The 68,203-nt window shown below is 32.5% G+C and overlaps 1 protein-coding gene across 1 annotated transcript; it reads left to right on the forward strand.

Moving 5' to 3' along the window:
• The first annotated feature begins 10,649 nt into the window (after window positions 1–10,649).
• Window positions 10,650–35,985, forward strand: LOC128985250 (kinesin-like protein CG14535). The gene is made up of 18 exons (XM_054404642.1): window positions 10,650–10,711; window positions 13,412–13,589; window positions 18,870–19,067; window positions 19,531–19,624; window positions 20,358–20,537; window positions 21,404–21,586; window positions 24,141–24,279; window positions 24,840–25,002; window positions 25,627–26,608; window positions 27,228–27,355; window positions 27,475–27,610; window positions 27,752–27,865; window positions 29,502–29,698; window positions 30,594–30,685; window positions 33,214–33,402; window positions 33,981–34,078; window positions 34,742–34,858; window positions 35,777–35,985. Exons 1-18 carry the CDS (start codon window positions 10,650–10,652, stop codon window positions 35,806–35,808), a joined length of 3,282 nt encoding a protein of 1,093 aa, XP_054260617.1. The 3' UTR covers window positions 35,809–35,985.
• The last annotated feature ends 32,218 nt before the right edge of the window (window positions 35,986–68,203 follow it).

Below are 68,203 nucleotides of genomic sequence, written 5' to 3' on the forward strand. Positions count from 1 at the left end.
GGCGGGGGTATAACATGTAAGAAGAACTAGAGCTATTTAAAATAGGTTTTTAGAAGGATGGGATGTTTAATGTTTGTTTATTTGCTAGTTAGTTAAAACAGGTTAATTATACATGTTAAGATTGCATTTTTATTGTACAGGGCTATTAAAATATATGAACCCAACTTTATGACTTTGTATCTCAAAAAGTATAAATCGAGTGGACATCAACTTTACACTTTACAACTTTATGCAATGTTTTATCATCCATGTTAACTTTGAAATTTTTTTAGTTATCACACTTGAATCTGAATTAGACATATAACACAGTATAAATTAAAAATTGTAGTCCTGTAAGAAAAAAATCAAAATGAATCATTATCGTTCCGAAATACGTGATGCATTTTTAAACGAAAAGAGGCTTAGCATTTTCATTAAAATATTGTAGTTTATTTAAGATGTAAAACGCTCTCGAGTATTTATTTAACTCCAGCCAGACCGAGTAGAAGAGTGGACCGCGTGCTTCTCTCATATTTCCTCGACATCACGTGTTTGCGGACTTTAAGGCTTTATGTCTGTCTTTTCCTTCTTCTTCTCCATCTAAGTGGATCTCATAAGGTCAGCTTTCCCGGATTCCTTTCCTTAAAGTCAGAAAGTCGTTTGTTGTGTTATAAAATATAAATTATAGTTGTAGTGACTTTGTAATACCCTAGTAAAGTGGGATTTAGGGAATGGGCTTTTTATTTAATGCACTAAAGCGTGCCATATTAATTGTCTTAAGAACCAGACAATTCAAAACATAGATGGGCTACCCTAAGTGTTATAAGTTGTCAGTTTGTAATATACATATTCATTTTGAAACAGCTATTGAATAGTTTGAATAGTTGTACTATTCTAAAGAACATGTGAGAGTTTAAATTTTCATCGTTTTTGATGTTGTCTGTTTAAAAAGAATATTAAAGAGTGTGCTAAAACGTAATATTGTAGATGTCCGCTTTGACGTTTTATGTGTTTTTACTAACTTTCTGGAATTGTATAATAAATGTTGACTTTCCCATCCAACACAACAATCTGGTTTTCGAGATTGTCTCTGATTTCGTTTTAAATGTCCCTATTTCCCAAACATCTTTCGGTTTGTAGACATTATGGATTCAGAATACTTAGAAGAATGAGTGCACTTTTTTACAATAAATAAAATTTGATGAATAAGTAAAAATTAACAAATTATGATATTGTGTTCGTAAAAATAATAACACTGGATTCTGATATGGCAATATAAATTTAGATGTTTCGTACTCTTGTGGACTTACAATATATTCTTGTAAAAATACCTAGACATGTTGCTATTATCTAATTCGTGCACATGTTGTGTAAACCGTGAGCATTTTCAGTAAATTAACAATCCCATACGGGGGATACCACTCCCCCACCCATAAAAGGCACTATAAACGGTCTGGTTTTGCAAATTAAGGCAACCACACCAAAAGAGCTGTATAGGGTGTAAATACTTTGGTCTCTGTTTATCTCATGTAGTTACCTTATTTTATAAACCTTGCCAGTTTAAGCCATAAAACAACTTGTAACAGGTGACATTCCCTATCTAGCCCCGCCCTGATAACTACATTCAGGACTGACTTATTTCTCTCTGTGACATCCACGAGGATTTCTAAAGTTAACCTTACTTAACCTTTATATTAATTATTCAGAGTAAAATTTGTGTATAGAAATAATACATTACTCTACCACTAATAGTTGGTTATTGTTCCTGGTAATTAAAAGAGTTAAAAAGCGGTTACTCTGAGTTGTTGGAAAAAAACCTACTATTAATTAAATTGAGTAAATTTCAAAATTTTAATTTCCCTCTAGTCCTATAATCAAACCTAATATTTTTTTCAATGTCCGTAAATATCCTCCACTCCCTCTAATTTCTCAAAATAGTATTAAATCCTTTAACAAATACCTTAGGTTAAATTACTGTTACGAGCTATAAAATCGTTAACGTAATAGTTATTTGTGTAACTAGTGGTGAAAGTGGCACTTTGCTGCACACGAGAGCAATGTTTACGGATGATCTCGAGTGCAGCAAAGGCCTTTTTCACTCGTGTTACACATTATATTTTTCCTACAGTCACTATAAATCATATAAATAATTAGTCTTTCAAACACTATACAACACGTTTTTAGGTTCAGCTGGCAACACAAATGGTGCCCTAGAGAAAGTAGTACCCGCGAGTACCCGCGGTCCATATCACTCCGCTATTTTTCCTCGGCAAGAAATGTGTTCCGCGTTTTGAGAATATAGTTCCGTATGTTTTTGTAATTTGAAGTGGTTTCCGCGCCTAAAAAAAATGCTTTAAAGGTATTTTCTTGTTTATTAAGATCGTAGGAATGTTTTAAAAACGTTTAAAAGAAAAGTCCAGAAAGTTCAGAAATACCGAAACTATAAACACGAAATGACAGGTTAAATCGTAGTTATAATAGTCAATCAGCTGCTTAAAGTATTATTATCTTTAAGTGTTGCCAACCTATTTCCAAGCGTACACGGATTACGTGCATAACAGAACCAAGCTGTTTTGTGTTGTTTCGTTGGAATCCTGATGTGCAGCAAAGTATAAACCGTACGACAAAGTATAAACCGTACGGCAAAGTATAAATATTTAGCAATTAGCAGCTTTCTGTACTATAAACAGTACAAGGAAGCCAACTTTGTCGGGTGACTGTAGGAAAACAATATTAAATATCTTAAGTATTTAAATATCTTAATTTAAAATCTTTTTAATATCTTAAGGCAAATTTTTTATTCCCTACCACCTTAAACGAAAATATGACTCGCCAAGCGAATATCAAATATTGTTTTCTCTTATGTTTAGATCTTCCCTATTGCATTATCTCACAAGTAATATTTTTCGCTGCTTTTAAATTTATATTAATTGTAGTAAATGTGTGTGGCATTTAAATGGGGATTTTAAAAAATGTATGCCATCATATTTAAGACATTTTCAAATTATTTAATGGTATAAACTTTTGACTAAATGTAATAATGAAAACCTGAACGTGTATGTGTATTTTTGGAAAAGCATCTCGCCCAAGACTGAGACTCGTTGCTTGCCAGCTCCAAATCTTGCGTATCACCACTGATACCATCTTGCGCGAAATGTAATGCTTTTCCATCTGCCACTGGTGGCTTGTGGAGTATTTTCTTACTTCGTGTCGATTTTCTACCACATTCGCAATATGAAATAGTTTATATTCTGTTGCAGAGTGCTTAATTTGAATATAAAATGCAAGTCGTCTTGCTCTCCTTGATTTTTTGATAGGCTTACACGCTTATAAATTGTAAACATATTATTATTATATTGTAAATACTTATCATTTGTCACATATATCTAGGGTAATGTATTTTGTTATGTTTAAATTTTTTCTGAGGGCCATTATCACGAAAAATAATAATATTCTTTAATCATGAATGTCCATTGTGAAAAAAGACGAGCAAATATATGTATATAAATATATAGTTAACTTGTAAACCTGCTCTAAAAAAACTATCATAAATATTTTTGTTTCAGATAAGAAGATTATGCTAAAGGTAAGTTAATGGAGTCACTTAATATTTGTTTACCACTAATTTGGTTTGAATGTCACTTCTAAACATATAAATGGATCATCAGTATGACAGTACCATAAGTTTGTTCCTAAATTAAATAAAAACATTTACTGTTTCATCATATACAAGAGAAAAAACTTTCTCCAAAATCATGTACAGCAATAAATACCAATAAAGTATATAAAACTGACACTTTTTGTTATTGATATATAACGTTTAAGATTTTGTTTTTACAGGGTGCATCAAGACTTGTAAGCGTTGGATCATAGATAAAAACATACTCCCTTGTGCTAAGTGTATGGTTGGATTTTGTACAATTAATTAGTAGTTATTTGTTTCTTAATGCATAATTTAATTAGAAACCAAAATGTATGCCTGAAATCCGATAACTTACGTGCTTATTACAAAGCCGTATTTACACACCTAAATTAAACATTCCTAAAATAAATTCATCGAAAGTGTACAAATACAGGTTTGTCATAAGAAACACGGTGTTTAAAGCCACTTTTTGGTAGACAGCTGATACAAGATAACGCAATGGGTCCACCGTGGTCTGTCTAAATGTGTGACGTAGGACACGTGGTGGCCATATTTTGAGCGTCACATGTATCAGGACTTTAGGACTTACTCTGTTCTCCATCCTTTCGCATTAATTTATGTCGTAAAGAGATTACTTTATGGATCTACCAGTGTAAAAACGTTTTACATCAAATACATATATGTTTGCCTTTGGTGGTCAGGATCGTGATTTTCTAATATTTTCATGTTTATTGCTTTATATGAAAGTAATTTTAACTAAAGTAATTGAGTATTTATAATTTTTGTTTGTGATTGATTTTACATTAAGGATTTTTCATGTACCTATTTAAAAAAACGATTACCCGAGTTTAAATCTCATCGTTGGCTTCAATTTATACAAAAATGGTTCGTCCTATTATTTCAAAGTTCAACAAGCGTTGTATCTACTTAGCAATGTACAAAATAGAGGTATCCAAGTGAACTGCTGCTATTGTAGTGCTAGCCTTTCAATCAAAAGGTTGCTGGATCGATCCTGAGAAAGGAGAGTAGCTTTTAGTACAAAACTAGACCCAAATGTCATTGATCATAAAAATGATCCTGGCTAATGAAACATCTAATTTTACGTAACAAAGCTACAAATCTCACCTCACATATATTTTGGTATATTAAATGCCCATCAGTTGATAGTGGTAATAATATTAATTATTATTCTTCTAAATACTTTTTAAAAAAACTTTACGCAAAAGTAATGTGTAGCTGCAATTAAAGCAACAATAAATGCCATTTAAATTTACAAAAATTGCACACCACCTTATCTTACTTTTAACACATTTTATCTATTAATTTTTTTTTCTTACAAAATCATGTTAGTGGGAAGCTTTATAAGAAAATCTTCAACGACATGATACTATACAATAATTTTCCCATAGCAGACATTTTACAATATTATTTTTTATATGGACAAAGAATTAAGATTTATTGTCTTTTAATACATTTTCATAAAATAAGTCATGCTGAAACAACAGCTGTTAAATATCTAACAAGGAAAATGACCAAAGTTACCTTGCAGAAATGTACAAACCAGAGCTCGCTGACTTCTTGTTGAACATCAACTCCGTGTGTTTAGCAGCCGTAGTTCAACAACATTGTGTTACTGGTGTACATACTTGAATGTAATTCTTAACAAAACATGACGTTGCCTCGAAGTTTCTAACGTTCAGTCTAATTATAAAGTTTAACATTCTTTTTGTCCTTAAAATTTAGATTACCAGATCCTTATTACATTATAAAATTTGTCATGGTTAGACATTAACCGCTATGTTCATACATTCAAACTCCCTCATAATTAGATTTTTGGCGCTACTTGAATATTTAATTGCTTTTTGATAGGATTCCGTAATAAGGAGAAGTGCCTCTTAGCTGAGAGATGTATTATTTATAATTTTCAACATGGCTATACAATAGGCTGAGGTGAAACTACGGACCATCGAATCATAGCGTACACAAAGATAAAAACATTTTTGATTGGCACAATTAGAACCCAAGGTGTTTAGCAAGGTTGTTAAATCAAAACTAAATTATACATTTGATGTGATAAGACAAAAGAAATCGAACTCACAAGCTGATATTTGTGAATTCAAACAAGCCCCAAGCCAAACAAAATGTATTACTGGTATGTTTACATGCAATGTAGCCATCCGAACAAAACAATATCCGATGTAGTCTTCATTGTAATGACAATGCATCCTTTCAATACTCTCCCTTTTTCTATATCACTTACAGCCTTTGTTCTTTCCCATCCTGAGGGTGTATCGGGATTTGCCTTCCCTAAGCCGCATCATACGCCAAACATTACGGAGATATTTTGATTTCTAGCTGAATTCCCAAAACTAAGGGGATTTTGTATTAATTTCTCCGTGTTAAAAGTCCATTGTTTACCAAACTCCGGTTGTACGAATAGGGCATATCCTTTTCATACAGGGTATTATTTCAAATGTATTACGTTAAACACATAGTACCTAGGGACCGAGCTTTGCTAGGGGAAAATCATTAGTTTACTCTGACCGCAGTTTAGTATTGCAGATACATTAATCCACGCCCAAACTCCACACTGCTTATCTTTACTACTTCCTTCACCACTCCCTACGTTGTGGACCTGTTTGGCCTCCTTCCCTATACCATTTTAGAAGTGCAGATATATAAATGCCACAGACAGGTCCCACACTCTGTATACCTTAATACTTAATACTGTAGCAGAAATCATGTGAATGCAGCGAATCAAGTCTTAACTAACTGTTTGTAAAGTGGCCACAGAGCAGGAAAAAAAATATTCTCTGTTCTGTGAAAATTACCTACTAATAGCTTAACTATACGCATTATTGGTTCACAATTAATGCTTATTAAAATATAGCATTTAAATTTTTTGTTAATATAAAACCATATCAAAAGAAAACCTCACCTTTAATAGTTTAACACTATCTCGTTCGTAAATTACCCGAATTTGTTCATAAACGAAGTCCCTATACTTGCGAGTCAACAGTTTAAGTGTAAATATTATTATTACACACAAAACTACCACAGCTATTTAGTTGATTTTTTGGTTTATTTATGTATGGTGTACAAGTGTTAGTTGGCGTATTTTTGTACTTTCAGGCAATTTAATAACACGTACGACGCTGTTCAAGAAGTTATTTATATACAGGGTCTCTTGCACCCATATAAACAAAATTCGCATTTTATTCAGCGTATCAAAAGAAACAAAAAAATGTAATTAAGCATTATTGTGTTCTATCTCATTCCGTTTTGGTCTATCTGTCTGTATGTGATTTTTACAAAAAAACATTCATAAATACCTAAATGCTTATGAAAATGTTTACAAAATATTAATAGCTTACAAAATATTTCAGCTATAGCGTAGAAATTCTGTAGAAATATATAATAAGAATATGCAAAATACAGTATAAATAAGAACTCATGAGCCATTTAAAAATGACACCTTTTAAAAATATTTTATGCTAAATTCCACGAAAACCACAAACTTTACAAGATATCTGCAAGACATGTAAAGTCTAGTAAATTTTATGCAGATTACAACGACGTCTTATAAGCATAGTTTGGACAAAAAATGAATAAGAATTATTTTTTTCTTGTAATACCTACAGTTTTCTCAATTTAAACAATGTTAAAAAGTAGTTTCATAAATTTATCATTGTTTAAATAGAGAAAACTGTAGATATGGCAAGAAAAAAAAATATTTCTCATTTATTCTTTGTCCAAACTATGCTTATAAGACGTCGTTGTAATCTGCATAAAATTTACTAAATTTTACATAGCTCACAAATATTATGTAAAACTAACGGTTTTCGTGGGATTTGCAATAACATATTCTTGAAAGGCCCTATTTTTAAATGGTTGAAGAGTTGTTATTCATATTTTGCACAAAAATAGAAGCCAATAGGATAAATATATTTACAGAATTTCTACGCTGTCAATCGGTTAGGGATTTATAAATGTGTTTGTAAAAATCACATATTGACTGAAATCGGAATGTGAAAGGACACATGTTAGAGTACATTGTTCGATTCTTTTGAAATGCCAGACACCCTGTGGATAGATTACACAACAAGTGAATAGTGGTACTAAAAAATAAACATTTATTATTGTTGACATACTTATTGTATCCCGTTCTCGTTCAAAGGTCATGTGCGCTTTCGGAGGGTGTAACGCGTAACATTTAATACACTTAAATCGCAACACAATATTACACAATAACTGGCTGAGATACAATAACCATCTGACGTTGCAGCCTCGTACCTCACCAATATTGTGTTCTGTGTAATATGAGCCAACTTCGCCCCGTTATTGGTGTTTATTTTGTGTGTTCTCTGCGCTCATTGGTTGAAAACTACTACTTTGTATCAGCTTCAAGCTTAGGTGAACTTAGTGTCGGTAAATTAGTTTATAAATGCTGAGTAACAACATTAAATTAATCGAAGCAATTCTTTTAGTTGAGGTTTTTTGGAAAGTTTTATTTTTTATTTTATAATAATATCGGTAGTGATAGCCTATACAGTATAGTTTATACTTTAGGCAATATTTGGATGAAACTTTGCATGTTAACATTTGTTTCCAATTTAGGCAATAATTCTATAGGCTTCACTTGTTTCAAACTAAACAATCAAACATGACCTAAATTCCACGAGGTATTTACTTGGATAGAAAATTATTGTAAAGGTTTTCATCGACATTTTCGGTTTAGAAAATTACACATAAAGGTTTTGTTCTAAATTACCATGCGGTGATATAGTTTTGGTTGATAATGGTCACAGATCAACATTATTATTATAATGATAATTAAAAAGTTAAATCATTTTAAATTTACAAACTCCGGAACAACTTTGTTTGGTATTTTAGTGGTTGAAGCAATAACCAGATAATTATATAATTTAATTTTGTTTGTCAACAGCTGTAAAACACAATCTTTGACAATGTTATGACTGCCCTAGTAAAGAAAAATGTTGGAATCGTAAGGTGTTATTAATTGTAAAATTAAATTCCATTTTGTACTTCATAAACTGCTTAGTATATACTTAACTAAAACATACCTCGTCTTGCAGTTCAAATAGTATACACTAAATGTGTTTTATCATATTCGGCATTTTAGAGTGGTATACAGAAACGTTAGGATAATATAGGACATTATAATATCTCAATTAGACTCGTCAGGTCGTCAAATTTTACATTAAAAACATAAAAATGTACACATTTTGACACGCACGAACAAAAACATTTACATGTAGGCCTACAACACTTACTGTAACCCGATCACGGCACTGACAGAGACAGAAATGGCAGCAAACTAGAAAAAAATATGGCGAAACATAAAAATGCAGTTTATTAAAACACACTATTTCAACTGCAGGACGAGGTATGTTTTAGTTTAGTCTAATGGTATAATACACTTTTTCTTACTTTGTAAGAAATTAAAACTAAATAATCATATTTTTTTACAACTAGTTATTTCAGTGGCATTCTAGCTGTGACAATTAAGATTATATTGTAATAGATTAAGTAATTATCTTAATTGGTCATTATTATCACTCTTGCTTAATTGCTAGTGAAATATCAGGTTTCCAGCTTCATTACTCAAAACGGTATTAATTCATTTTCAAGGCCTTATCCGTACAGTAACGTTAACCACAACATAATTTTTTTTATTAGGCCAATATCTATTTTAAAATTTAATATTAATTTTAATAGGTTTTTTTTCATAGATATTGTTTAGTAAAGTGAATTAATCTAAATGAATAGAATTGGTTGGAATTACATACTATTACTTTTTGACGTTTTGTTTGTAGCTGCATTAACTTTAAAAAAATATATGTTTTCTTGCTGCGATGTTGTATTTTACCTCTTTAAATGAACTTATAAGTGCTCAAGTTCTCTCCTGGACGACATTCTTACATTTACACCTAATTAAAATAAGAGTTGAAACCTAATAAAGATAAGTTTTTTTTACAAAAATTAATTTAAAAAAGCACGAAGTTGGTAAACTACTAGTCCAGATAACTATCGTTTATACATTTCAAATACATGTTAGCCTTATAAATTATATTTGATGACAACAAGTTAGAGTAATTTATTTAACTTTAAGTACTTTAAAAAAGTATATGTACGTTTAAATCACGACCTGAATATAAAAATTCTGCGTTGACAAATAAAATTATAATTAAAATAAGATGTTTAATTTCTTATTTAAAACTGCCTGCTGTCAAATGTAAACTAACTCTTCAGTGAGTTCCTTTTCGGCAGTTTCTAAACAAGATCATATAAAATTGGTTTCAGCAACGTAACCCCAGTTTCATGATTACGTTATGTTTCTTTATTGTTGTGAAACTTTATCAAAACCATACGAAAAATATAAAGCACAATTTCGCATTTACTTGAGCTACACGTAATACTTGATCGGTACGGGGAATGATAATAAAATATATCTGGTAGAGACGGTGTACCACGTGCGTTGTGTACATCAACTTTACTGCTCCGTCCATATGGCTTTATACCTCCATATTCCTCCGCCATAAGTCGCCAGAACCCTTTCACCCTTCTTCCGTAAGTCGCCCAAATTTATGTAGACCACTTAAAGTGGTTGCGTTTTTGTAGTAAATGCTGGTCAAATAATATTGTCCATGGCGTGAACAGCTATTTATTTGTTGAAATATCGTAATATGTAGCACACTATTGTATATTGTACTATATTTTAACCAGAAACTATGTTTATAAGGGTAAAAAAATAAAAATAAGTAACATACAGTCCACAATTTTCATCAGTGTATTTGTGTCAATGGCAAACCTTTTCGTATTTTCATAGTTTCTCTCCACAATCGAATAGTTAATAAAATACCATGTACAAGTACATATCCAAAAGTCAAAACTTCTCGAAATTTTGCACAGCAACCCTGGTTTTCTGAGATATTTACTGGTCTATATCACCTAGCAAAATAATTAATTTTAATATAAAAATACAATGCAAACTCCAATATAGAGAATGTTTTCCTCACCAGCTAGACAAGACTACCTCACCCTTTTTGTTTCCATTGCATTCTTAGGGTCAGTAGGTCACATCAATAAAGAGCTAGGAATAAAATCATTGGTGGGATTTGAACACAGCTTCTCATAATGAAAGCCAACCACATAAAACCCCGCATAAACCCCGTTTATGTGGGTTCCAACCACATAAGCAGACATCTCTAAATAACACTCAGTATCATGCATTTTTCTCAATCTCCTTATATTACTCCAGGAATTTCAGTGTAATAAATTGTATAATGTATCTTAATTTTATAATTCCATGGTTGCAGCAAACATTTCCCTTTAAGATGTATTAAAATTTCATCCAAAAAACTTTCAAAACAGGTTAACATTTACTACTTTATACTGATTACTTGGAAACAGGACTGATCCTGATTCTTTTGAAGAACACAAATTGTAAACTATATGTAGTTTATACAGAAAAGTGATCGTAATTTTGAAACTAAAATAATTTTAAACTAGGAATATTATTTTCTGAGCTAAGTTTTAGTAGCAAATACCTTAAAATGTAAATTTTTTCGTTGAAGATGTAAGGGGATATCAGTATTCTGATTATTATTTTGTTAGCCTAAACTTGCTTGAGCTTACAAATTCTAAAGTATTTTAGGGGTATAAGGGTTGAGATTGAGGAAAAAGTACAATTCTGTTAAGAAAGTAAAAGGTAAATGATAAGAAGTATCTGAAAGCGAGTTGTTGCCCTGACAACGGTAAGCTCGATGCTTATCACTGGCAGTAAACCTTTCTTCCGAAACGAAATGTAGACCTTATTTACATCGGGTAAACTCTATCAGGCCAGACAATCTACACGTACTCAATTTAGCTTTGAAGCTTGCAGCTTCATATAATTCTAATAACTTCGCGGTTTCATATTTTAAGAAATTCAAAACGAAACCAAGTTTGGGAACAAAATAAGTAAATACAGATGAACACGGTGTTTTTACTCTAATTGTAACCCTTATATACTGTTTTATTTTCCACCAAACAATGTTTTTATTATTTAAAAATCAATGTTATCCACTCCTTGAAACATAAATAGCCCGACATTTCCACATCATAATTTCTTAAAGAATGTATGAAATATTTGACCCTTAGTCTTTAGGAGACTTTTATTGTTGAAACTTGGATTTTTCTTATTCCAAGACCCTTGTTTGTAAATTTACCTTTTATGGTATCAGGTTTTGTATGGAATATTAAATGCATCAAAGTTATCAGGATTCACTAAACAATTTGTACATCCGCCATTAGTTTATCACAGTGCGAAACTTTTTCACTGATAAGCTTTTACTAAATAAAGCAATTTATAACCACATACGTTTCTCCTTGGGGTGTGATACGAGCCATAATTTGCGTACTGTGCAATATGCTTCTATAAAGACGTACGCAATGGCATTGCACATCTATACTTATTTAATACGCAAGCAGGTTTTTTGTGACAATTACTCCTCCGAAACTACTGAACCGATTTACATGTTCTTGGTGTCATTGGAAAGAGCGTAACGTGAAGTTGTGCAGGAAACTTTCTTTTTAGGGAAATAGTTAGAGGGTGAGGCCCTGGGGCCCTTTAAAGTTTCGTATTCCTCCATAATATTAACATGGGAAACAAATATTGTTATGAAACTCCAGCTGTTGTCAGAAATTAAAAGTGAGAAGAAGAACATATGTTAATTGTAAACAGTCAATAAGTTTGCTAATTTAACAGTTAGTTTGCCACAAACATTTACTTACTCGGTTGAAATGAAATAGTTACTATTTGAATTTGGGTTGGCGTAATTATTACAATGGGAAAAAACGAGAGAGCCTGGATAAATTGATATACTAAAAAGAAAACTGAATTAACACTGTGCTGCATTTCTTAGTAATCATTGAAAGAGACGATTTGCAAGCTATGGAAACATAGGAAAGTCATAGAACACCACCAAGGGGAAGAAATAGAAATAATGTGTGTTATAAACACTAAAAAACAAAATCAGCTTTTGAAAAATGATAAGATATTTACAAGAAAAGTTGATTATATCGATCTGTTAAGTACATCTTGAGTATTCCATAATCTTTGAGTCGAATCTTTTATAGGCATAAAAAATATGACTGTTATTCGTTTTAAAATAACGCCTGTAATACTTAGCAATTGCTCGATTTCGAGCAACAGGGACACTAGTAACGATATAAAATATTAACAAATCTTAGTTTTGACCAAGGGTGAAACAAAAAGTCATAGTTGGGTAGCCAACCAGTTACCACGTTCACTTTGTACACGAAAGGCCGGTTTATTTTGGACAACTTGTTTATCATTTGAGACTGTACCCAGAGGTCCTCGAATACTGTGGTTTTAATATGTAATTCAGCTTAATAAAATTTGCATGTTTCATTCATCAAGAAAGCTGTCATGTAATTCATTTAACGACCATTTTCGTCACTGACTTTGGTCGTTGTAATATGTGTTGCATTGAGAGCAATTGGTGATTTTGAAAAATTAGGATCATTATTGGAATTGAATGAAGGTCACAACTTTAGCCTTTATCTGATGGTATTATAAGGAAACGAACACGTAAAACTGATAAAACAAACTCCTCTAACTTTTTATGACCTATTCCGGGCTTTCATTGTGGAATTGGGAAAGTACATTTTCATCCAGCAAATCATTTTTGGGACTTTGTATCACCCAAGTTGTATTGTAAGTTAAATTTGTAAATTATTTGATGTGTTTTTCTTTTTTTCCAGAGGAGTTGAGCAGACGATGAGCCAATGTCACTCACACGGTCACCGACGACGCAGGCTGGAGGAGGAGCCACCAGGGGCGCCCGGGGGCTTCTGTGGGGCGCTGGTGAGGGCGCCACCCCCTATACCTCCAGCACTGCTCAGGAGAATAGGGGGCAAGGATATCACTGGAGTTGGCAAGGTAGATTTGGATAGTCAGTAAGGTTAATTCGTAGGAAACCTAGCAAAGAAGTACAACAGTACAATGTAAGTGTAGCCAAACCTATACATCCATTCATACCAATAACATTCTGTAGTGAAGATTTGAAGATATATACAGGGTTTCCTCAAAGGGATTGATACTTTTTAATTAGACGTAACAGACAAGGCCCAAACCTCAAAGTCTACGGATGTAATAACAACATAATTATGTACAAATAATACTCCAAAGTCTCATTTGAAGGACGCCAGTTTGAAAAAAGATGGTAATGAATAAAACAAATTTAATTTATGATTTACCACTAGTCTATCTCTGTATCACTTATTTTTTTTTTACTTAAGTTAACTCGTAAAAAATCAATAACTTATTTGCAGCAGTGGTTTTTCGAAAAAAAATACTTAAATGATCAATTAATTTGGATTATGCTAATGATCCATTCCGTTCCGATTGCTAAACAGCCTCTTTTACATTTTCTTTTGGTCTTTTATACTTTTGACGGATGGGGAAAATATAATATCATATAGGCTACTTAAAATCAAAATTGGCTTGTCCGGTCAGGTTAACATGATCTGGAAGAAGCCAACATTTCAAACCACACACTGTCGATGTCTTGATTTAGCTATGTCACCTTTGTATAAAACTGCATACAAAAATATAACATGTGAATACCTAATATCTATTAATTAGCAGTGAATCCATGGTCTAAACTGATACTTACGCTATTTGTTAGTTGACTTGTGCACCTTACACGTAATCCCCTAAAACCCTAACCGGGCTGCAATTGTGAAAAAGCTTTGATAAAATACAGTTGATCCTCGTTGTTTAAATGTTTTAGGTTATATTGTGTATGACACCTTAACTAAAATCAAGCAAAAATATTTATTTAATTTAATTCCGGTTTTACTTAGATTACGTTTTAGCTATGTTATTGTTTGTCTACTTAACATCGGTACACAAAAATGTACATGTCTCTGAGCTCATAGGAGTTACCCAAGAAATCTGGGATCTTCCTGACTCGTTATGATAGTGTTGTTAATTAATCATACACAAGGGGGAAGACCTTGACCTTTTAAAGGTAAATTTGCTCAAACCACGTGACTTTAGGTGTTAATTAAATGCCAAGTGCTTCAAGAAGGTCTCCACTGTCTCAGGACCCGTCTTCACTTGGGGGAGAAAGGTCATCCAAAGATCACTTAGGGGAGGCTCTAAGCGTCTCTGACGTAATTAAAGACTTTAGGCTAAATTTATGATTTTCACTAACCATGGTAGCTTAATCTAAGTGATCTTCTGAACCAAAGAGTCTGCTTGAATCACTGAGTGAGTTTTATAATAGACTCACTCACACAAGTAGACTTTTCATCCATTTGTAACATTTGAAGCTCGTTTTACGTGTTTAGTTGGTGACACTGGGTGCTAGTGTCGACGAAATTATAGTTTATTTTAGGGTTAATTTAATGATTTGCTCTTTAATGTTTGGTTATATAACCAGGATACGAGTTATTGTTTATGATTACATCGTTTTTTTTTTTTTTCTAAGTGAGGTTTTAAATTATGGCAATTTCCTTTTTTAATCTAAGTTTTTTATTTGGGGGTGAGTAAGAATTATTCTAACTTATTATTGTTATTTACTTCTTTAATTAATCTATTATATTAAGTTGTGGCTAAATACACTTTCGATTAGCGGGATACGTGTAAGTACTATTATAAAAATAAAAACTTCTTGAATTAACAATCAAATAAGTTTCATGATGATTCGGGATCTGGAGTCTGACCCCGTTTTTAGGCGAGAAACTGCCATTAGTACAGAATAAGTTCAGAAACACAGCTATAACCTAGAAATTACTGAAACACCTTACATAGAACTTAACAGTAGTCTTAACAAATTGTCCATGTTGATTGTTTGAATCTAATTTTTTAACCTAAAAGTTAAATATTCATTGTATAAAGAAAACTTGAGGACAAAACAATATTCTTAAACTTACAAAAAAATTAATCATAAATATGTAGTTTTCCTAATTTTTCTCATTGTCATATTAATCATGTGCACGCACGAGGTAAAAATCCACAGTACATTTTTATGGTAAAATTGGATTTAAAACAGAAAAACACGCTTTCAGTTCATATTGTACATTAACATTCAAACTGAGTCTCATTCAAGAGTGGAATTTGAGTTTTTTAGCCCCCGCCTCCCACAATCCAAACGACCCCCAAGTGTCCTATGATGAAGTGCATGTTGTTTGGGGCTTGTTTATAAAATGCCCTCTAATTTTCCCTTTTTTCAGACCCCTTGAATTACGTTTATTATCTTATACTGGAATAATTTCAGTCTACAACTGTATTAAACCATGTTCCTATTTAATGGTTGCAACGTGAACAGTTTTTTTTTGTAGTTGCTACATTATTATTCAAAAGTATTTTACAATTGCTCTTATAGTGTTTTTTATATTCATTCATCATTACACTTTTGTAAGTAAAATTAACGTGTGTTTCTGTTAAAAAAACTTATGAAATATTTTTACTAACAATAGAAACATGATATCATCTTCAAAAATATCTTTCTTGTATTTTATGATTGTCTTGTTATTGTTGTCTAAAGTTAATAAACAACGCAATAAAAGGGAAGAGAGAAAAACACGAATTTCGATTTTATATTTTACAATGCAGAACAATGGTATAAAATATTATTACAAACTGGGAACTTATTGATCAGTAGGGAAAATTTTAAAATATTATTTTATTGGATATTTTGATCTGGGGTGTTCTCTCTTACGTTTGACTGAAATAAGTATCTATTATTATATTCTAATATTCAAAGTATATTTTAATGCTAGGTTCGTTTTTTTGTGTATTTTTATTCCACATTTGGAGATAGCTGCAAAACAGTGAAATATCATGCTCTCTCGTCCAGTATTTAATAAGGACCTATAATGTGTTTACAATGTTTTTTATTCCTCTCTTTTGTGTATTCCTTTCTTGTCGTTGCCGTTTCTGTTGAGAGTGTTTGTGTGATTTCACAGAGATGCTCAGCTGTACAAAGGATTGCAGCTAGAAATATACGTTCTTTAGTACATTCAGACTTTGTTCTTTTCCATTTTAATCATATCACGTATCAGTTAATATTTGTTCATCGTAAATATTTGTCCATATAAGCATGCTTTTTTTCTTTAATGGGTATCGTGGTTACAATATCAACTTGAATTGTTCGTTTCAAACGCTGTACAGGCAATGCCAAGGCACCTAGCTAATCAAAGTACTCGTAGTTCGAATCACCCTGTCGCACTTCTTTGAAACTAAAAGAATCCACGTCCTTCAATTTCAAGCCTTGTGAACTGTTTTTTTTTTATCTCTTTTTAAGCCAGTTAGTTCCAGGATTTAGTGAATCTTGTAATACTGTATTCTAAATTTTAGCATGATTCAACCATAGTTTATATTGGTAAAGTCAATAATTTATGTAATTACAGAGTGAATTTCCCTTTTTAACTCAAATTTATCCTAATCATTTACCTGAAAACTTAAATTATTTAGTTGCAAAACTTGTTTACCCCCTAATTAACTCCGGTTTAGGTGGTATTATAAAATGTTAAATAATATAGTATTTTTATGCAGTTTTGAATGTTTTTGGTGCAATTGTCAATATCAATAAACAAAATTATATGCATAGTAAGGGTATAATTTTGTAAATTAAGAAGTAACCATAATTTAAATAAAATTAAGTTCATACATAAAATATTATTAACCTATTTCGATTATATTCTACCTATATTCGATTTGTAAACTAACAATACAACAACAGATTTTCCATTTCCATAAAGTAAAAAAGCATACAAATGGAACTCATTCAATCACCTCCAACTTTCAGCCATAAACAATCTCCAGACATTTTATCCATCAACTTAGGGCAATTAAGCAGATAACAGCGTCGTTCCAAGACGAGCGACAAAGTCCTGGCTTCTGATTGGACGGTGTACACTAGGCCTGGGGCGAGTCACAGACGGGCTATCACTTACAAGGATTACTGTGCCAATTAACGTCTGATAGCCTGGGGGAGGGGAGGGGGAGGGGGTTTACTGTGCCGATAAACTGCGTAACAATTCAGGGGATGAGGGGAAACATTAAACTTCCCTTTGTGACGGGCTGACGATCCATCCATGAGGCAAATCAAGGATTTACGTCGTGTTTGGCTGCCGGCTGTAATGACAGCTTAGCTAGAGCTAGGATGAAAGATAAAATATTAAATGGTAATTAGAGGGGGGGATTATAGGAGTTTGGGGTGGTAATTTTGTGAAATTTCATGTAGATAAGTTTTATTTAAACTGGTATTTAAATATTTACAAAAAGGCTATTAAAACACTTTATTACAACCGACTCTTTATGGATTCGTTATGGAATTACCTACTATTTCCTAAATGTTTTACATTAAAGTATTATTTATTGCGTTTGCATTTTGTTGTTTGAAAGTTTATAGCGGACATTTTCAATCATAGTGGTAAAATGCAATATCAACGTTTCGGGATCTGAAATTTGATCCCGTCCTCAGGTGAAAAAAACATAACGGACACGTCGCAACTAATACACAAAACCCAATCTCAGTTGGAATAGCTACAAAAATTAGCAGTCAAGTATGGATACAAAATGCAGATTGTATAACCAATCACAAAACACAAAAAATCCATACGTAGGAAAAGAAAAGTAAGGGAAACAGCTCACAACAATGGAACACTAATTGCACAGCTAGCAATAGTGCTGCCAATGAGACTAAGCTGTTCTATTAGTTGCTCTTATAGCTAATTTAATATGGGGTTTCTGTATTCTTGGTAGAGTGATGTGTCAGTTAATTTTGTTCACCTAAGGACGGGGTTCGATTTCAGATCACGAAACGTCGTATATTTTAATTTACCACTGAGCTAGGTAATGCCCAACCTTTAAACAACATTAATTCATCATTACCAACAATGAACTTCAAACAAATCTTCTACTTTGTTTCCTAACCTATCTTACCAAATGATTAACTCTTATAAATTTACCCTTTACCTAGAAAAAAGACAGGTAACAAATCTCCCCGTACAATGAGGGATATTCAATATACATTCTTCAAAGAAGCTAGCTCTCGAGACTATAAGAGATTCACCGGTTACTTGGTTGTTTTGTAATACCATTAGTTCACAAATAAAAAGAGGATTTCTTCACTAAGGTCAAGCCGTAAGAAATCAGAGTCGCAATCAACACGTCTTATGGTGATCGACATTACAACTCCTATTCCAGGTGAAGGTGATGCTGAAGGTGGCTGGCAGTTCAGAAGACACGGCCAGTTTCAAGGTAGACCGACGTCACAAGCAGGTGACCTTGACAGATCCCGCCCCCGCTGCCAGCCACACCCCCGAGGCCCAGGACAGGAGGGTGGCAGTCGCCGCCCCCAAGATGTTCGCATTCGACGCTATCTTCACCGAAGATGACAATCAGGTGTGATGTAAAATTGGACCTTCTTGTAATCTGTTGTAGCCCTATTGATCTAGCCACCCAAAACGGCCAATGCCAATAAGGCTCATCCTATTAATTTTCATCATTTTGGACATTTTAAATTGGAACCTTCCATAGAATTATTAAATTTTGTAATTGTATTTGTTAGTATATTTGTTTACTACTTTAATCTAGAGATGATAATTTCATAACAGTGGCCTGTAACTTAACTTATCTAATAAAATAATGCCAATAACGTTCATCAACAAATGCAGGCATGGATTATCACTAAATAAATGTTCCCGACGTGCCAAAAAGGCTTTTGATATCTCATATTTGTTCTTCCTTTTCTTACTACAGAATAAACTGTAATAATAGAACTTTTTATTAAAATGCTTACAAAATCGTATCTATACTCATGTAATGGTCATGGAATTAAGTATCATTTGTTTCATTTGCTCCAAAGATGGACGTCACCTCCACAGCGCTTGTTGACATTTTGCACGCCGTCATCAATGGAAGTGACGGTTGTCTCCTCTGCTTTGGACACTCCAAGCTAGGTAGGTCTAAAAGTCTGTTGAAAGGATCAATTTATGATTCCCTGTAAGGAATACCTTTTGGGAATCTTTTTGAATCTCCAACTTGTTAAATCAGCACTCTAACTAATGTGGACTGGGAGGAAGTCAAGTTTCCAAACAAATAGCTAGGAAATACTAACAACAAGTTATGTTAAAATTTCAATACAGACCAAATTTATTCGTTTTATTCAATTATAATAAGCAGGAATTGTGTTTGGATTGTCTTAATGTTTTTTACGAATACCTTTTTTCGGTCTGATAATTGAGGCTGTAGCTGCTAAACGGGCCTATCTGAAAAACTGTTATTGATAAAACAACGGAATATGTGTGTTTCTTCTTCATGGCATGTATAAAAAGTATCTAAATATTCAGTTAATGGTGTTTCCATCAGCATCAAGCCTGTAACTGAGGGGTACTGTCTTGAGCCGATAAGTTCATATTATAACTGCGAATTGTACCGTAATGATACCTACGTTAAGTACCATAACGTACGTAACGATGACGCATGTTAAGGGTATTTGACAAAAAAGGTGTATTTATAGGACAAAAGATATGTTGGAATTATTTTAATATGGTATATGAAGTAAGCTATATGTGTATAGCATTGAAAATAAGAAAACCCCGTTTTGGTTACTTACTTCTAATTCATATACTTAATTCTAGTCACTTACTTTTAATTTTGTGACTTTCTAACTTTTTGCCCACTCTTCTCAAGGCAAAAGTCAGACGATGATAGGATCGCCAGACGCTCTAGGAGTAATCCCTTGTGCCATCTCCTGGCTGTTCCGCGGAATCAACGAGCAGAAGCTGAAGACCGGAGCAAGGTTCTCGGTCAGGGTGTCGGCTGTGGAGGTGTCTACTGGCATGAAGGACTTGCTCCTAGGACACGCTGACGGTTAGTGTCTACCTGAGTACTTATGTATGAACCCCAGGGGTGGAAGTTGTTTAAACATAAAAAGTATTTTTCCCTGAGAGATGTACCTGCTTATAGCTTAAAGGCTAGCATCGCTCCACTGTGTCACAGTATAAATTCATACCAAACACCATTGGTGTTTGGATGGTTCGAATCCTAGCCCCCAGGACAGTAACTACGGGCTCTAACGACTAGATGTAAAATATATCCAAATTATTTAAAGGTCAGCCACATCGTACAAAAATTAGTCACATTTTAAAACGACGGATGCGGGGAACGCCACTATATAGACTCAATAATCATTGAGTAAGTATTTTAGTATGAGAAACTCAGCATCATACTGCTGTAAGGGTTTACAATACACCTACAGCTTACAATAAATATTCTCAATCATATTTGTACCAGAAGCAAATAGTTTAGTACATTTGGATGTATTTATTACTGAGGGGTTTCATGATCACAGAAATAAAGTTTTACAGTAATACAATACCACAAGTCACCAAAAACTCAAATGTATCATTCAAGTCTAGTTTCTAGTTGGATTATAATTGGGCTGCTAACCTCTTTATAATGTGCCTGCCCTAACGTCGTGATCCTGACTTTTCTGCGAGTGGAGAACCCATTGTTGTTTTAAAGCGTGGACCCTTTTCAACCCAATTTAAGCCCATAAACTAAGGTGTGGCATTCACGTGTTGTTTGTCTCTTCTAACGTCTTTGCACTTACGTAATCTTGACTATTGTATGGGTAGAGGCTGTTGTCAGCTCTTTGAGTCTGGCCAAACTTTAAATCAAAGATGTACAGTATTTCCAGGGAGAAATTATTAATACTGATTTCCACTAATTACCAGATTGTGAGCAGTCACCAGGGGTTTACTTGCGCGAGGAAGTACAGAACTACAGTGAGCTGCGCGTCCCCTCAGCAGACAAGGCTGCGTACTACCTAGACTCCGCCCTCAGTGCCAGATCTGCGCATGCGCACTTCCTCTTCACGCTACACATCTACCAGTACAACGTCGCGTCCAAGGGCGCAGGTGAGCTACAGAAAGCTATTTTTTTCCGAATATATTTGAAGTATAACGTTTTTTTTCTGTTATAAGTATATACATGTTATATGTATATGTATAAGTAAATATACAGTTAGTTAATTCAGATAGTTATAAATACCAGTTTTAAATAGGAACACATTGTTTACGTAGAAACAGTTTTTAGTATTGTGGGGGATAGTAAAAAAGGTCTTCCAACGTATACTGCTTCAATACACTGACTGTCGATATTAAACAGTACATGGTAAAGGCCAAACCTTCCATAATTCACACATAGTCTCAAACCAAAAGATTGAAAAAGGCGTCCAAACCTCCATAATTTTATGGTTGTCATTAACTGTGAATACAAACGGAGACCGTCTTACGACGTTCCTTAACATATTTACACTTATGTTATTATTTATAAGACGTTAAATTGATGTACGAAACATGTTACACTGGGTATCAATTTTTACTTACTACTTACGTACTGTTAACTGTTTTTAAATAGAAAATTATAAAAGAAGCCAAATTCTTTAAAATTTGTTCGATCAAAAGTTCTTAAAACTGCCCTGATAGCATTGGTAAGATTGGAATTGCCTTGTTTTTATGTTAGTTGCCAATGTTTAAATTTATCTTTACAAACATTCTGTAGTAGTCTCAAGCATGCATTTTATTTCCTTTATTTATCCATATTTAATTTAATTTTTTTATTAAGATTTATTCAAATTTGTATTTTAATATTTAAGATATGTGCAAAGTTTAATTTAAGAAACTTGTTGTTTGGAATACTTCCGTTTCTTTCCTGTTTAATACAAGACAATTAAATGAATTATTTTTTTTATTCTCGAGTACAAATGATTAGTAAAATATATTCTCACAACTCATAATTTTGATATACAGGGTGTCCCGGAACTCTCTACCAATATTTTAGGGCATTGTTCCTGGGTAAGAAACATATCTAAATATCATATTTAAATTGTCCGGAAGTCCTTAGTTACTCAGATAGCCGCCATTTTGTTTTTTCACTTATTAATTTTTTTCTGAAAATTGGTTAAACATACGAAGTTGAAACTTTGCACAAACATTTATGACAACTAGACAAAGCTACAAAAAAATTATGACGATTTTTCAAATTAATAAAACAAAATGGCGGCTGTTTAAAATTTTGTTTCTTAAATTACTCGAAAACCGTTGATGTTACAAAAATTTTCCAAAATTTACTTTTTTAAGGCAATTTTATTACAAATCGATCGACACCTTAATCTTTAAGATCGGACGAGTATTAACTGAGATATGGCAGATTTAGTGATACGTGACCGCCGGATATTAGTTGCAGCGCATGCTGAAAGCGGTCACGTATCACTAAATCTGCCATATCTCAGTTAATACTCGTCCGATCTTAAAGATTAAGGTGTCGATCGATTTGTAATAAAATTGCCTTAAAAACGTAAATTTTGGAAAATTTTTGTAACATCAACGGTTTTCGAGTAATTTAAGAAACAAAATTTTAAACAGCCGCCATTTTGTTTTATGAATTTGAAAAATCGTCATAATTTTTTTGTAGCTTTGTCTAGTTGTCATAAATGTTTGTGCAAAGTTTCAACTTCGTATGTTGAACCAATTTTCAGAAAAAAATTAATAAGTGAAAAAAACAAAATGGCGGCTATCTGAGTAACTAAGGACTTCCGGACAATTTAAATATGATATTTAGATATGTTTCTTACCCAGGAACAATGCCCTAAAATATTGGTAGAGAGTTCCGGGACACCCTGTATTTCTAAAGACTAGACCAGACTATTCAAGTATCAAAAATATATACTAGAGACCTTGTCCAATATTCAAAACAGAATTTATATTTGAAAATTTTTACAGTTAATTTGGTGATAAATTATATATTCATTTGCAACTTTACATTAATTTGGAATAAATATCTGCGATAAAACAATTAATTTAATAGTTTATATCTACCATAACATCTTTTTAAATAATACCATCGACTAGACAGTAAGATGGATGGTGTCAATAAGTTATTTAAGTCTTATTGAGTGAAGCTGCAGAGGCGAAGATTGATGAGGTTGAAGAATAATGATCCAACCGGCGAGCCATGAATACAGAACAGGCTGATAGAGACTGAACAACAGGCTGGCGGAAAATAGGCTGGATATTTGGGTTGGGATACAAAACAGGCTGGCGATAAATAGGTTGAATATTTGGGTTGGGATACAAAACATTCCGGTAGAGAGGTATCAAAAGGCTGGCGAGAAATATACTGGCTGGAGAGATTAAAAACAGGAGACTGCGAGAAATAGGCTAGGTAGTTGTGTTAGGTACCTAACAGGCTAGTAGGAAATAAACAACCAAGTGTTAAAAATATGCTGGATATTTTTGTTTTGATACAAAACAGGCTGGTAGAGACCTAACAGTCCAGGAAAATATGGGATGTCTATTTTTTCAAATAAGCAGGCTACTTGTGTGGTCGTGTCTCTATAGAAAACTCAACGAATATTTTGCTAATGAATAATTGCTGATTGTATTACTTTTATAGTACTTTTCTCCACAGTTGCTGGGGGTCGTAGTAGACTTCACTTACTGGACCTAGGGGCGAGTGATCGCTCCAAGCCTAGCTCAGGTCTCAGTTTATCAGCTATAGGGAACGTCCTTCTAGCCATCTTCAATGGAAATCGTCACCCACCACACAGGTAAACACCCATCACAAAATATACGATGAACGATCTTTATTGTTTTGTCAAGAACCCTACAAAGAAGATTCGTAACTAGGAACATTATTGTACCATTTTGATATAAAGGTACTGCACTTTCTCTCATCATGGTTCCTGTTTTAGAATATATTTCAGTGTAAGGTATGGATTATGTCATTTTGAAAATATTTAGTACTGCAGAGCCCAATAAAACATAGTTTTTAAACTGTAGTCCTTCAATATCATGTTTAAATGTTTACCCGACATTTATTTTACAAGCTACTTGTTAAGTTAAGCCATTGACTATTGGGTACTGAAGTTGATGGGCCATAACAGTTGCTATAACTCACAACATGTCGTTCCACAAGTTTGACTTGGTAAGTTCTTGTACTTAACAAAAAAAGTAATTAATTTAGATCAGTGCAATCTGTCGGTGGCTCACATCAACTACGACTATTTTGATTGGAAACGGGTGACAACTTTAAGATATTAATGGAATGTCTAGTTGAATCAATAGTCAAAGGTTACACACCGTTTTCAAAAGTTTGTTTTGTCCCTAGAGAACACAAGCTCACCCAGGTGTTAAGGGATTGTTTGTCGTCACTGACTTGTCACGTGACTCTCCTAACACATGTCTCCCCTTCCTCCCAAAACTACGCAGAGACGCTAGGAACTGTCCAGCTGGCTGCTAGGATACATAGGATACGTCGCCGCAGAGTCAAGGTACGTTGATGGAGCTTAGAGTAAACCTTTTGATATAGATATTTATCAATATAATTGTGGAACTGACGAACGAAAGTGTCACACCTGGAGATCATGGCAGATATTGAGGTTTTATAAATGAACCTATCTGTCTTTGAACAATGTCAATCAAACATGGTACGTAATCTTACTCAGTAATAAAGTTACACATGTTATCCTACTCCGTTCTAAACTCACTTGGTATGCCAACCAGGTATGCAACCCTTTAAGGATAGTAAACAAAGTGACTAACTGTCTAAATATAGTGATTACTTTTCGGATAAAAGGACCCTTGGCGTGAAAATACACTAAGGCAGAAGAAACTTATACGTACAATGCTCTTACACAGCTGACTTACCCAAGAAGCTTTAGATAAATGACGACAGTACATAATTTAATTGTGAAAAAATCCCCTTGTAACCGAAATTTCAACACTTAATTGTGTTGTTAGAATTTTGCTTTCTATCAAACAAGTCGCTATTCGGAACTCTTTTCTTGGAAAAACTAGTTGGGTATTCGTTACTTATTCGTAGATTGAGTGCATGCACTTTGTAAGGTATGGCCAAGAACGTTACCTTATTATATCCTCCGTTCATTTTCTTTCAGTTCGGGAATTCCACCGCTACGCAGGTTGCTGGAGAGGACATCGGAAGAACTACGGGTTCAAGTGACGTAGATCCCTCTAGCAGCGAACAGTCTGCAGACACAGTCATATACGTTGGAAGATCCGAGGAGACCGATGGAGAACATCCTCCTGTCTACCTTCCAAGTCTTACATCCGGAGACAATCGGTGTGCTATGGGGAAAGCTTTACGAGGAAGTGGAATGGAACATCGAGAAAGTCCAAGCCAGAGTCCAAGGGACAACCGATCAGTTCTCAGTGTAAAACAGTCATCTACTAAATCATCAAGTCTTCCTTGCTCTCCTCAAAAGGTACCCGCAGATTCTTCATCAGGTGTAGAGAAGTCAAAATCATCATTATACGGTAAAATTGGGACTAATAGTGCAAAGTCTTCCCCAGCTAAAACCACCTCTCACAAAGACTCTAAGCACGAACCAAAGCAGATGGAAGAAAGATGGGTGGATGGTCCTAAGATTCCAAGATCAAAAGTTGTCGAAGCAAGACAATTGAACCTATTACATAAAAGTAGGCAACATCTATTATCCAAGAAAGAAACTTGGGTTGATGGTCCTTTAAAAAGCAATCAAGATATGGGCTACGGGTTTATGGATTACCATAAGAAATCTATGATCAAGAAGTGGTTGGAGAGTCAATCATTGTTGCACCATAGACATAAATCATCCTGTGGGAAAGAGAAGGGATCTAGAAGTTATCTTACGAGGTTCAAGACTTGTGGCGCTGAAAGAAGAACGGAGGCTGAGGGGAAGAGTAAGTCTTCATCAAGTGGCTCAAGAGAGGAGCCCTACAGACCGACCAAAGGGGGGCCTCTCACTGATGAAGCTTACGAGAGATTCATGGCTTCTAGAGGACAAGCCAGTGGACAGGAGGATGGTGATGAGGAAGTCAAGGTTGTGCCACCACTAACCCAAACTACAGTGGTTCAGCAAAACGGTGATCTCAGCAGAGGTACGTGGTTATAAATGGATTACTTATGGGTAATTAGTGAAACTTCAAATCCTCTGTTATGTGTTTTTTATATCCAAATTTAATTCAATGTAAGGTTGTACTTCATTGGGGACCCATTCTTTCCACAAGACTACATTATTAATTTTACAGAATATTTGTCAAACTTCGGTTTTTTTAAGTATTAATTTGATTGTAAAACCTATTCAAAATGCAACTGTTGCCTGATAATAGTAACTAGAGGTCGTCCAGTGGTCGAAATTCGGCCAAAAATATGTAATATACAGACTTTATCTATTTTTACCCCACACTGTAAATAAAACATGTGATTGGAGTTTCTTCCATTTGTTTTGATTTTCCGTTTGTATTTCGTTTTCGTCACCATCATGGCAAAGAATAAGGTCCATGATATTTTTTTTGAAATTTGTTAATTGATTTTTTTGTGCTTATTTTTTAGTCTATTTTAATTTTTAAAGAGATTCTGCACATCTACAGGAAAATATCTTTCTAACAGTATATTTCCCCTGTGATGCACACGAGCTGAGAAAAAAGGTTTTAAAGAAACATGCTTGCCTATAGATATTTTACAAGAGGGTAAAATTGTCATTTCAATTTGTTCCAGTTGTTCCAGTCCAAAGAATACAAGAAACACAAAGTGTAGAGGAAGAGGAAGATGACGACATTGAAGTGGAGATAGTGGAAGTGGAAGAATCTGAGGAATCTGTTCTAATGCAGGACTCTTGCTTACAGGTAAGCTACTTTTAGCTTTGTGTGAAATATTTTAATATTTTTGCTTCCAACAGAATACAACCTGCAATATGTTTTAATGCACTATTGACTACGATGCTTAAGTACATAAAATATTTCAGGTCACTGAAGAAGACATAGCGCTGTGCATGGGGCAGCTAGAAAACCCTCTGCCTGAAGTGGACCAAAGCAAAGATCCAAATAGACCACAGTGTCAGCCTCCTATTCACATACTGCTGTCTACTTCAACGTATAAAGGTTTGAAATTTTTCAAATTTTACAAAATATCTAACAGGTAATTTTGAGTAGTTAAAGTACGCTAGATCTTTGTGTTATTTGCGACTTAACTTACGCTACTAATACTTTCAAAGGCTATATTTTCGTTTATTATTTTTATAGATTCAACGACTTACGACTTCGACAGACTTGTAAACCAACGAATGCAAAACTTCTCTGAGGGATCTCCAAGGTTCATAAACAGAAATCGAGCTCCACTTCTTCCAAATAATAGAGGTAACAAAGCTAAAACTTTAAACAATTTAGATTTTAAAAATATATTCATTACTTCTGTCACTACTACTCTATTTGTTTTTCCTAGAAAAGAGACAGGGACTCAGTTAATACTTCTTCGTACTAAATTTTCAGTCATTAACAGCTATTAAGCTAAACGTTCGTTTCTACATTGACAATATGAAGATTAAGAAGTAGCTTAAGCACAGTAAATATGACTGTTAACGACTTGAAAAACTACCATCAACAAACTCGTGTAAACATTTCATTTTCGCGTGTCGTGTTTGTTCTTTTGTAAAAAAAACATAAAACAGTTTAATAGAAGGATGTAATTAAAAGTACCATTAATTTCTTTAACACTGAATGTTAATGCATAGACTTGTACTTTTTAATTTCAAATTTTTTATTTATACAATTTATTTCAAGATTATTTTGTTTTTCTGTTAGTATCTCTTCTTTAATATCCAAATGTTTTTTAGCGAATTTCCCATATAGGGAATAAGCTATTACCGTAGTACTCATGGTAACACCTGGACACGGGACCGATTTTTTTTTCGTATTGAGGTCCCTAGAGGCCAAAAACACCATCCGTTCAAATTCATATACCGTATATATATATATATATATACATATATATATATATACGGTATATATATATAACATTTATATATATATATATCCAGTATATATATATAACATTTATATATATATATATATGTGTCCGTCAGCACGATAACTCGAGCAAAAATGATCCGATTTTGATGAAATTTGGTACAAATGTGTAAACATACGTTTATTCGAACGAGTTCGCGATCCAGCATGATCGGACCATGGGAACGGGGGTTTACGGGGGGTTTTATGGGGTAAAAATAGGTTTTTCCCATTTTTGACCCAAAAAACATAAAATTTAGCAATTTCTTTCCAAACCATTTTGTAGAGCTTAAAAAAACAAATAATTTAGTATATTGAAGCGTTATTATGCGCCTAATGGTTACGGAGAAAATTCCAAAAAATTGTAAATTTAAAATTCCCATGTTATTCTTATGGAGAATAAGTAAACTGTTGTAGTTTGCTTGTTTGTGAACATATTTTGTTCAAATTTGGAAAATGTTTTTATTTCTTACTAACTATTCACATTTTACAAAAAAAAACAGTTTTACCCTCCCTGATGCAGCAAACCTAATTACTTGTTAAACTAATTCTATTTAAATCAAAAATAAATGTTATATTTTTAAGTAGACATTTCAGTGTAAATCCAATCAGTCAAATGGAAATTCGCTTAGTCTGCAGGTTTGCTGCGGCGGGGGTATTTTTATTTATTACGTAGTAACTTATAACTTGCAAAGGTAATATAAATATTTTAGACTATTTTGACGTATTTTACATTACATTTACGGTTTGGTAAGGATATATTATACTATAACATAAAACAGATGGACTACGTAATAACATCACAGTATTACACGTAAGTTTACGTGTCTCAGAAGTTAATAAAAGGTTAGTTGATTAGTTTAAACCCCTACTCTCAAACTACAGTCTCCAAACTAATATAACACATACATAATTGCCAAATATTGCTCAATAATGTAGGTGACGATGTCTTCTTGTTGCTCTTAACGTTTCACCATGTGTTTTGCAGGTGTTGTCGACTACACTCAGCTCTCCCGCCTGTCCATGTCCGGTGCTCTGGACACAACATGCAGAGAGTTGGAGAACCGTCCCTTGGCCCGTTGTCAGTCCTTGTCCCTCACCAACATGCTGGATGGCTGTCCTGGCACTGAGCAACTCAGTGATTACGATAACAACAGCATAGTCAGCGAGCCCGCCTACATAATGGTAAGTTGTCCTTGAGACATATTTGGAAAAAAGGATGATTTTTAGTGAGCAAAATGTATTCCCTATATGAAATTTCAGGAACTTGAATCATCAAAGTCATCATTACACGTAAAGATTGGGACGAATATTGCAAAGTCTTCCCCAGATAAAACTACATCTCACAAGGAGTCTAAGCACGAACCAAAACAGATGGAAAAACGATGGGTGGAAGGTCCTAAAAGTAGACAACTGTGAAGCAGCAAGGTGAATGGATTGTTGATGTGCAGAATATTGTTCAAAATACTGACGTCTATGAAGAAACTGTTCAAGATCCCAACCTAGATCGATACAATAAGTAATTTGCAAACACAACTTACACTCTTCTTCAAGAATAACTGGTAATACTGGGTTGAATCATATTCAAAATGAAAACATCACTAATATTTTAATGAATTTTAAATTTGTCTGATAATGCCAGCATAGCTGACAAAAGGCCCCATGATATTGAAAATGCATTTAATCTTGGTGATGTCTTTATTTTAAATTTTACTTTTACATTTGAAAGTGGACATAAGTAGTGCAATGCAATAATAATATATAATCTAAGGCATGAAAAAGGATTGTGTTCACCTGGGACTATTGACCAATCTTAGAAGATAAATTTATCCACACCGGATCACCTTTTTTTGGTGTAAAAAAACTGTTTCTTAAAAAAATTTTAATTAAAATTGTTTGCAAACGGTAATTGGACTTTTAACACATTGACCTGCCAACTAAGTTCCCACAGCCAAACTAATTTTGATCATTAATTATTACCACAACCAAAGCATACTGTCAATTAGTTTTAACAGTAGTAGTTCTAAAATGCACCAGGTTGGTTTGTGTGAAAGAGAAAGTAATGCTGTTTTTATTTCAGGGCGGAGATCAAATGTCGGACAAGCTGTGTGACAAATGCAAGCTCAGGTTCAACAGTGGAGATCTCTACGAGACACCTCTGTACGCCAACCTGTGAGTCAGTATGATTTGGTTTGACATGTAGCTACTTTATTATTGGTGGACCATTCATCCACCAACTCAATGTACAACGAAAATATTATATAGAATGATTTTTTGTGTATTTTGTAAATTTGTAGTCTCTGGTGTACGAAAATACTAGTTGCCAATTTTCAGATCATTAATAGTCTGTTAAATCCTACTCTGGGTTTTTACTAAAGTAGGGGGTTTCTTAGTTGCAGTATTCACCAGCTAGGAACACCCGCTTTAGAAATAAACTCCAACAGATACCTCGTATTTATAGTCTGTTTCCACAATTATTTATTTATTTATTCATATTAACGGATACACCATTTACAAAATATATTTGTTTTAAGCACATGAGCAGAATGAAAAGATAACAAAAAAATATAACAAGATAAGTTACATAATGACCATGAAACAAAGCAGCATCGAACAAAAAATAATAAAAACAAGACAACAACGTGACAAAAATGACAGATAATAACACTAACAAAGTAGGCCTATTGTACAGATTAATTGGGTTTTAAATTAGAGCTAATTTACCTAGTAATGCAAGTAAAGACTAAACGTTCACTATAAGGATTATTACATGATTTTCACCCACAGTTACTGAATGACTCCTTACATAAATTTCTAGTGGCTTCACCTACTATAATCCGTGTAAAAACAGTTTGAAAACCCCTATTTTTAATGGAAACTGCATAGTGCATACCACCATATTGGTGAGTTGAAGATTAACAAGAGTCCTATTCACGAACTCAATCAAAGCTGGGCTAATTTATTGATTCAGGATTTGTTTATTGATTCAGGATTTGTTTATTGATTCAGGATTTAATTGTAAAAATTTTTAGAAATTTAAATTCTTGTACACAATTCAATTTACATAATACATCCTTCTAATAAATACTATAATTTATGGACATTAATTTTCTGTTTTCCTCCTAATAAATTTTACATTCAAAGTTTCTGTGCACAAGGTCAAAAATCGTAAAGTCATAAACAAGTGGCATATTAATATTACACTGAAAAAGATTGAGATTTAAGTTATTATAACCTCTCTAGTAATAAATATAAAACTAAAACACGTTCTTACTGTACCAATAATTTCTAATTAAACCTTTTTCATATATTTTATTATTTTACACAAATTACATTTACAATCAACAAGCATTTCAGTACACCACAAAAGTTTCCAAACATTTCACAATCACGATTGTTTTCAACCATTACTTTTACAGGAAAAAACAAAAAAACAAGTGATTAACATTTTAGAGTTTCGGGCTAATATCCACGAATTCCTCAAGGGCCAGTAATGAAATTATCCAAGTGCCGGGAACAATGGTGAAAGTTTTGCAGGAGAGAGGGAGTACCTGGTGGTAGAAGAGAGCGGAGTGCCCCAGGGATCTACTCCATTACCGTTTATGTTGCATGACGTTGTACATTCTGTTTGTAACGGCCCAGCATTTGAATACTCTCTCTGACATTTGAGCGAACCGGCCCGTGTTCTTTTATAATTTTATGCAAAAGGTATATTTGGATTTTTACTGTTACGTCTAACGGCCATCTAGGGATTTATTTTTGATACGGTGCGTTACAAATGGAATGGGAAGAGACGTTATTGGTTTTGCATGTAAATTAGTGTTAAAAGTTGGAAATCTTGGAAATAGTTTGGGCTAAGTGGAAGTCAATTACAGTGCGGTTGCATTATAATTTAAACATTACCGTCCAATATAAAATGATAATAATATAGATTTTGGTCCTAGATTCCAAAATACCTTCAACGTGGATAATATAAAGCTTATAATTATTATATCTTACATCTTTAAATCATATCGTAACTATGAATTTAAGAGGGAAGGACGGGAACCAAAAATCTATCATATTGCAGTTGTTGTAAAGGTTTAACATTCTTCCCGAATGATAGCTTATTCCGATCGTTGCTTGAATTGTGTCAAACAACATTATTCACTACGTTAATGATTTACTTACCTAACAAGTCTCTGGCATCATTGGACTCGTTGTTAGGGGAATACTTCAATCCTCGAGTCCTGATGTTGATTTTAGGTTTAGGACAAATTAACCGTATAGTGTGGAAGTTCGTCATCAACTGAGGTTTTATATAAGCTTTTGATTTTTTACATAAGGAACGTGGATCGGTTGCAAATGTGAACAAAGTATAATTCAAATAAGTGTATACATAAATGTTCAATCCAACAGTATAACCTAACCTGAAAAGAAAGAAAAGCTCCCATCCCCTGAATAATCTTCTATCGGTTACTGAACTGCCACGGTTGAAATCAAGATTGATCACATTTATTACTTCCTAACGAATGTGTCCTACAAATGTGTTGGAGTAGAAAAATCATTTATTCGTTTATGTGTCGTTCTGAGCCTGTTTCCAGCAGGTCCTAAAATCCAAAAAATAATTAAGATCTGTTGAGAAGGTAGACCAATAAGTCTACGTACCAAAAAGGTGATATATTACTCCTAAAAATTCGATAATTTTATCTCTCTTACAGTAAGACTCTATCGGCGCTCAGACATCCAGACGGAGCGTCCAACCCCAATCTAAAGGGGGTGGGAGAGAAGGACAAAGGAGAAGGGGAGAAGGAAAACCTAACACCGAAGAACAAGGAAGAGGACAGTGATGAGGACCCAGCGGTCCCCCCTCCTCTACACTCAACCCTGCTGACTCTCACTAGAGACACGTAAGTTTTCTATTTTATTTAGGTGTTTTCTGCTTGATTGTTGTCTCTTTAAAACTTGCTTTGCCCGTCCATGGAACTTGAAGGAAAGCAAGGGGAGAGCCGTTTGAGTACAATAACAAACTAAAATGTTTATTGGTGGCTCTGGACCGTGAACTGTCAACACCGCTGTCATGAGTGAGGTTTGTTGCAATACTGACTAAGATACTGACTCATCTCAAGCTGTATGCTAAAAACACATGGACAACACAGTTGCATGGGGGAAATACGTGTATTGTTGTAGCACTCAATAACATTACTGGCGAACAGGTTGCTATTTACCCAAAGTGTTAACAATAACTGTTACTGGGATGTAAACGTTGCTTCCATTTTATCTACCAAGGGAGTGCTGACCATGGTAACTGCTTTTATTTTGCCAAGTCGTGAGGAAGGTAACAAGAATATAACCGATGTCATTTTTACGTGAATATAGTCATATCACAGTTATATGCTGTAATAATATTGTAGTGTTGTATTTAGTTGTTTATTACTACTGTATTTACATAGCACTATTATGTGAATATTCCTTATATTTTGTTCAGATTCAGGAGCTCCAAGTGTGGCAGCCTGGGGGTAGGTTTGAGTGGAGGGGGTGGCAGTTGTCAGTCTCAGTTCTCCGTGCACGACCCTGGAGGCACAGGTAAGAAATCCTTCCTCTCAATATCGTAAATAATTTAAACTCGAAAATATTTTAAGCTCTACCAACTCTAGAGGTTTTTATTAACATGTAGTATTCATTCATCAATTCGGAGAAGTTGAATGTTTTGTGTAATGAAACCACTTGTACGCTATTGTACCAATTTTACATTAAAATGAGTGTGTTTTAAGTATTTTATGTAAAAAATAGCAAATATTTATAAATGGAAAGTAATATCATGTGATATAAATTCTGAAAGTTACATCTTAAAACTGATTTTATTGGGCACAATAATCCGTAATCTAATTTAATTCTGATATGTATTTTATTCATGTACTTGTCACGTTAGTACAGCTTACCTAGAAAAACCTTAAAAAAGACCAGTCATTGTTCAGCCACCCGTTACTATCACTCATAATTTATGATCCCAAGTCCTTTACATTAACTTATTTTTACGTGAGATTGAATTATATTTCTAAATGTGTTAATTTGGGAAAATATTTTATTTGAGGTACTTTAGCTTATATGCATAACTTTTTTACACTTAAGCCTTATCTACGTTGCCGAATGATTGCGATGAAATCTACGTATGCAGTGTTGCAGTTTTGACTCGTTTGAATTTACCATTATACTTGGGATTTAACTACAACACCAAACCATTTCCAGGCATGCAGTACTGCAAGGCAGATGTAGAACGGTTGGAGCGAGGCTGGTCAGAATCCCAACGACTCAGAGACCAAAGAACTCCTTTGCTGACTCCAAACTCCCGCTGGCACTCAGAACGTGAGTACGTGCTCCAACTTTATATTGCATTATGGGTGGGGCTGAAATTAAAATACTTCAAATGTTAATTACCTCTCAGGCTGAGAGAGGGTGTCAACTTTTTTTGGAGTACTTGGAATCCACAACGGTCATCGGCTAGCCCATGTCAGGTTGAAAAGGATATTTGAAATTTGATCTTCAATAATTACTGCTCGCATGAACAGTGGTAGTCTTAGCTGAGATTCACGCACTAACAAGTCTAAACTAAAATACATTGGGGTGCCTATTTCATTAAATACCTATACCTATTCATAAATGCCTATTATACACCAATAACATACGTGTGTTTTTGTTAGTGCAACGAACAAGCACATTCGATGCTTCAATTTGAACAATTAGGATGGTTAAGGAATTAGATGGTTAAATTTTAACTGAATAACTTCTTGATCAGCATCGCAAGTGTTATTAAATTACCTGAAAAAGAAGAAACAAATTATACATCTAATAGCACTAGTAATAATATATTTACACTTATACTGTTGAATCACAAGACGGTAAATACATATGAAAGATGGTAAGTGGTGATCGATTTCGATTGGACACTCCAATCATCATCAGAACCAATAGGCGAATAGATTCCAATCGAAATCGGTTACCACTTACCAGCTTTCATATGTACTTAGCGTCTTGTGGTTCAACAGTATAAGTGTATTATTACTAGTGTTATTAGACGTATAATTTGTTTGTTTTTTCAGGAAGTTTTTACTATAGTAGTTAGTTATATAATGTTGTTGATACTAAGGGCTTTTTCATTATTCATACGTTTGCTTCCAATTAAGCTTATTTTTCACCACAAAATTAGCTTATGTTTTTATTAAGAGATTACAAATCAAGATTTCAAAAATATATGTTATTAATGTTTTGTAATTTTTGTTTCAGATCCAGAGGGACTCCCACATTGGTCCGGCTGAAGGAATACCCAAGAATTGCGCCAGATATTCATCCAGACCCTAACAGTGATAAATAGTGTTACATAATAGCTACAAAAATAATAGTTACAAGTGTAGTAACTAATGTTGAAACTTGACGTCCATTCATAGACTATGACGAAGTTTTTGGAATACCGACTTACCAAAAACAATCAAAACTCATAAAATTACCCTTGTAAAACAATCAGCTAATTATCGACTGGACAAAAACATAAATGTTCAAGTATGTTGACCTCGCTCAAAAAGTTGTATTAGTGATTTTTTTAAATTATCCACACATAATGAGTGTTTCAAGTTTGTTAAGTTGTTTTAATAAATTCTAAATATTACGCTTTCTTACAAAAAATGTGCTAATCTTGCCAAAAGTGTATCTCCTTTTGTTGGCAGTAATATTGTACTGTTCACTATTGTAGATTTGATTATTTTTACGTTAAATACTTTCTGTATTGAAATACTCATTGTTCCCACAGCGTTTTACTTTATTTTAAGGCTGTTTTTATTTTAAATTAAGTAAGTAAAATTATTTTAGATTAATAAGACCTGTAAAACTTTTCCAAAACAATATTAAACGTTAAAATACGTTAATTAATTTAAAATCCAAATTAATTCTCAGAAATACTTAACAAAATTAAGATAGCTGCCATTAACTTTTAGTCTCTGATGAACAATCTTTTGTAACCTACAACTATTAATTACACAGTATTTTCTTACTCTGAGAATACATATTTTCCATACTTAGAACTTAGTACAACTACCTATCGAAGTAGGATAACTTAGTAATAGACCGATTTTGTACAAACTAAGCCTTTAGGACCCCAACTGCTGAAACTATTGCCTTCACTATTGTATCGAAATGTATCTGTATTTAGCCAAGTTCTACAAGTGGACATATCGCCGGACTTGGACCAATGCTTGCTGACTATCACGCTTCTTGCCTACATATTCCTGTCTATTTTGTAAAATATTTGTTTGATATTCTGTAATAAAATTGTTTACGTTGTAATCTTGTTTCTTATTTAAACTAAGCTCTTAAAATTTCAATTTCTTGGTTGAAATGGACCAAATCATCCTTCAAATTATTTCTTGGATGAACAGGTTTATTTAAAGGAGTGTTTGTTGTTTGCTGTTTGTTCCTTGGCATTCAACTCAAATAAATCTACTTGATAAAATAAAATAAAAATTACTAAACAAACCTTTAACATGATATCAAAATGGTAAAACAAAACCTTTTAAATCCGCCTAAAATGATTAAGATACAAGCTACATCAGCTACGTAACTCTTAACGTTACCTACATTAAAAAATATTAAGGCTTTAGATATTGTATTCTTAAGTATATTCGACTGATTCAAAATTAATGATTAAATTTCAAAATTTTCAATTGGGTTGTGTGATGAAATACGAATTTTCCTGAGGTAGTGGGTGTCACCAATCACGTTTTTAGGCCCATAATTCCCAAATTCCAATTTTTAATCAAAATTATTCCGCTGGATTTTAAGATACATATTACAGACGGACAAACAGACATAGCTTGTATTAGAATATAGGATTGATTTAAGAATAATAATGAGTCAATATTTTACACTTGTTTTGGTATTGTGTTAAAAAAATATTTAATAGATTTTTCTTATGGTTTTATTTAAATTAATATTAATTATGAATTTATTTTTATAAGAGTACAAGGTTGGGGATCAAAAAGGTTAGGCAATTACATGAACGATAGCCATGTTTCTCTGCTAGGATCAGCATTTCTATTGTCTTAATTTAATATTCAAGGTCAAGACTAAATCCCCTGTTTTCAAGAATCAAACTAAAACGAACCTGAAAATAAAGTTTAGACCTCATTTGCGTTTTAGACAATTAATTTCGGTTTACTAAGAAAAGATGAGACCATTTAACGAAAATATTTGGATCAGTTTTTCTTTTCACTCATCTTAGAAAAAGAAAATTCACTGTCTGAAAAATTTTCTGATAAAATCAGCCTATAGCCCTGATCAAAGACTAAACTTCCATTGCTAAAATGTCTACACCAGTACAAAAACTATTAATACAGCCCAAATTTTTTTTTTAATTTAAAAGCGTTGTACTGTATTACAAAATTTGACAGGCCACACATGAAATTGGCTGCATGAAATCGCTCCCTAAGAGCGCAACGTCTCGTATAATTCAAGACGCCTTGTTACAACAGATGTTTAATTTCAAGTCTCCCTTATGAACTACGTGTTTCAGCCGATTAATATCTTCAATCCACAATTTTATGCTCCCCTCATCCAACCCGCAGTGCAAATGTTAGAGGGTTAACTCGGGCAATGTCACCCTTGAGGTGTTTAATCAAAACTAATGGTCCCAGAGCTCCACGTACAACCAGCGGCATCTGAGGAGGAACTTGTCTCGGTACTACGGTTATAAAATAAAAATTAACCACTTAATATTCAGTGGAATCCTGGTCTTGATTAATAGGTAGGAAAATAAAATAAATATTTGTCATTTACAATGAGAACAGATTTTTTTGGTTGTGAATTAGTACATTGCAAGATGTAGGACTGTTTGGAGGCTCAGTTTCACATGTTTTAAAGACATTTTGTGACAAAACTTTATGATTTAACGCAAAAATCATTATTCGAATTTTTGGGGGTAGGAACTAAGGGTAATTTAAGCTAAATATGAATGCAATATGATTGTATAGTGTAGTGAAATGACCTAACCGTCTATTACAGACTAAGGCTTGCTCATCATAAAGACATAACCATTTATAGTGGCTGATCAAGTGGCTGGTCACAGCTTCAAACAAAATCAATAAAAGCACAGACTTTCCCACGAATGAAGCAGAAACCGCATGATTATCAGACGAGCCCTATAGGGTTGTGATTGGAATGGAGAATAAATTGAATAGACTAGATTTTATCTTGTTCTTTTAAAATATTACAATGGTATAAAATGTACTCCTTAGCTACGTATTGTAGCTATATATTGTACACACGTTTTCAAATACAAAATTGTTCAAACAACACAGTAATACAAAAACCAAAGGAATATGCCACTGTTTTTTTTTAGTTTTATTATTTATTATTTCATCTAATATTTGGGATTGACTAAAACTAAAATCGAGTACAGTTTTGTGGCTGGAGAGCCATTCAGAAGGCTTACAGTAAACACAACAACATTGAAGACACAATTATCACGGTTCGTTAAACTCTGCTGCAGTAACCGAGTTTGTTATCAACTTTCTGGGACAAAACCTTGTTTTCCTACAGCGTTTTGGGTTTCCAGCACTTTGGCAAACACTCTTACCATCGCAACAGGGTTAAAAGTATAAACATCACTTTACTTGTATGTTTTACAAGTTAAAGGTGAAAAGACATAGTTTCTAGATTAAGATATTTGAACTGAGCTGTTTATTTTTATATTATACACAGAATATTATTAAATGTTTGAACTCTGGATCACCCCTTAAAACCAATAGATATTAAATTTATTGCAAGATAAAATAATTCTGCTACACTTTATTGTCGTTATAAAAGAACAAGTTTATAGCAATGTTAGTGTCAATAATTGTTGTTGCTGTTGTTACGTGTAATTGTTCAATACAGGGTAATTAAGAGTTTATTCAAGCGTAGCGATCATTGACGAATGTTTTTAATGGAATTTCAATGGTCCATGTTAAGTCTTTGGTAATTTGTCTTAACTTTTTTGCTATGTACTTTACAATTTTCAACTTTTGAAACTAAAAATTCCCCATGTTAAATAAAACAATGCTGTCAGTGGTTAATTATCCATATTGATATAAATAGGTAGAGGGCTAAATGCATATAGGGCTTGCTTGGTAATCAAAAGGTCACCGATTCGATCCTGAGAAAAGTTCGTAGCTTTTTCATGGTTCGGAAATAGTTTTTTCCTGCTGTCCTAGATCTTTGGATATTTGAAGAATGGAGGTTTGTATTCATTTGAATGATCCTGGCCAATGAAACAGGTGGTATTAGTCCGGGAAAAAGCTATACAGTACTGGTCATCTACACTCACCCTTCACTCACACAAATATTAGAACATAAACTGTTTGAATTATAAGCTTTAAAAAATGACGCCACTGGCCAGAGCGCCTAAACTAATAGCCGTAAAAGGTAATTTGGACATTTTTGACAGTTCCATTTCAATATCAATAAAAACTTGTTAACTTTTGGGTCAGCGTTATTGTCTTTGGGTAAGTATTTAGTTCGTTCAAGTAGTTCGTTCATGAATAATTGTCTTGTGTTTGTCCTCATTTGTTAAGTATTCTCCTTTAGGCACATTCTATTTTGATAGATAATAAAATAACTACTAATCACAAAAGTTTTCAATTTTGTATAGCTCCCTTTGATGTATTTACTGCAATCCAACGAAGACATTTTATATCTTTCCATGAAGAAAAAAAATCCCGTGGCATCAGGTTTACAAAGCACATTTGTAGGAAATATCAAGGATTTTAATGACTTACGCAACACTAAAAATATAATATAGAACGACAAAATCAGTATTTTACAGCAAATTCAGTCATGGATACAACCAGTGCTCTAATGCTGATACCCCCTCCCCCCTATAGGTAGAATTAAGGATGGGTAATTTACGATGGGATAGGTAGAATTCGTCACTTAATATTAAAGAGGTTGCACTAAAAGGAATACAAAATATAACATCAGAGAAGGAGTTTGAGTGCTGTTTGGTTGAAGTAATAGTTGAAAGCATGTCTTTTGTACTGATGGGTGTATATAGGACTCCAGAATATAAATACAATGATCCTTTTTTATCCAAACTAGAAACTACACTAGATATATTGACTAAGAAATATGAAAACATCATTATAGCTGGAGATGTAAACATAGATATTTTAAATCATAACTCATTGTATTATAGATTTTTGAGCATTTTGAGAATGTATAATATGTCATATAAAGTAAATTTTCCTACTAGGGTTACACTGAAAACTAGATCAGCAATAGACAATATTATCACTAATATAGATCATGTGCAATTAATTGTAACCGGAATCATTACTCATGTGTCTGATCACGATGCACAACTTCTTGAAATTGTGGATTTAAAAAGTAAGAATAAAAAGAAAACAAAGAAAAGGCACAGAAAATTTACAGAGAATAACTTAAAAACCTTTCTCAGTGATTTAGGCAATGAGACTTGGTATGATATTTACCAGTCATCTGTAGATAAAAAGTATGATGCATTTTTTTCTATTTTTAGTTACATTTTTGATGTTAATTTTCCCAAAGTTTTAAGTGCAGATAGTGGATATAGTAAATGTAAATGGAATTCAAAGGAGTTATTTAAAAAAAAGAGTGAGATAAATGAACTGGAAAAGCTAGGTAGGATAAGACAAAATTTTGACACATATCAAAAGATAAAGGTTAAGAAAAAGGAACTAAAAGAATCAATACACCAAGCCAAACAAACATTTTATAATGAGAAAATAAAACACTCTTCTAATAAAACTAAAGCAACGTGGAACATAATTAAAAGTGAAATAAAGCTTAACTCAAAAAGTTATTTTACCAGCAACATACCGATATGTATAGAGCAAAATGGTAAACTCCTTAAGCATCCAGTAGCTGTCAGTAACAACTTTAATAATTTCTTTGTATCAGCTGTGGAAAAGCTTATATTGCCACACATTTCTCCTTCACTTACACAAAAAACAGATATCCAGAAAAATATTTTACCTACAGATAAGTCATTTAAGTTTCACACAATAACGGAAGAACACCTCACTAAAGTGGTCCTTTCCTTTGAAAACAAGTACTCTGCAGGTTTTGATGAAATTCCAATCACCATAGTTAAAAAATCAATACACATTATCCAGAAACCACTAACACATATCATAAACTCTTCTCTTATTTCAGGAATCTTTCCTTCAAAATTAAAATTGGCTAAAGTAATTCCCATTTTTAAAAAAGGTAATAAAACTGATCCCTCCTGTTACCGCCCTATCTCTCTCTTACCTGTTTTTTCAAAAATTTTTGAACGCATTGTTTACATTCAGGTCTATAAATATCTGGAAAATAATCAACTATTTGATAAAGAACAACATGGCTTTCGGCAGGGCAAATCAACAATAACAGCTGGTATTGAATTCATAGAAACTATAATAAATGCTGTTGACAGAGGAGAAAATGTTGTAGGAATCTTTTTGGATCTTAGTAGGGCATTTGACAGCGTGTCACATAGTATATTGTTGACTTCACTAAAAGAAATGGGAATCTATGGAAAAGAGCTTGCATGGTTTACATCATATCTAGAAAACAGAAACCAATTTGTTGAACTGGATTATGTTGTGGAGCATGCAAACACAAAGTACGTTGAAAAATGTAGATCTCAGCATCAGACGCTGAAATATGGGGTGCCGCAGGGATCGATCCTGGGGCCTCTACTTTTTCTCTGCTATATTAGAGGTATGCCAGGAGCGATTCCTGGTAACGGCGGGTCTATGTGTCTGTTTGCTGATGATTGTAATGTGCTTATTCCCGGAAGATCAAAACAACAGATTGAAACGTTTTCTCAGGAGAGTCTTTTATCCACTAAAGAATTCCTTGACCGAAAAAATCTGCTTATTAACACAGAAAAATCCAATTTTATATCATTTTCCACTAAACAACGTAGACAAAATTTTGAACCAAACATTTGCATAAAATCAGAAAGAATAAACCAAGTAAAGCAAACAAAATTTCTTGGTCTAATTATCGATAAACATCTATCTTGGGAGGGCCATGTGAACTATGTGGTTAAAAAGGTATCTTCCGGTATCCATGCGCTGCGACAGATGTTCAGAGTATGCAGTTTAGACACTTTAAGAGTTGTTTATTTCTCATTAATACATTCACATATTTCATATGGAATTGTTCTATACGGGGCAACAACAAAAACTAATTTAGATAAAGTACTAATTAAGCAGAAAAAAGCTATCAGGGTGATGAAAAATCTTAAAAAGAAAGAGCCAGTCAAGAGCATCTTTCGTGAATTACAAATATTAACAGTTTATAGTCTTTATATTTATGAAACAATAATTTATGCAAAACAGATCCAACTATCATCCAGCTCAACAGAACAATTAGTATATAACACCAGATTAAAAATTAACCTACCTCGGCATAATCTCGAATTTTACACTAAAAAGGCATCTTACATAGGGCTAAAATTTCTCCAGTCTATACCAGCTCACATCCGAAAAGAAACAAAATTTAATAAATTCAAGAAGCTCTTAAAGGAATATTTTTTAAGAACTCCCTGCTACTCAGTAACAGAATTCTTTAGTATTAGTAAAAAACAGTTAGGCCTAACTTAATTTGAATTCCAAATACTGTTATCCTTAAAGTCATGGTTTTGTTAAAAGTTCAAGTAAAGTAATTTTAGTACTCTTTTTATGTATTTAATTAGCAGTAAGCAATTTTGAATTTAGCTTATGACTCTATTCAAGTTCATGTAATGTGAAACTATAATGAATAAAGAATGTTTTGACTTTGACTTTGACTTTGACTTTGATGTAGTCCAACAACCTCAATACCACAAAAATGATTTTCAAATTGATTTTTTATAAATCAATCAACCCAGCTGTTTAGAATTGGCTTAAACTGTACCAGCCCCGTTTGAAAATTTTTCTCAATTTATCTTAAAAATATCTTACAAGATATTAGTGAAAACTCATCATAAAAAACTTCTGTACGATTGAAGTATTAATTTTAGACAATTCAAGACATAAATAGTTGAGGAAATACTCAGGGTTGGTTTGGTTTTGAGGTTTAGGGATGAGAAACACGTCAAACTGATCCCAAGGTAAAAGGGGTTCTGTGTTCTACTCCAATCCATCATTTGGCTGAATTATTCAATGCCTGAATCTCAGTGTTTGTGTCAGAATTGCTAAGACATCTTCAGGGTCACTGGTGAACACATTCTCACGTGCTGTGTATTTATTTACAGATCACACATTACACTCTAAAGATCTCCTCTTCATATGGTTTGGTAATAGATGTTTATGATAAAAGTAATTTTATGATCAAAGTATCGGATTTTATTAAATTTATAGACACGTTTTCATATAAGTTTTCATTTGATGTTGTGGGAATGGTTAAAAGTTGGATCATAGTGCATTGTGTATTATGGTAATGAAGTATATTATACTAATAAATTAACTGTATAAGGAGGGAGATTAGAAAAGAGGAGTTTATGTACGTTACTAACACTTTAAGGGTACGTTTTAAAAATCTAATTTCAAGATGATTGTTCGAAAGAGTTCAAAATAAATATGTTACACCAACTACACTTTACATAGCATACCTTCAAGCACATGCCTTTGTGCTTTTCATATCATAGGCTTTCTATTGCAGAGGATGAAAATGTTTAATTTTTACCTCAGGTATTTTTAGCCTGTCTAATTATAAAACATTATTGGTTGGTAAAAAAAATATAAAATATATAATTTTACGATTATTTATTTTATTTATTATTATTTATTATTTATTTATTATTTTTATTATTTATTATTATTTTATTTATTTATATTTATTTTTTTATATAATTTTACAATTATTTATTTTAAGTTATATATTATATATAATTATAAATATAAAAAAAATTATAATATTAAGAAATGAGTTATGTAATTATTTAATACATTTTCTTATGGGAATTCAAATTGGTTAACTTTATTTTATCTTCAATACAGTAAGTTGTTTTATTCACAGTTACTTAAATATTCTCACAATTAACCATCTTATTGTTGCGAACGCATTTTTTCAATATTTGTTATTTTTATGATAACTGATTCACTTTTCCTTGTGGAGTTCTCTTTTTCGAATATATTTAAATCATGTACAAATTAAAACTAAATAAAATTTGACCAATCATATTGTATTCCTAGTATAAAACTTGAAGATAACTTTCGGTGCAGTATTATTTGATAAGTCATCTGCTCATAAACGATGAGGTAGAACACCACACAACCACCCCTATTGTATTGTATTGTTTGGCTAATTAGCATTTAGACAAGAACCAGGCTCTCCTAACATTACCGTAGTCAAGTTACTCTAATGGTGGCTTTTACCTTAAATCATTTTACTTTGAAGATTTTTACTGTATATTATTTTATTTAATAACAGTTTTATTAAATTATACGAAAAAATTCTATATTTGTGTTTTTAAAAAGAGGTCCATTCTAAAGTTTCATGGACTTCTTGAATAACCATTGTTGAATTAAATTTCAGTTAATATTTTGAATTATCTAATTTTTTACATACAAATCACGTATTTAATGGTACAGTCTGAATCTGAGAAACTGCAGCAAAGGGAAAATCAAGTTTGAGAGGGATCAAGAAGTTAGAGGGAGAGTTGATTAAGATAGACAAACATTTGACAACGTCTAAACTTGGATAATTCCTGAGATCATGAACCGTCTTAAGCGTGTGTAGGAATTACGTTACACATGCATCTAAGCAAAATCCGACATGTCTTAAAATGGAGAAAATGTTTATAAGGTTCAATGAAATGGAGAAAATGTATATAAAAAGTATCTGAATTCGGTAGATAATAAGAAGACACACATCTTTAAACGACAAAAATAAGGTTTTCAACCATACAATCCACTTATCGTAGAGAGGAAAAAATACTAAAAATTAATAATACATCATAATAATCAACATTAGTTGTTTCTTTAACTATAAGTGATCAATTAGTGCGTTTTTTTACAATTTTTATTGTATACATTAATTTTATTTTATGTTATTATGAATAATTATAAGTTAATCTTCTTTGTTGACGAAAAAGTGATGTCATTCATAAAAAAATAAAATAAAATATTAATCATCTATATTATCATCAAATATTAATAGGCAAGCATGTTTCTTTAAAACCTTTTTTCTCAGCTCGTGCGCATCGTAGGGAAAATCGACACATACCGTTAGAAAGGTATTTTCCTGTAGGTGTGAAGAGACCGTTTATAAATTAAAATAGGTTCAGGAATAAGCGCAAAAAATTTATTTACAACTTTAAAAAATTAACATGGACCTTATGACTTGCCCTGCTGGTGACGAAATATCAACGAAATATAAACAGAAAATCAAAACAAATGGAAGAAATTCCAATCACATGTTTTATTTACAGCGTGGGGTGAAAATAGAGAAGTCTGAACATTAGATATTTTTGGTCGAGTTTTCGACCATGGGACGACCTCTAGTTTATGTTAAAATACAACTTTGTACAGAAAAGCATGATATTTTAATCATTCATATATGTACATAATATTTTTCTCAACGTTTTGAAATAACAATGTACATAAAATAAAATAATGTATTTACTCTGGATAGTTTATTTAAGGCTGTGATTCCATCGTATCTAAAGACGCGTTATCCATTTCGATAGCTGGAACCGCCTAAAGTATGTTCGGTAGTATTTACATGAGAAGGGGCAAACTTCAGTCCCCGTTGTATTGTTCAAGTCATTAGCATTTAGACAGGCACAGCCTCTTCTATTGTTGAGGAAAATTCAATTAAACAATATCTTGAACTTACACAAAGACTTACGAAGTATATAAAAAAAAACAATGGAAAATTTATTCAAGTGTAAAAGTGATGATACATTTTAATATGTTGAATCAATGTTATTTTCAGCCCCTACGTATAAAAATCGCTGAAATTTGTATGTATTTTTATTGTTGTATTTTTAGTTTAACTACAAATTTTATCACATAATTATCATCATTCCATTACCTTCGTTGTTCTAATATTAATTAGACTAATAAAAACTTTCAATTTTTATTTAGAATTATACTACTACTGTAGTACACTAGTATTATGAGGGTTTATGACCATTTAAAATTTAAATTGATACGTATATTGTTTGCATGTAAAGCGTTATCATATTGTAATTTAATTGTGTACTTATATTAGCTTTATGTTGCCTTAATACACCATACAGGGTGAATAAAAATTCAAGACCCCCCCCTCTAATATTTTTCCAAGTAAATATACAGATTTATCCTTTAGGTGGTCGAGCAATCTTAGCAGGAAGTTTCATTTTATCATTTTGAAATTTTTGAGTGTCCCCCAAAAGGGGGGATTCGGGGGACAACTAAAAATGTTTCAATAGAAACCCCCTTCAAGGGACACCTCATTTTGAAGTGTTTATAAAAACTTAAAGAATGGTGAAAACCAGAGCTCGCTATCTCTTCTCTCCAATATTAACAATTTTACCGTTGATTTTCCACAACATTTGACGGGCTACCATTTTGGATAGAGAAGAGATAGCGACCTCTAGTTTTCACCATTCTTTAAGTTTTTGTAAACTCTTCAAAATGAGGTGTCACTTGAAGGGGGTTTACATTTAAAATATTTGAGTTGCCCCCCAAATCCCCCCTTTTGGGGGGGCACTCAAAAATTTCAAAATGATAAAATGAAACTTCCTGCTAAGATTGCTTGACCGCCAAAAGGATATCTCTGTATATTTACTTGGAAAAATATTAGAGGGGGGGGGGGTCTTGACTTTTTATTCACCCTGTATACCTAGGCATACAGCTAAATTGTGGTTATGCCATTTATAAATTGTAGTCCAAAAGTTTCTGTAAAATTAGAAGACTAATTTTTTTGTCAATTTTCATAAATCTCTGTTCTACGGTAATTCTCTATAATCATTATTATTACCTAGTGTGTGTACATATTTGTATGTAATACATTGGTATGAACATATTCTTTTATCAGAATGTTTAAATACGCAAAAATAATAGAACTTCCTTCTGATTAAACTTGTCTTGTTTACATTTTCACGTTACAAGATAAGAGACTAAGTTTACCTAAAAAGTATAAAAAATATTGTAAGTTATAGTAAATGTAAAGATTTTTATTTAAAAACTAAAATTGCTCAACTTTTTCCTTTCCACTTTTCAAATGTTGGCTTACCCGTGGCACTGCAGTACAATGGGGAAAAAATTAAAAATGGTGTTACAGAAACCACACATTTGTGTGGATATACATGGTACGTTGTCAATTCAAAGATTCAATAAACCCAACATTGAAATGTTTGGACTTTTGGACAAATAATTAAACATGCCTCCGCGGTCGTTCCAATTTATTGAGTCCAAATTGATTGTCAATACGGTAGCGCTGATTGGTTTCAGGTATACTCTGTTATTGATTGATAAATAAAGCCACATTAAAACCTATTAAACCACACAGCAATAAATGTAGGTAATTATATCTCATTTTCTTATTTTATTAATTCATTTTAAAATTGAAATTTTAGTTGTGAGATTAGTAATTGATTAGTGGTTGAGAATTATTCAATTCTGTTTATAAAACAGTCGTCATAATATAAAATCAATGTTTTTACCTTTTCAAAGGGAACGGTCCAAACCCTGGTCTTGTTACTATCTAAAGTTGACCTTTTTATTAGGTAGTATCATTAATTCATAGCCCAATGACAAATGAAATTTTAATCTTTAAATGATTTCACTTAGATTCGAACCAGTGACCTTCAGATTTGAAGGCGAGCACTATTACCACTCGGCTACCAAGATATGAAGTAGTTAGTACAGTATTGCCTATATGTAATGCCGTATTTCCGTATCTAATAGAAAACATAGTGGTAGTTGATGTTTTCCCTCAGAGTCTACAATACGATAAACCATATCTTATCATAGTAAAGTGTACATTAATTGTATCCAAAATTTACTTTTAATTGTATGTGCACTATTTTAATGTTTAAAACTACCCCATCCTCGTGGAAACCTGCGTCTCTTGGTAATGGGGCGGTTAAGTTCACTTTTTAACAGCTTTTTCCTGTCCGAGGGTCTTTCAAGAGGGTCTTAGTTTCGAGAATGATTGATTTTTGGGGCAACCGTACTCGAAATTTTCTTACCATCTCGTTTTCTCTTAACCATTGTATTTGAGATAGCCTATATTAGTTGTTCTGTTTGTAAAATTTTTATTTTACATATAAGTGTTAATGTCTACAAAATAATATTGTCACTTGATTTTCATCGACCACTAACCGAATATAAAACGAACATACAATAAAAATATAAGTGAATCCAATAAGCAATTCTGTGTGACATAGATAAAGTTAAGATTGTAAGAGTCCAGATATTTTATTGTGGGAAAGTAAATATTTGTAGAAAAACTATTTCCTTATGATTTTTAAAATAAAATTTTACATAAAGGAGTATCGGGTCTTGTGTTTTAAATGCTGGAGTTATTGGGAATAATTTTAAATGGGTCTAGGTTCAAATCCCGCCAATCACCGATCACTTTAGGCCTTAACTCTCGATGGGGGTTATTTTCTGGAAAACAAACAAATAAGGGTCTTTAAGGCAAGCTAGACTTTCACTAAATTGGAAAACCGCCATTGAGATCCAAGCGATAGTTATAAACAAAGAGGGATAAATATAATTACTAATTATTTCCATTTTAATCCATCTTTTTTACTTATTATTCCACTTTATCAGAATTAATAAAATATAATTATATTTTGTAGATAATAATATATGAGTTATTTTCATAAGGTAATTTAAAAATAATGTATTTTCAGAGTCCCGTGGTTTTACGATTAATTAATGTACTTACATTTAAAGAAATAAAGAAGGGAAGCAACATATTAGGAAAAATTTAATTAGTTAAGAATAATTTAAACTATTCTGAACAACCATATACATTAAATGTTTACAGACGAAATTATAAATATATGTAGTTTTAAAATGTCCATAACGTATTGTTAACACAAATACCACATGTGACGGTACAGCTGATGATCCCATTACCGCATGTATTACCTTCACCAACACAGCAATGCACTTAACGTGTTAATGTTGGGGTAGCGTAAAAAGTGTTCCCATATTCATAACTTACCAGATTTGGTTATGTTTTGGATTAATCATTAGTATATAACTACTGTAATTAGCTGGAATGTGCCTGTACATTTTAGAGATGCTATTTAAATCCAGTTTAGCTTAAATTAGTCAAATCTAGCTAAATTTAATAAAGCTAATTTAGCTTAAGTTCTGTAGCTAAATTTAATTGCCTAGCAAAAAAAAATACGGATTCATATGTTGGTATATAAAAATGCGAATAATAATTGTTTCGTATATGTAAATGTCTCATGTTTAATGTACTTTTTCCTGTGTAATTTTTGATGTTTTGACGTGTTGCAAGAATCGAAGTGAACAATACACACATTGTATTATTTACTTCGATGGTTGCAAGCTCCAAAGATGTTGCATTGCACGAAACATTATTTGAGTTTGACACAATTTGAACTACCGACCTAAAAGTCATATATAAGTAGTTCAGGGTCTATCAGAATGATTATTATGTTATTTTGTATTGACATTTTTTTTAAACTTATACTGGTTTAGCCTATATGAATTACTCCTGAGAATATTGCATATTCAATTACATGCAAATATAAGATTACTACTTTAATCAAAATATAGTGTCATGAGACTGAATAAATTGAATTATTTCTAAATATGACATTTATGTTGTAAGGAGTAGAAAATTTTAAGTTTTAGTTAATGTTATGAACGAAGGCGCGCTCCGGCAGGTTGCTCCCTTCTCAGCTGATGCATTAATGATAACCTTATCCGACTGAGTCCTGCTCTACATCATTAAACTGTTCATTTCGTGAAGTTCATAATCATTAAATATTAATCACTTCAGACTTAAAAAGTACGTTTACGTATTTTTTAAATATATATTTCTAACACTTCTAATTGGTACTGTGGAATTGAGGATACATACCGGTTTCCTGTTTTGTTCCCGTGATCAAAACTGTACTATAGATCAACGTAAGGTGAACGCAAACCAACAAACGTAGGCATAAAAGAAAACGTTTTCAAATATAAACAACTGTTCTCTGTAGTACATGTTTCCTCAAAATAGGCTAATATTTCTGGAGAAAAAGGCGTAAATGATAAACTATTTTACAAAATTAAATCCCTGGTATAGTGTTAGAATTTAAAATTAAATAGTTTTGAGCACCCTGGGCAGTAGTTCCATACAAATTTACAACAAAGTCCTACACAAGTGTTTGATAAGTTTCACAAAATATTTTACACCTCTTTATTTTTTACTACAGGAGACTCAATTTTCGTTTTATATTTCGAGCGTAACATTCTTGTTTATTTAGTAGTTCAGAAAAATTATTAACATTTTGATCAATGGAGAAGCATTTCCATCGTCGTAACAAACATTACTCCATCCACTATCTGATTGTTAAAGATACAACTATTTGATATGTAATTCAAATCACAACTTCCTGAATAAACCAGATGTTATCATATAAGATTTGGAGATATTCAACCAACCCTGCACAACAATGCAAGTATCTGTCTATATGCAAATTATCCGTGCAAAGATCTCGTACAATTCTCTCTGTTTAAGCGGCCTCTAGCTTAGAGTGTGTAAAATGTATAATCTATTATACCATCACTTAAGACTAAAGACTCGATTAAAAAAAAAATAAGGAGCTGTTTTGAAAATATAAATTGTGTAACCGTCGTGAGAAGTGTTATTTGTTGTCAATAATGCAATGATTTTTCCTGGATGAACTACTGAAAGCTGCAAGCGAAGCTATAAGCCAACCTGTTAAACAAACAAAACAGTTAGCTTAGTCACAGAAAAAAAGATAAAGGTTGGAACTTCAGTTAACATTAATGACTAACTGAACGCAAAACAGTCTTCAGTTTTACTAGTGCTCTATATTGAGATTTATGGTACGCCCTTTTTCATTATTACACCTCATTTAAGAAAAATATTTACTTTTTGTAAGTTTTATGATGAAAAGTATGTAGTCATGATATCCATTAATTTCTGTTTGGGGGTTTATAAAGCTAAAAATGTTGTAGGAAATTATCAGCTATAGTTTTAGGACTACTACCATTGACTATGTAGGTCCTACAATTTTATTAGAATCTCAATCTCAATTTTTTATAGAAATACCTTTATTTTATGGATATTAGTGTTACATGACCAATTTAAGATAGGTTAATAATCTAAGAAAATATAATAAATTAAAGTAAGTTTAATGTTGACCATCAAATTACAAAAATGCAAATTTATATTGTGTAAGAGTTTAAACCATTCAACACTTTGTAATTATATTAATGTATTTGAGCTTCTGCGACTCTATCAAATGTCAAAAATGCTAAAGCATGAAACATGCGTTATGTAATTTATAAGTATGTAATGCATATAAACATTATCATTGTCAATGTTTAGGTAAATCTTAAATTTTAACTCTTCGCATAAAATGTATTGAAAGTAATCAATTCTCATCCATATAGTATAGAGTTATATTGTTCCGCTCCATTTATTTAGATACCAATTAATGATATTTATGACCAATGGCCGGCCATCTTAATGTTTAAAACATATTAGAAACTTCCCTTGTAGATAAGTTGAAAGTTTGCAACTTAACAATTCGAATATCGACGAAACTTTACCCCTCCCACACAACCTGAGCAGATAAGGCAGTCATCAAAACGGCGTTACATCACTTTACTGGTGTATGACACACACAATACTTTTATGAAGAAAACTATATTTAAACAATTTAACATAATAATGCTCCTCCTCCTATTTGTTGAGGTTGCTGGGCCATAGACTTTGTAACTATTGGATGATAATAGAATCCTATATAAATGCACTTATAACATACAATAATGTGTATAGATATTGGTTTCTGTGTGACAGAGTGTTAAGGTGATGGAAATTACCCATCCTCGAGAAACAATAAAATAGTGTTGATTCCTCGACAAGTAGACATTATAAAATATAAATATTTGTAGTTTTATTTAGACTAAGGATACAGCTTGAGTTGGGCCCGAACCACCAAAACACCACAGATCTAAAACCGTTTTTATTTTAAACAATAAACAAAATCATACTTTCAATATTACAAAATATAACGTTACATATTTTAAACAATGTAAATCTAAAATACTGGAAACAACTACTTATTAAATTTAATTTGCTTCGACAGATACATTTTACATTGTTTCTTTTTACTTAGAACTATTTTAGGGTTTTTACGGAATACTAATTAAAAATTATACTCCTATTAACTATTGAGAATACGCTATGATTTTTTTTAACAATCAGAACAAAAACAACAGAATGATTTACTAAACAACGAAGATAGCGTGTTTGGTATAACTAAGGAGTTTTTTCCTAGGACGCTAGGCAGGAGCCCGGAATTGTTTTTCACATTACTTGAGGCTAGACCTAGGAGTTGCGGCAATATCACTTTAAAATCCATTGGTGATTTGGCGGGATTTGAACCCGGGACCCCAGGAACCGGAGTCCTGCGTTCTAACCACTAGACCAGCTCACTCCCCCATAAACTATAGGATAGTTGTTAAATACTAATAGAGGACCTTAAAGTTCAGTTGTGGAACTTTAGAAAGTACACTTTTATTAGACTCCATGAAGGAAACAAGGAAAAAGATTCAGACTTTACTTTGGTTTTATTTACGTCCTTCTGATGCTGTTTATTTTACACTTATAAAAAAACTGATTTAAAAACATTTAAACTGTATATTTTCTTACTTAAAAGAACCAATTCTAGATTTACTAGTTGTAGAAACTGCAAGTAAAAAAGGGCTATTTTTACATTGATAGTATAACGTTTCTAAGAACAGATAAAACTACTAACTTTATATAAAAACCGAGCGTGTGGATATTGTTAAGTGGATATACCGCACTGTATTTTGATGAAAGTTAAATAAAGGGTGTATAAATGTAATTATTGCAAACAGAATATTAAATCCGGACAAGATGACTTTTTAAGCCTGTAAGCTCACCAGATTACATCCCCTCGGGTTAATTGTATGTACTAATGTCTCTCCTGCATTATGACATACATTTATGAACTCTTGTTCATTGTAAAACCTATTTACAGGATTTTGCGATGAACTAACATATTAAATGTTTAGTGAATGGATTGTGTTATTTGAAAAGAGACTTGGCTTTAAATATAGTTTGTATAGGTTAGTTTTTTCACTCATTTCGTTATTATAACCCAAATGTACATTGATGTAGTTATTGAACTAGAAGTATATTTGACTCTGCTGGAACTTAAAGGATTAAACATACTCATTGTTATTACGCCAAATAGCTAGACACGGAAACCCTGGCTGCAAAGTGAACTCAAGCTCACTGCAAAATAAGTTATCCTTTTTATCACCAGCTTTATGCTAACATATTCTAACATTGGCTAGAATGAAAGTTTTCAAACGTAGCTTCATCTGTAAGTGGCCATAGCAGTGGTAAACTACTTTTTAAAGGATAAAAAATGGAAAGCTCAATTTCAAAGTAGGGGAAGCAGAGGGATCTTGTCTAAGGCCCTAGGAACTTTTTAATGCCTTTTTCCTGTCATAGAGGCACAAGAAGCTTTCGTGGTTTATTGTGTTGATCGATTACCTAGGCTTTGGATTATAAAATGAAGAAATTATGGATTGGAATTAGTAAGTATGTTTTATACATTTAAAGTAGTTTATGCAACGATCACATAAAGACTATTTAAGCGAGTTGCGTACACTACTTTACTTACGACAGAGTTTTAATTACTAACAATCACAACTCATACTTTTAAAGAGGTGTTATGTTTTCCTTTTAACCTCTCATTGCCACTGACAGTGATGCAACGAATCATTGTAGCAAACACTAATTACACCACTCAACAATTAAATTGGTCCACACAACCAATTAGTTCGGAGCATTACAATTTCACTTCTTTTCTCCCATTCTTTGAACCTCAAGTGATGCCTTATTATATTTTAAGTTTTATATTTTATATTATAAGTGATAATAATATGCAGATAACACAGAAAACCATAAGATTCAAGATTAATAGTTCATTTTATCGAAAGCGATAGCCTTGAAGCTTTCAACAATCATAAAAGCAACCAAGAGCTGATGTTCTAAAATATGGAAACTAATATCTCTCTTACCCGTACTCATTACACTGTGTGACAACGATTACGTAATGTCATGTTAAACTGTCGACAAAGTAAGCGAATAAAATCCGCTGCTACTTTGTAACGTCAGTTTTAAAAGCTTCGGTGTTATTGTCAAAACCAAACGTTTGACGACACTAATTAGCGCACTCAGTGCTTACGTAATTCAATTTACTTTCTGTTCTTACGCATATTTCAATTTCTCATACAATCATTTTTGTAGAAACATTTTCGTGTGCGGGTAATTGTATAAATATTACTCTTAAAATACGTGGTGATAAAATATTTATGACTTCATATTTAGCTCTCGAAGGACTAAAGGTTCTAAGTGGAAATTTGTATATAATATTGTCCAAAATTTAACATCCAGCACCTTTTTGTCGAATATTCTTACAAGCATTTAAAGTGTGTTGGTACATTTTTGAAACATGTGTCAGCCAGAACGATTGTGGCTGCTTCAATCGTTTACAATTTTTAACTTGAATTTTTCGAGGGATTCACGTCAATGACTTTATGATATTGTTGGTTTATACAGGGTTAGTAAAAAATGTTAGAGGTCTCTATCTCAATTCAGTAAAACATGGCAGCCAATTGAAATTCTAATAAGTTCCCAAACCCAAAATGGGGGATTTTGGGGAAAACTCAAAAGTTTTAAATGATAAGCCCCATCGAGTGAAGGTCGATCATTTTGAAGGTCATAATAAAATAAAACTAACAACCCAAACTATAGGTCTCTATCTTAACACAGTAAAATATGGCAGCCAATTGAATATAAAATTGCAAGTTATTACCCATTTCTAAAGATTTCGATCAGCTTCCATTTTTTACTGGATTGAGATAGAAACCTCTAGTTTGCGTTGTTAGTTTTCTTTTACCAGGACCTTCAAAATGATCACTTGATGGGGCTTATCATTTAAAACTTTTGAGTTTCCCCCGAAATCCCCTATTTTTGGTTTGGTAAGTAAGTGGCTATTAGGCTTAAAAAGTACTTCATAACGTGCCAAAAAGGTGTGTAGAGTTTAGTTTTCCTAGTGTGAGCCGCTACAAAATTTACAGGGGGTCTCCAGACTTGAAAAGCTGTAAGTTAAATTTAACTTCTGAGAATTTCAATTGGCTGCCATTTTTTACTGGATTGAGATAAAGACTTCTAGTTTGCGTTGTTGGTCTTCTTTTACCGGCACCTTGAGGGGTCACTCGATGGGTCTTTGTATTTGAAATTTTTAAGTTTCCCCCAAAATCCCCCATTTTGGGGATGTACACCAAGTGACGGTTATGCCCAAAAAGTACTTCATAAGATGTCATAAAGGTGTGCCGAGCTTAGTTTTTCTAGTATGGACCGTTAAAAAAATAACAGGGGGTCTCCACACTTTTTACTAACCCTGTATAACTAACTAGCTGTACCCGCGGGCTTCGCCCTGTTTAACTTCATAAGTATTCGCATGGCTCATTCACCTCCTGGTTGAAGTTCGTTCGCTACGCTCACTCACCTTTAGGTTGGAGCTCGTTCGCTGCGCTCACTTGCCTTCAGGTTAGCTCGTTCGCCAAGCTAACTCGCCTCCAGGTTGAAGTTCGTTCGTTGCGCTCACTCACCTTTAGGTTGGAGCTCGTTCGCTGCGCTCACTTGCCTTCAGGTTAGCTCGTTCGCTACGCTAACTCGCCTCCAGGTTGAAGTTCGTTCGCTACGCTCACTCACCTTTTGGTTGGAAATTAGCTGTTGTCATAAATTAAAAAAAAAATAATAGTGCTGCACCCTGTTGGTAATCCTTGTAACTTTTATGCTATTGAACATCATAGAACAGAACCAACTTGTTTAATTGAAACAGCTGTTAAGATTCATTAATTCCTTTTAAATATGAAAAATCATAAGATTAACATGGGGAACTACAGAGCCACTGGGGCGGAGCCCGAAAGGGGTTTTGAGATAAGAATATGCTTTAATGTTAATCGGGAATGTGAGCTATCATCATGCCAAATTTCAGCCCAATCCGTCCAGTAGTTTATGCGTGATTGAGCAACAAACATACACACAAACTCACAAACTTTCAGATTTATAATATTAGTAAGATTATTTCATAGTTTCTTTCACTCCGACTAAGGCTTGGAGCATTTAAATGGAATAAACAGATATTCTTTGACAAAGCCTTCTCAATAGTAACTAGCCGTTATCGGCAATTCCTCATATTTTTATAAATTCTTTATCGACAGATTTATTACAACGTACGTGAAAGTAAATAAAATAAATTGGAAAATGCTAACAAGGTAGGAATAATTCTCACTGTTGAGAAAGGAATGACAAATATTTTCCAAAACTTTTGCGCCACGAATACGAATGTCAACAATGCAGGGTGTGAATTAAAAAGTCGTTATTTATCTTCCTAAGCATGCCTGAAAATACCGCGAATGATAATTTTGTGCAGTGTGATATATATTTAACTATAAACAACATTTAATTTTAAATAGGCTTTATATTAATAAAATTATTTAAATCATTATAATTTTAAACAATAAAGTACACGTTTTTAAACCAGTAGGTAGTAAATCTATGTGTATTCCACGGTAAACTACTAGAGCCACTGTAGACAACATAAAATGTATCACATTTCAAAATGTGAGTTTTACCTATATAACACAATGTTTTTAATTTAACATTTACATCGTTTTAATCATGAAGATCTTTTAAGCCATCTCCTTCGTTACCTTTGGATCCAGGGAAAACTGTTTTTAAAATAATCTATAACTCGGTTTAAAAAAGTCCTCTTCTTCTCATATCAATATTTTCCACTCTGAACTGCTCTATTATTCGGGAATATCAATAGTAGATACAAAACGGTTGTTAGTTATACAAAACAACTAAGATTTAAATCGTGATTGACTATAACAATTAGTTGGATTTAATGTGATTCTTACTATTAAGTACTAAAGGCAAATATATCATTTTAATTTAACACGCGTTTTTTAAAACTATGTTTCCATCTTCAGCCTGTATCGAAAACTAATAATTAATAAGTAATAATTGTATTACTCAGTACTTTACTACGCATTAAAAGACTACGGAGTGGCTACACGATGACACTTTGGTTGAAGTGAGTTGTGTTATGTTAATACTCCATGTAAATCCTACATGTCGCTCTGTTTATGTCTTGAAAACCTCCGAAGTTTTGTAATTTCTAGTCCTTAAAATTAATATGACTTTAAAATTAATGCGTTTTAGTTCTAAGTGTTTCAAAGTGTTTTGCTAAACATCATTACCGCCGGTATTTATACTCCAGTAAGAATTGTTTGCACGAGAATAATAGTCTTTCTATGTTTTGTATTTACTGTTATCAATCTTTGGAAACTGTACTTGAAACTTATATTAACAGTCGTTTTATTGCATATAAATATAGCTTAAACTGTAATTTTGATGATATGATTATACAATTTTAAAAATGAAACCTTTAAACAAGCTAATTTGCTCTTGTGAGAATCAACTTTGCTTATATTTTATTATATATGGCATAACTAAATGGTAAATAAACTGACCCTTACTACTTTACTAAATTTGCCATCTAATTTTTTTGTCCATATTTTATGTGTTAGAATCAATTAAAAGTTAAAGATATATAAAATGGGAAATATAAAAATTGTTAATTGTGTCTTTCTTACCGTTTTCCGAAACCGATTCAAAATTACTGTTTACATAAATATACTTAAATGGTAATTTTTAAGCCCGGGGAGAGAACTTGAAATATTTTAAGGTCAGGAATAAGATTGCACATAAAAAAAATATCCAGTGTTTTACGGCAACTAAATTGGATGCAAGGTTTGGTAAATCATTAGGGTATACACATACTGACATGATTTTGAATTTTGAAATACTATCATAGATTTATGAATACTGTCCAAATAATTTCCATTATAATACGTCATTCAATTTTAAAAAATTTAGTACTAAGCACTAAATAACTAAATAAGTAATACTTTTGAAACCGTTTTTTAGACCCTTCTTGTTTAGTTTAGGTTCAAATGAACCTTAAAAGATTGTTTAAATACACATATACCTCTATTTATGTGCGTATTTACTAAAAATGCAATCAATACCGGTACTTTAGTAGTGGTAATACCGAGGGATAACTTAAACAGTCGGTCCAAACTAAAGCAATAACACCTAATGAATATATTGGATGTGGTTTAATATCGTTTAATGACAGGTATTTAATGGGCGTATTGCATCCTCTAATATCCCTCTTTGAGCGTAACATCCCTTTATTACACATATTACTATTTTCAAAGTCAAATTTATTATGTGTTTTAAATTAAGTATCCAATATAGGAAAATAATTGTTTCAACATAAAATAAATCAATATAGCCTAATTAGGTATGTAATATGCTATTTTTATACAGTTAACACAAAAATAAGTTTCGTAGCATGAAAAGTAAAAAAAAAATTAATGTTCAGGAAGACTAAATAAAATGCATCAAATAAATGTTTAGTGAAATATACACAACATTAACCAAACACATTGAATACTTAAGAGTCTTTAAACAAATCTTACAGTATTGTCATGAAAAAATGCTACATGATATAAGCAAATTGTTTAGGTATAATAAATATAAATTAATGTTCTTCTGTTATAAACTCAAATTGATTATTATATATGGATGTTTACTTTATTATTTATTGCTCTTGAAATAAATCCAAACACAACACGACTATTGTATAACCAAATGATACTAAAATATTCGTTAAAATATAGTAACAACCATAAAATGAAGGTTGAGCTTTTAACATTTTTATGGATATTACTGTTAAATCAAGAACCAAAATAAATAATAATCGTTATGCTGATTGCATGGCTGCTCCAACGCTAAACGCTGCAAAGTTACAAAACAGAAACTTAACAATGGCTCTTCAGCTTAATAACTAAAGTTTGGGCAAAACACAACTCCCTGAAAAGTCGTTTATATTAACACGATGCATAATTAAAATGCTCAAAAATAATTATCATCTGTAAAGTATGAGATAGACGTAAAATTTTTAAACTGTGAGGTTATGTAATTTGAATTTACGTAGAAATTGTTCCATTTGTTTCGCTATTTTTAACTCTGATTGCATGGCACTTATTGTAAATATTTATGATGTCTTACAATCATAGAACGAGCTGTAATATTAAGTTTGTTTTGTTTTGGTGTTTATTTTACTTTCTGGGGTTACAGTATGCGTTACATAATCGTTAACGAAATATGTTAACATAATGTATAACAGATTTTCTTTCCCAAGATCTAAAATAAATCCTTTTATTCTTAATCAAAGTAAAATTTACAGAGACAACTTAAAAGTTCTTCAATTAAATATGTCGCAATATGGTAGTTCGTCACATGTATTATTTGTCAATTGTCTAAAGAAATGTAGTAGGCCTACATAGGGTTGGATTGATAAATATTCGTTTGAATACCAAAAGTATATGAATGGTATATATTACGTAATACCGTCAGGTTACCAGTGTGCAAGAGTTGAGATAGCAGTGCAAAAGCGAGGGAAGAAGAGAGCGAAAGCGCGCGAAGTTGTTTAAATGCAAATTTTCGTACAGAACGGCCCTTGCCAGCGATTTGTCTGCAAACATCATGTTATGACCACTCTTGTTGGATATTGAGTTTTGAAATAGTGTTGAAAATCGATTACATATTTTTCAGATATCAAAGCAAATTATTTTAATCCACCACGAGTCTTTGCTTTTAATAGAGCTCGTACACTTGTGGAAATCTTAGTTTCAAGATACTATCAATTAATTTAAAATACTTATTAATACGTACGTTAATAATAATTAAAGTGAGGGGTCATGAAATGAAATAAAACTTTAAAATGAAATAAGATAAAGTTTCTGATCGTACAACTCAATTTAATTTCCCCTTTATAAAGCTTGTAAGCTAAATAAAAATGATATCCATTTTGATTTTTTAAATGAAAATATACTGTTTTACATAATGTCTGAATATTAATATAAGTAAGCTTATTAAGTTAATTGGACTCATGACGGATCACGCCGGTACAGAGAAACCCTTTTACCAACACCTGTCAGCGCCGGACTTTATCTCCATAATAATTCCATCTCTTGCCTTTCATTTCTCTCTATCTCATCTGGTTCCGTAATAACATTACTGAAAAAAAACTCTGGTTTGTTAATTAGAGTCATAAAATAGAAATAACTGAACTTGTTTTTGTAAGTGATATTACAGAAAACATAGTAGTTTTCTATGGTGGTATTTACGTTTATTTTAGTTGAAATACAATGTTTGATAATTCAGTAGCACAAAACGCACTTTGCATGGGCTTGTCCAACGCTAAGTGTTTTACTACATTACATTTAGGTAAAGGATCTCTTCCAGCGACCCAAATATCAATAACATTTTGGTTGTATATCAATTTAGAGTATGTAATACACAAAATGTATTCTATGTGTGACAAAAATTTAAATTTAGCTGTCACGGACACTCAGTAGTTGCATTTGTGGACTGTAAATCCACGTTACTGGATCGACATCGGCCGTCTGCCACATATACATATACCATAATGGTATTTCTATATCTTTAGATCACCTTAGACTAAGGAACAGGCCAATGGAGACAACGAGCAATTGGGGTTAATTTGGATTAAAAAAAAAACATTGAAGACACATTATGACAAACTTATAAGTCAACTAAGGGAGGTAGCTAAATAAATAACTTTTGGCGTTAACTTACAGAAACATACAAATAACGTAACATATGTGATGAAAATTCATTTAAATTAACTCATGGAACGATAACTTGTTGTTTTGATGCTAAAATGAAGGCTGACCAAAGAGGTAGTTAAGAAATAAATTCTATACGAAATAATGATAGTAGTAACAATTGAACATATTATGAGTCAACCTTTTAAAGTAGTTATCTTAGACAAAAGTAGGTTTTACATACCTCAGTTAAATATTACAAATGTCCCTATGTATAAAAAGAAGGCATCCCTTCCAGAACTCTTGTTGAGTACACAAGTACCCCCGCATTTAAAGTAGTGAAAAATGGAACTCCAAAAACTGTTAACTTATATCGTAGAACTTTCTTAAAACTCATCGGAAATGTATTTTGGTGATTGACTAAATATTTATCAACAACTACTTCAAACCTGCAGCTACTTTATGTGTGGTTTCTTGATGGTACTATATGCTCTAAGTTACAATTGGTATAAATGAAAGGTCAGCATGATTAAGGTGAGTGTATTAAGTCTGTCCATGTGGCCGCGATAGAACAGCGAAACCCTTTCACCTCAGCTCTCCGTCAAAATAAGCTTTATCTACTTAGACATTACTGTACTTTCCGCATATTTATTTGACCATAGTTTTATTTGAAACTGGATAAAAATACAAAAGGGCTAAGGGGTTTGCTTGATTTAAAAATGTTACCACCTTTTGAAGCATATTAAAAGAGAATACAAAGAATAGGTCATGCACTTGGGTAGCAATTTATGAACCTACTAGGACGTAGGTTTTTAAAATTATATTTCCTACCAGTGTTTGGAAATCATCTCATTGCCATACCTGTAAAGATTACGCAAAATAGCTCATTGACGCTCTAGAGCGGGAATGTCCAAACTGTCATAGCCGGTCTCGAATGACCGCACGCAGCTCGAGAGGCAATTACGTACTCTCTTACTGCACAAATACTTGATTTTACTATTATCTCAATAACGTATAAACAAATATCGACATAATAATCTGTGAAATATTTGACAAAAAAGTGCAACATAAAATACAATTAAATCAAGAATTTAAAATGAACGATTTTCAACTATTCAAATTATCAATTACTTTAAACAATTTTAGGATTGGCTGTACAACTACAGCATAATGGTGTAGCTAACCTAGATACATTTGGAAATAAACATAAAAAAAACACACACAACCACAGCCCGGTATTTCATAACGGCCTAACACATCTAGCCAGGAATGTTTCCCAAGTTGAATCATCAGATGTTGTGTAGAGTTTAAACAATACAAGTTTCCTTAACAAAGCTCTCAGTATCCGACTTAATGGCTCAAGTTAGAGTTGTCTAGTGTGGACTGAGAGCGATAATTGTTACATACATTACTGGCTTTGAATGTTTCTAGTAATTAACATCCGTCCTTAAATCATCGCAAGTGATGTTGTTGCTCAGAGTATATCAAACCATTACCAACCAACGTAGAGTATATAGAGTATGTAACGTAGATCAAGAACTATATTAATATTTGTACAGGATGTTTTTACGCAACCTAAAATGGACGATTTTTACGACAAAACAAGCGAATGTCTTGGTATTACTGTTTTCTTTACTTCAAGGATATACCAAATTTCAAACGGATCAATATGATTGAAAATACGTTATTTTTTCATGTACATGGCTATTGACAAGTTTGACTAAGAACTTGAACTTAGACTGAAGAACTTGACTAAGAACTAAGGAATATCGTTGGAAATATGACAAAGTATTACCAATACTTCTATGAATTTAGTTTTATTGCTGTTTTATCTGAGTTTATTATTAAATTAAGAGTTATTTTAACAAACAAAATTTAAGTGTACGAGAAAAGCTAAACAAAACTCCTTTTACCAGACTCAACTTTGAGGTTTCCCTACATGTAAGGGCAACAATACAAGCTGCTCTGTACCTTGTTCGTTCAAGCTCCCATTTCCACTTAAGCTGTAAATGAGATTTTTTTATTTTTAGAAAAATAATTATTTATTTTATGTTGGAAAAATATAATTTAATGTAATTAAAAGCAATTTTATCAACCATTTATAACGAAAGGTTTTTGTGAAAAATGACGATTATGTTATATTTATTAAAACTCATAACTTTACCGAAAAAAAACTATTTATACATTGTCTAGTAATATCAATTGAGGATTAGTCCAAACGATCCCTATATTTTAATGCTGCATAACTTGTTTACCTCATTACCATAGTTGTTCTACATTTTTCATTATATTTTAGTTTTACACTAAATGTCTTCTACAATTTTTTTTTATTAAGAGGAATTTTTACGGGATAAGCAAAATGACTTTGTTATAACATGTAAACGTTATTTACGTTTGAAAACTGTATGATACTGTTAGATCTATAAATGTATGTGTTACATTTAAATCAGGCTTACAAATGATATTTTAAAAACGTATATAGAGCTGTATTTGAGAATAAATTTACAGGTTGAAAGCAGAATAAAAAAATCGCAGAGGCAGATAAGAGTTAATGGTCTGCATTGCTGTCATGTGTTAACATATGAAAACGATTATTGAATTTGAATACCAACATAAATGGCTTGGTGAAAACTCTCTTCACACATGGGTCTTTACATGAAACAACAAACTATTGTAAAAAGGTCCGGAGTATTTTTATTGTAATTTTCCCCTTACGCTGAAAAAATTCTGCATTTTTAATTCGCATTTTCCTAAAACAGCAACTCAGAATTTAGAACCAACAGTCATAAGAACCAATGGTGAATATCTAAAAAAGGTTGTCTATAATCCAAAGGTTGCTTTTAGAGTAGTACTTATTTGTGTGCAGAATTCGGTCTTCTAGGTTTTTCATCGTTAGATTAAGAGATTTTACATTTGACCTTTACACCCCCGAAATATCAGAATCCTTAAGACGATTGCTCAAGTATTGCTGTTGAATGATAGATAATTTAAGATTGTTGTTACTGACAATGATCGTATAATTCTTTAGTAACGAGCATTTCAAGTCCAGCCATAAGTCCAGCATTAAGCAGAGCCCAGTCCTAATTCGAGCCAAATAAAAATACTTGATTATTCTCAGAATATAGGAACGTTCCTATTAAAGTACGAAAACCTATCGAGTTATCAAAGTACCTAGAACACTGGCATTGCCAGAAAACCACTATATTAACTATCAACTGTATCAATTATAATTCTTTTGAGATAGCGACGCACAGGTGCATAGTTTAAGCTGAGTATACCCTACCAAACAATTTAACTTATAGACTCTTCATTTAAATAATAGTGCTGTAGTAATATACTTATTATAGAGATTATTAAAAGTAATCAGAGAACAGCCGTATGAGAGTTCAGTCCCGAGAGAGGAGGAATGTATGTTATGTTAATTTCACGTGTAAATCCCCCGGCCTACCCTTGCCAGCCGGAATGTTGGGTTTGAAATGTGCTCATAACAATCCCATAACAAAACTGTATAATGCAGCGTTACTAAACACTCATTACTTTCATCCGTGTAGTTCGAACAGTAGTTTACAAGGATTTTGTAATAGAACAAATAGTATGTAATGCAACTCTGTCTTAGAATTTTTTCCTTGAAGGTGAAGAAGATTCTTCACTCACGATAAGTATTTCTTTTCGTTTTCCAAACTACTTTTAAAGTCAAATAACAGTTCAGTTCTAACTAATAGTATAGCCACATGTTTGTATTCCTTTTATACTATAAGACCTGTGAAATGTTTTAATATACAGCTATGGGTCAAGATCAACTGTTTCTTAAGCCAGGCATGTAAGAGTCTAATAACTAAGCACATTTGACTAAGTTTCTCATTCAATACATAATACTGATTTCACAGAAACAAAACAGTGACCTTTTCACTAATATCACAGAATAAGGAGTGGACATAACCATTGACTATTACATAGCTTAATAAATGTCTACTCATTAATATGTGCTAATTATGCACCATTAATTATATTGCAATTTATTGTAACCTCATTTGTTTCTATATTCATATAAATGTGCATGTACATAGGCTAAATTAAATATTAATTGACATTAAACTATTAATAATAATAAATCTTTATTTATCCACAAGTAATACAATAAATTACAATATAATTACAACGATTTAAGAAAAAATATATTTATTCACTTACAATGTAACTCAAAACTTAAATCACTTATTGTTAAATAACGTAAAACAGTTATCTTTAACTTATGAAGAAATATTCACTTCCAAGAGAAGACCAAAACTTCTGTGTTCGGGTGAGAGTATTAAGTTAGCCTTTTGAAAATTGTTATTGTTATCTCACAAAAACGTGTGACGAAAACCTTACGTTCATTATTTTTTCACAGTAGTATTCCTCAGTCCCAATAGTTAGTTATACATACATATAATAGATACATATAATACAATACATACTGTATAAACAAAATAGTTGTTTAAAGGAACTATTAGTGGTTGGTATATTGAATGTAAATTTCGCCAATACATTATATGAACAATCTGATCTTTTATAAAAAACAAAGTAGAATATGCCTACCAAATGTTTAAAGTAGAGTTGTGTCTGATTGCCATAGGCATGTGTATGATGTGAAGTGATGTAACATTGTGTTGATCGCGGTCTTATCTGCTCAGTCTGTGAGGTAAACGTTTCGTCGATATTCGACTTTGGAAAGTCTCTACTTTCAACTCTCTTACTTACTTTCCTACTCATACTCATACTCATACTCATAATGTATCCTAGTATGATGTCTGTGTGTGTGTGTGTGTGTCTGTGTGTGTGTGTGTGTGTGTGTGTGTGTGTGTCTGGATGTGTACAAAGCTAGGGACTACACCTGTGGTCCGATTTCGATGAAATTTGGTATATAGGTTCTAATCCATGGTATCTAAAGGATTTTTTTCATTTTTTTTTTTAATTTTGATTTTAAATGGGGATTACCCCATAAAAACCCATAAAAAACCGGAAAAATCGGATTTTCTCAAAAATGGCTTGAACGATTTTGATAAAAATTTAGTATGTTGTAGCCCTTAAAATTCTGAATAAAATGGTACAAATCCCATTTCTGTAAAAACAATGGTTCAAAAGTTATTGTAAATTATGTTATTTTCCCATAAAAACCCCATAAAAAACGAAAAATAGGATTTTAGAAAAAATTCCTGTTTTTATTTAACATAGTATGTTATCGTCCTTACAGTTTTGAGTTTTTTTTTCATATTTTAGAAATTTTGATTTTTAATGGGGATTTTCCCATAAAACCCCATAAAATAACAGAAAATGGGATTTTCCCAAAAATGGCCCGAACGATTTTGATAAAAATTTAGTATGGTGATCGTAATGGTATAAATCCCATTTCTGTAAAAATTACGGTTCAAAAGTTATTGTAAATTATGTTATTTTCCCATAAAACCCCCATAAAATAACGGAAAAACAGGATTTACCCAAAAATGGCCTGAACGATTTTGATAAAAATTTAGTATGGTAGTCCTTTAAATTCTGAACCAAATTGTATAAATCCCATTTCCGTATATTTACTCTCACTGCTTACACATGATAAAGGTTGTTGACAAACTTATGGGAGAAAGTATGTGTCAGAATGCTGATACCGTTTATTTTAGTAATGTGATTTAAATAAAAAAAAAAAAATGTATGCTTAAAAATCAAGGTAAATGTCACAAACGTATCTTCAAATGTCTCTAAAACCACAGTCAATCAACTAAATAGGCGAAACCATGTTTTTTGGATGTATCCAATACTTATCAAGACGTCTGTTGGAAGCGTGATTTGTCATTCCAACATATAATATTATTACGTTTATATGTCAACACTTTTTCGATAAAAACCTATTTTTTTATGCAATTTGTGATATTGAAGCCGAAGGTGTAAAACAAATCGTAAAAAAGTGTTATGGAATTCATGTTTTTATTACATTGCAACAGTCAATTCGTGAGGTATACGTACGCACTGCATTGTGCAATCCCTAAAAGGTATACCGTTGTGTTGATGCTTTCGTTTTTATGGTATTGATTAGGATGTTGTATATATAAATTACATGATCGTTAACATTGACTGTATTGCATATTATTTACCTTCCAAGTCAAATTTTAATCATTTTTATGATGAGACCTACTCCACACCACCACATCTAGCTATGCCTGGGCTCAGCTCATCAGTGTCTCCATGTAGCCATTCTCAACACGCGCTAATACGTGCAGAGAATATTGTCACTCACCTTAGTTTATTAGAGCTTTATAAGTAAAGACAAAAAATATCATGTTGCTATCTACAATTAAAATTGCGATATTACATTATGTAAAGTATTGAGGCTTTCGAAACTGTTCAGGTGAACATATCCAACTTCAATATACCCCGGCCGCAGCAAACCTGCAGACATGGCAAATTTCCATTTACAGTACCTGGTTAGAGTTATAGCAAAATAATTCTTGAACATTGTCAGATTCATTTCGTACTTAACTAGGTATGCGGCCTCAGGTCCGCGAATTGAGCGGAGTAAGCCTCGCTATAAACAAAATAAACTCCTTTACAAATACATTTTATTTTTATTTTATGGATTACAACATAAAAACATAAGTCAATTTTGTTGATCAACACAAACCTCATGAATAATGTAGTAGATAAGGTGGATCTATTCCAGGATCCATGAAATTATCAAGTG

This window comes from Macrosteles quadrilineatus, unplaced genomic scaffold (assembly GCF_028750875.1).
Source record: "Macrosteles quadrilineatus isolate MER2022 unplaced genomic scaffold, UCM_ALF_1.0 Scaffold_2__2_contigs__length_208266976, whole genome shotgun sequence".
NCBI lineage: Eukaryota > Metazoa > Arthropoda > Insecta > Hemiptera > Cicadellidae > Macrosteles > Macrosteles quadrilineatus.

Excerpts from the sequence above, each read along its gene's own strand:
- LOC128985250 (XM_054404642.1), top strand. The coding sequence starts at position 10,650 with ATGTTTTCCTCACCAGCTAGACAAGACTACCTCACCCTTTTTGTTTCC. Across the intron at positions 33,403-33,980 it reads CTGACTCTCACTAGAGACAC|ATTCAGGAGCTCCAAGTGTG; the intron begins GTAAGTTTTCTA and ends TATTTTGTTCAG. Across the intron at positions 34,079-34,741 it reads GCACGACCCTGGAGGCACAG|GCATGCAGTACTGCAAGGCA; the intron begins GTAAGAAATCCT and ends AACCATTTCCAG.